Source organism: Schistocerca nitens, chromosome 2 (assembly GCF_023898315.1).
Source record: "Schistocerca nitens isolate TAMUIC-IGC-003100 chromosome 2, iqSchNite1.1, whole genome shotgun sequence".
Lineage (NCBI taxonomy): Eukaryota > Metazoa > Arthropoda > Insecta > Orthoptera > Acrididae > Schistocerca > Schistocerca nitens.
The window spans coordinates 1044999404-1045071492 of NC_064615.1; positions in this window are offsets into that span (position 1 = coordinate 1044999404).

Consider the following 72089-nt stretch of genomic DNA (forward strand, 5'->3'; position numbering starts at 1 on the left):
AAACACCGGCAGACATCCATCGGAGAATGAAGAATGTGTATGGGAAGCATGTCTATCGAAAACCTCCGTTATGAAATGGTGCACCAAAGGCTGCTGCTGGTTGATGATATCGCACGTCCCTAATATTGCAAATGTCGTAACGCAGAAGTTACGCCCAAACATGTGGTAGACACTCGAGCACTTTCCCTGCAGTCCTGATCTCTCCCCAAGTGTTTATTACGCCTTCAATTCCTTAAAAAAGGCCTTGAAGGGTCGACTACTCCCATTGGACGAGGATATGCAGCAGGCAGTTACGAGCTTATTCACACAGCAGCACAGGTGTTTTACCAAAAATATATCTTGCACTTGGGGCCTCGGTGGGATGTGTGCCTCAATGCTGACGACAATTTTGCCTCACTGGCATACAAATTCTGGACTTTATGGCCATCGAACGGCAACTTTTTGACCAGCCCTTACAACACGGGTTTCGTTTACACTAACTTGTGAATTGTACGTTCTGTCCATATTTTGTTTCTACACTGACCCGCACACGTGTTTTCTATGCGTCGACTGTAAACACATAAAATTGCCACCAGTCACTTTTTTGAATAGTTATTTATTATTCTACGAACCGATTTTCGAACCTTTTCAGGTCCATCTTCAGATGTTTTTCTGGGAGTGACATCACAATCTCTGGCATAATGCTGGGTATTGTCTCTGTGACAAGAAGATGGAACATACTTTAATGTATCGCCATGAGTATTGTTTATCTGTCGATGTGGATGCAAAATTTTAGTTTCCTAGTTGGTGTGATGTACCAAATGTCTATGAAAATGGCAGCAGACATATGAACACTAACAGAACAAAGCCGCCCATACTGTCGCAGTAACTACAAAACTAGTTTTGCATCAATATCGACAGACAATCCATACCCATGGCGATACATTAAAGCATGTTTCATCTTCTTGTCACAGAGCCAGCACCCAGAATTATGCTAGAAATAGTGATGTAACTTCCAGAAAACCATCTAAAGCTTAACCTCAAAAGATTCGAAAGCCGGTTCATGGAATAATAAATAACTATTCGGAAAAGTGGCTGGCTGCAGTTTCATATATTTACATTCAATTAACAGTCACGGGTTCTAACATATCCGTAATGGATAAGCTTAATCTATTCGTCGACGGTTCTGCTGATTCTTCATACAATTTCGCTCTCAAACCGACTAAGCTTCCACCAGTGCAGTAATGTGACGATTTGTATAACTGGCCCCACTGACTGATCGGACTGGAATGTATACTCTATAAACTGACGTCCCGTATACACAACGATTTTCACTTTCTCGCGAAATTAAAAATAAACACTACTGGGCAAGGCCGTCAAAACGAAATTTTTTTGGAAAGCTTTGGATACACAGAACCACTTAAGCTCAGGGAGATGCAGCAGTGGTAAGGCGGTAAAGGCGCATCTGGGAGTCTGACGGCTCGGGTACCCGTTACGCCTTCCAAAACCAGGTTTTCTGTTTATTTTCTGAATCACCTAAAGGGGCCCTAACATGGAAATGCTCAGGAAATTGAATTTTTTGTGTCATTTGCTTGAGAATAATCATCTTTTACTGACTGGAAAAATGTATGTTTTACAAATATTTGAAATATTTCTTTAATCTTCAGGGCTGCGAATAGTCCACGCCCCCTCTCTGTTAATCGATGATGCACGCCAAGCGAAAAGTAGTGCTAGAGGTCTGGCTGTCACTGACAGAGCGTTGCCATAGTCGTCTTCAAGAAGACAGTGACCAATAACACAGCTTATATGCGCGTCGTTTTATTCTTCATTGTCGTGTGTTAGGATATGATTATGCATGTGTACCGAGAATGATGTCATCATTTATTGTTGTGCCTGTGATATTCAGTCGCTGGATTGAAGAAATTTTGTAATAAACCTGAGTTTCACGAGAATCATATTGCAACTGCAGCAGTTACCTACGATGCGATGGAAGATTTATCGGTGCAACATCATAAACGGTTGGCCTTCGTTCCAAACAGAGCTACGTTCATCAAATGTCACTAAACTGAAGATTATGAAGGCACCGTTGTATTACGCGTAATACTTCCTAGCAATTTGCTGGTATGGGTGTACTACGTACCACTGTTGAACGTAATTCATAAACAATATAGTGATTTGGTAAAATAAATTGTTATTACATAACGGGTCCGTTATTGTTACCTAATATTAGCTACATTTATGGCTCAAATGGCTCTGAGTACTATGGGATTAACATCTGTGGTCATCAGTCCCCAAGAACTTTGAACTTCTTAAACCTAACTAACCTAAGGACATCACACATATCCATGCTCGAGGCAGGATTCGATCCTGCGACCGTAGCGGTCACGCGGTTCCAGACTGAAGCGCCTAGAACCGCACGGCCACACCGACCGGCCCTACATTTATGTACGAGGAGCATTCCCTATACAGTGTTCTCTAGATAACTTCTTGCTTGCAGGCACATTCATTCTGTTTTTTCCCCTAGATGGGCGAAAGTGTGTGAGATTCCGACCGTGAGCCGTCATGAGCACAGGTGTCGTAATGCGAGCCTTTGTTTCATGTCTGTGAAGAAGTCGTAGATTCGTCTTCCTTTTTCAGTGTCCTCTCAGCGTTCTTGCCAGACAAGGAGAACCTGGTATTCTACTTCTTTCAAACTGGTTCAAATGGCCCTGAGCACTATGGGACTTAACTGCTGAGGTCATCAGTCCCCTAGAACTTAGAACTACTTAAACCTAACTAACCTAAGGACATCACACACATCCATGCCCGAGGCAGGATTCGAACCTGCGATCGTAGCGGTCGCGCGGTTCCAGACTGAAGCGCCTATAACCGCTTGGCCACTCCGGCCGGCTACTTCTACTTCTTTTCTGAGTACACTGTAACTAGAATCTGAACATGACAAAGTGACAGTCATTCCTCTTATATCAGCAGATAGCTGTTTGCTTTTGTATTTGCAGGTCGCGTGGAGATATTACAAGCGCTAGTTGAAGTGACTCCACAGATACGGAGCCCAACATTCTTGACAACCTGATCAGTGCTTCCCGACGTATTCTGTTTCCCGTATATTTTGCTCGTTACTAGTAGCAGCCTATAATACGAGATACAGCTGTTAGCATGAGTGACATAAAAGTAGATATCTTAGGTGTTGCGAAACAACTCAAATCAGTTAAGAAAGGCAAGTCTTCCGCTCCAGATGGAATACCAATCAGGTTCCTTTCAGAGTATGCAGACACAATAGTGCCTTCTTAGTAATCATATACAACCGCTCACTTGACGTAAGGTCTGCTCCTAAAAACTGTAAAGTAGCACCGGGTCACACCAATATTCAAGAATGGAACTAAGAGTAACCCATTGAATTACAGACCCATATCACTGACCTCAATTTGCAGTAGGATTTTGGAGCATATACTGTACTCAGGCATTATGAATCACCTTGAAGAAAATGACTTGTTGATACGTAACCAACACGGATTCAGAAAATATCGTTCTTGTGCAACACAGCTAGCTTTTTATTCCCATGAAGTAGTTAGTGCTGTCGACAAGGGATCTCTGATCGATTCCATATTCCTAGATTTCTAGAAGGCCTTTGATGCCGTTTCTCACAAGCGACTATTTACCAATTTGCGTGCATATAGAGTATCGTCTCAGTTGTGTGAGTGGATTCGTGATTTCCTCTCAGAGAGGTCACAGTTCATAGTGATAGACGGTAAATCATCGAGTAGAACAGAAGTGATATCTGGCGTTCCGCAAGGCCCTCTGCTGCTCCTGATTTACATAAATGATCTAGGTGATAATCTGAGCAGCCCCCTTAGATTGTTTACAGATGATGCTGTAATTTACTTGCTAGTAAAATCATGAGACGATCAATTACAATTACAAAATGATCTAGAGAGAATTTCTGTATGGTGCGAAAAGTGGCAATTGGCACTAAACAAAGAAAAGTGCGAGGTCATCCACATGGGTACTAAAAGAAATCCGATAAATTTTGGGTATACGATAAATTGCACAGATCTAAGGGCCGTCAATTCGACTAAATACCTAGGAATTACAATTACGAGCAAGTTAAATTAGGAAGACGACACAGATAATATTGTGGAGAAGGCGAAACAAAGACTGCGCTTCGTTGGCAGACGGCTTAGAAGATGCGACAAACCCACTAAAGAGACAGCCTACATTACACTAGTCCGTCCTCTGCTGGAATATTGCTGCGCAGTGTGGGATCCTTACCAGGTAGGATTGACGGAGGACATCGAAATAGTGCAAATAAGGGCAGCCCGCTTCGTGTTATCGCGCAGTGGGGGTCAGAGTGTCACTGATATGATACGCGAGTTGGGGTGGCAGTCACTGAAACGAAGGCGGTTTTCTTTGCGGCGAGATTTATTTACGAAATTTCAATCACCAACTTTCTCTTCCGAATGCGAAAATATTTTGTTGACACGCACCTACGTAGGGAAAAACGATCATCATAATAAAATAAGAGAAATCAGAGCTCGAACGGAAAGATTTAGGTGTTCCTTTTTCCCACGCGCCATTCGAGAGGGGAATGGTAGAGAAGTAGTAAGGAAATGGTTCGATGAACCCTCTGCCAGGAACTTAATTGTGAATTGCAGGTTAACGATGTAGATGTAGATACTTGTACATCAACCCCAAAATTGCTATTTCGTCATCTACAGCGGATACAAATACTTGTATGGAGTTCCCCAGGTAAAAATAACAGGACCGTTCCTGTTCTCAGTATACATAACACATCTGACGGATAGGTTGACAAACAATGTGCGGTTGTTTGCTCATGATGCTGCTGCGTACTGGAAAGTGTCGCCTTTTAGTGACTGTAGGACACAGAATGACTTGGGTACAATTTTTATTTGGTGTATTGAACAGCATCTTGCTCTAAATGTGGGAAAATGTAAGTTCATGAAGATGAGTGGGAATACCATGCTGTAGAGATCGGATACAGTATTGGCAGTGCGCTGCTTTACACGGTCACGTCTATTAAACACCTGGGCGTAACGTTATAAAGCGGTATTAGATGGCTCGACACATAACGTCCATTGTAAGGAAGGCGAAATGACGGCTTCGCTTTATTGGGAGAATTCCAGGAAAATGTAGCTCATCAATAAAGCAGACCAAGTACGGAACGCAGGTACGACCCATCCTTGAGTACTGCACGAGTGTTTGTGATCCTCACCATGTAGGATTAAAGGAAGACATCGAAGCAGTTCAGAGGCATACTTCTAGATTTGTAATCAGTAGGTTCGAACAACACGTGAGTATTGAAGAAAATCTCCGTGAACCAAAATGGGAATCCCTAGGGACAAGAAGTTCTTTTTGCGAAACAGTAGTGAGAACCCGCATTTTCGACAGACTTCATAACGATCCTACTGTCACCAACACACATCTCGCGTAGTGACTGCGAAGACAGGATAACAGAAATGCGGTCCTGCACAGAAGCATATAGACAGGTGCTTTTTCCTCGCTCCATCTGCGAGTAGAACAGAAAGGGGAATGAGTAATAGTCGTGGGATAGCTTTGTTGTCCGGCTGCCTGTCATCATGAAACTTGGCAGGAGTCAAGATTGTACAATGTAAGTAACTAACTCCGTCTACAGGCCGCAAGCGACCCATCGGGACCATCCGACCGCCGTATCATCCTCAGGTGAGGATGCGGATAGGAGGGGCATGGGGTCAGCACACCGCTCTCCCGGTCGTTATGACGGTTGTCTTTGACCGGAGCCGCTACTATTCGGTCGAGTAGCTCCTCAATTGGCATCACGAGGCTGAGTGCACCCCGAAAAATGGCAACAGCACGTGGCGGCGGGATGGTGACCCATCCAAGCGCCGGCCACGCCCGACAGCGCTTAACTGCGGTGATCTCACGGGAACCGGTGTATCCACTGTGGCAAGGCCGTTGCCCGTACAATGTAAGTAAAGGAACAAAATTCGGAAACTTTAATTTGTAGTTATATCAGAGGAAAACAAATTGTTTGTAATTTTTTATCCGACTGTCTGTTAAATACTGTTAAGTATCAATAGCAGCAAGAGATAAAAGTCGGCGTAAATCCTCACATGCTCGCCGAAGTATGGGACGAGTTTGACTTTTTTCCAGATGTTTGTCGTGTGTGACGTGATGGCACGTTGAGCATTTGTTGAATGTACCAGGTGGTTATAACTGAAGTGCACCTACTCAGAGTGGTGCAGCGTGGGCTGTAACCATCGTATGGCAGCGGAACTTGGTAAATACGCTAATTGTCGGGGATATGTGAACAAACATTTTCCAGCGTGCGTAGTGGCGCACAAGATATGATATGCAGAGTGCATTAGACTCTGTGGAATATACATGTTCCGTTGCGAATAAAGCATAAGTTTAATTTGTCCCTTAAATAGTTGTTGCCTGTCATTTAGCTGCGTTAATCTGCATAAACTACAACAGGTTATGGGCCCAGCTACTGGATTAAAGCGAAATAATAAGGTTTAAGGTGGCGTGTATTTGCGCAAAAGGTGCGCGGAAGTTCGTATAAAGTTGGATTGTGTACGCTATACGAAGAAGAAAATAACTGTAAACTGAGTACAACACACATACCGCAAACAGAGCGACTTGTAGGGCGCGAAAATTAAGCGACCTGCAAGTTTGCCGTTGAGGCGTATTTTCACTTGGATGACATATGGGACGTCGTAAACGGTAAATTGGCACCTACGGACTCAAGGTTTGCTACTAAGGATCGGAAGGCGAAATCAAAACTAATTCTTCTGATTGATCCAGTGAATTATGTTCACATAGAAAAGGCTACGTCAGCAAAGCAGGTATGGGACAAACTGAAAACCGCATTTTAAGATGGTGATTTAACCAGAAAAGTAGGATTACTTCGTGAGCTGATAACCACAAGATTGAGTAAGTGTAAAAGCGTGGATGAATATGTGAATAAAATAATTTCAATCTCCAATCTTCTGAGGAATTTTGGTTTTGAAATTGCTGATGAATGGATTGGAACTTTATTGTTAGCTGGACTACCAGAGAAATATTCGCCAATGATTATGGGTTTGGAATGTTCGGGAATACCCATTACAGCGGATAGTGTTGAAGTAAAGATTCTACAGGACGTGAAGAATGAACCAGACTCTAATGCTTCAGAAAAAGAAACAGCGTCGGCTTTATACTCTAAGTACAAGAAGAAGAAGACAATAAGAAGTTTGAGATGCCAGAAAATTGGACATATTGCTTCAAAGTATAAAAGAAAATAAGTATGTTAATTCTAGTAGTCGCCGGCCGCGGTGGTCTCGCGGTTCTAGGCGCGCAGTCCGGAACCGCCCGACTGCTACGGTCGCAGGTTCGAATCCTGCCTCGGGCATGGATGTGTGTGATGTCCTTAGGTTAGTCAGGTTTAACTAGTTCTAAGTTCTAGGGGACTGATGACCTAAGATGTTAAGTCCCATAGTGCTCAGAGCCATTTGAACCATTTTTCTAGTAGTCCTGAGAAAAAGGCTACCGACAAAGGTCAGACGTTTTCTGTTTTTTACTCTTTTAATGAAGCGAGTGACGATCATGCAGAATGGTTTCTAGATTCAGGAGCATCTGTGCACATTACCAGAGCTCCGTCAGGTTTGTATGATGTTCAGTCAAGGACTGACATTGGAATTTCCACAGTTGACGGATGTAAGTAATGTGTGAACTCGCAGGAAAAGTGGATCTTAATTTGCTTGTGAATGGGGAAAAGGAAATTGTTACTGCTCATGATGTGCATCATGTAAAGAATATTGCAACTAATTTGTTGTCAGTAAGCGAAATAGTACAGAAGAGTAATAAAGTTATCTTCGATATAGAGGGTGCCAAAGTGATAGATTCTTGTGGCGATATTGCAGCTGCTGCAAGTAATGTAACAGGTATTTACTGTGTATACTGTTACTGTTACTGTATACTGTTACAGGTGTATACTGTTCAAAATACTTCTGAAACAGGAAATCACACTGTTTATGCTGCAAAAGGTTTCTTGTGGCATAAGAGACTGGGACATTTGAATAGGAAAAGTGTCACTTTACTGAAGAATATGGCAACTGGGATGGAAAATTATGGAATGAGTAGTGTTCAATGTGTGGTGTGGGTGCAAGGGAAGCAGGCTGGATTCAGAATGGTTCAAATGGCTCTGAGCACTATGGGACTTAACATCTGAGGTCATCAGCCCCCTAGAACTTAGAACTACTTAAACCTAACTAACCTAAGGACATCACACACACATCCATGCCCGAGGCAGGATTCGAACCTGCGACCGTAGCGGTCGCGCGGTTCCAGACTAGACTGTCATTTAAATCGAGTCAGAGCAGATCTGCATACACTCATACACTCAGATCTCTGTGGGCCTATGCAGAATAAATCCTTAGGAGGTAGCTTCTATTTCCTAACATTTACAGATGATTTTTCTAGATACATGCATGTTTATTTTATAAATAGCAAGGATCAAGTGAATGATGTATTTGTTGTTTATTGCAAAATGGGCGAAAGACAGACTGAGAAGAAAATTAAAATTATTAGATCAGACTGTGGATCAGAATATGTAAGCTGACGGTTTAAGGAACAGTTGAATGGAATGAGTGTTAGGCATCAGACCGCCATTCACTACAGTCCTTCTCAGAATGGAGCTGCAGAACGAGCCAAACGAACCATTGTAGAAAAGGCAAGAAGTATGTTAGGTGATGCTGAGCTACCTAAGTGTTTTTGGGCAGAGGCTGTATCAACAGCAGTGTATTTAATTAACAGATCACCTACCAAAGCTGTGAGACACAAGACACCTTATGAAGTATGGACTGGGAAGAAACCGGATCTAAAGCACTTAAAAGTCTTTGGATGTGAAGTCATGGTTCAGACTCCGAAACCATTAAGAGAAAAGTTGTATGCAAAATCTCAAAAATATATTTTTGTTGCCCACTGTGATGATTCAAAAGGCTACAGATTTAATAAGAAGATAATAAGTAGTAGAGATGATTTTTGGAGGATTATAGACCTAAAATAAAGGAAAGTAGTCAAAATGATACAGTAATTCAACCAAGCATAGTGTGTGATAGTGTTGAAACAGAGATGTAAACTGAAACAGAGGAAGACGAGAATAATGAGGAAGCTGATGTGCTACCCAAGAATCAAATTGAGGAAGAAGCTTCAACAGAGGAAGTCAGTTTAAGGCAGTTTTCACGTATAACAAAACCAAAAGAATATCCAGATTATGAAATGTATGCTGCCCAAACAATCAACAATGAACAAATCACAGTTGATGAATCTTTAGCAAGTTCAAATGCTCAAGATTGGAAAAAGGTTATTGAAAAGGAGCTGCAATCTTTTGTGGATAATGATGCATATGAATGGGTTGACATGCCCGAAAATAAAAAACCACTGAGAACAAGAAGGGTGTTTAGTATTAAAAATCCTGAGAGTGCGATACCAAAATTCAAAGACAGATTGGTAGTTAAAGGATACTCCCAGAAAGAAGGAATAGATTACAATGAAACTTTCTCACCAGTGGTGAAGTATTCATCATGAAGATACCTTTTAGCTCTTGCAGTAAAGGAAGTATTATTAATTCATCAAATGGATGTGAAAACAGCCTACCTGAATGGAAGACTGGAAGAGGAAATATATGTGATTCCATCTGATGAAGTTAAGCGACCTTATCAAGGGAAAAGGAGAATTTGGCGTTTGAAGAAAGGAATATATGGATTAAAGCAAAGTGGCCATTGCTGGAGTAAATGTTTGCATAAAAGTTTGATAAAACTAGGCATGTTACAGTCGAAGGCAGATGCCAGTACATATCATAAAAGGAGCAATAATGAAATTGCAATGATGGCCATACGGGTAGATGATTTTTTTATTTTAACCAATAGTGAAAGCGAGATGGACATTTATAAAAAAAACAGTTACGGTCAGAATTTAATACGCATTATTTAGGGGAAATTAATCAATACTTAGGCATGAAGATTCTAAGAAGTGCCAACAGAGAAGAATTATGGATTGATCAACCTCTGTACACAAGGAAGATCTTAGAAAAGTTGTAGACCTGCTAAACAATGCAAAACTGCTAATAACTGATGATGGCAAGAAATGTAAGGAAAGTGTACCCTATTTGGAAGTTGTAGGAAGTCGACTGTGCTTAGCACAGAGTTGCAGACCAGACATTGCATTTGCCACAAATGCAGTGATCCGAGAGAAAAACATTGGATGGCAGTCAAGAGAATATTCAGATATCTAAATGGACCTGCTGATGTTCTAAAACTGGAAAAGTAAATTTGGAAGGATACAGTTATGCAGACTGGGGAAATGAGTTGGAAAGGAGACGCTCCATCACTGGAAGTTGTCTTATATTAATGGGAGGATTGATATCATGGTCGTGTAAGAGACAAAGAACTGTTGCTTTGAGTACTGTAGAAGCTGAATATAAGGCCTTGTCCTCCACTATCCAAGAAGAACTTTGAATCCGTACACTGATGAGTGAAATAGAATCTCTTCCATCATTAAAGACAACTGTGGTATTTTCTAACAATATGGGAGCTATTAAACTTGCAAAGAATAATGTCAGCAGTGTAAGATCCAAACATATCGACATAAGGCGTCACTTTATAAGACATCATGTGGAACAGGGGAATATAATCCTCAGTTATCTATACACAGAAGAATTGTTATCTGATCTCCTAACCAAGCCTCTCAGTAAGGACAAATTTCAGAAGCTGGTGAAAAATTATGGTTTAACCTCGGATACATATTGTTGAATATCTGAAAATATTTGTTCAAGGGGGAGTGTTGGGGATATGTGAACAAACATTTTCCAGCGTGCATAGTGGCGCACAAGATATGATGTGCAGAGTGCATTAGACACTGTGGAATAACATGTTCCGTATTTGTTGATGGGGCAACGTAATATAACTTGGTAGTCAAATGTATTAATATATGTTGTTCGAATAAAGCTTATGTTTATTTTGTCCCTTAAATAGTTGTCACCTGTCATTTAGGTGTGTTAATCTGCATAAACTATAACACTAATACGTTGATGCAGAATCGACTTAAGCTGGAAAAAAAATATTTCCAATTTTGTCGACAAGGTGAAAATCTGTCGCTGTGAATGCAAGAAAGATGTATAGTAGTGTTTTCGAATGTGATGGATTAGAAACAGGATGTGGGTAGAAAAAGTCAAACAAGAGAGAAAAACATAATTCTGATTTTATTATTACCCGCTGATTACGCAATTTGTTCAGTGTGAGCACCGACAAACAATTGCTCGCAGCATTTCCGGCGGAATCTGAGCAACATCTCCCTGTATACTTGCCTTCAGATCAGGTAGAGACCGAATGTGTCCCTTATAAACGCGTTCTTTTAGGCATTCCCACAACCAAGAATCATGTGAGTTCAGATGAAATAATCTTGCAGGCCATGTATCTGGAAAGGCTCTACAGATAGCATCTTCATGGAAGATTGCATTGAGAAAATCTTTCACTGAGCGAGCTACATGAAGTACTGCCTTATCTAGTGAAGACAATTTTTCCCACACAGTTGCGCTCCTCCAAACCAGGAATCACGCGCTGCACAAGGAGGTCTTGATAATTTGAGGACGTCAGTGTACACCTGATAAGCCATCTTGGGAGAATTTTCTTCAAGAAGAACGGACGGAGAATAAAGGTGGTTATGAATGCACACCACACAGTCCCATACGCCAAGTGCAATGGCCCTTTGTGCACAAAGCGTGGTTTTGTAGTACCAGAAATTCGCCAGTTCTGCATATCTGCTGCACCCTCCAGTGTAAAATGGGCCTCACCACTACACAGAAAATTTTTCGACCACGTTTTATTTACTTCACTTCATGCCAGAAACCGAAGAGCAAAGTCAGATTGTTGCTGCAGATCATGAGCTTTAGTAGCTGCACGATTTGGGCCTTGTACGGATACCTGTGCAAAATAGACCACAGAAATTTCTGTACTGTTGACTAAGGTTCACGGTTCTCGTATCACTGCACGAGCACAAGCACTGCCTGGGCCACATAATGCGTGATCAGTTAGAGCAACAGCACTACTTCTTCCAGGTGCTCACCCGCGTTTTATAATGTAACTATCATCTTCTTTAAACCACGTAATGACATCGAGCCTCTCCTCTGACGTTTAAGTCGGCGATACTCTCCCAATGCAGCACTGTAATTGCTGCCATACACACAGAACTGTTTTACAGCGCATGGTCTCTCTTCTCGATAACCGTATTATTCGCTCACGTTATGGCTTGTCAAATGACAGCGTGGTTGCCATATCGTCATACAAATACAGTGCAGCGCCAGATTTACAACTCGTGGAAAAAATTGGAACTAATTATTTTCCAGCTTATATTTGTTCTAGGCAACGGCCTTGCCGCAGTGGCTACACCGGTTCCCGTGAGATCACCGAAGTTAAGCGCTTTCGGGCGTGTTCGGCACTTGGACGGGTGGCCATCCAGGTCGCCATGCGCTGTTGCCATTTTTCGGGGTGCACTCAGCCTCTTGACGCCAGTTGAGGAGCTACTCCACCGAATAGTAGCGGCTTCGGTCAAGAATACCATCATAACGACCGGGAGAGCGGTGTTCTGTCCCCACGCCCCTCCTACCTGCTTCCTCCACTGAGGATGACACGGCGGTCGGATGGTCCCGGTAGGCCACTCGTGGCCTGAAGACGGAGTGCTTTTTTTTAATATTTGTTCTGCATTAACGCATTAGCACATCTGTCATACAATAATTGCAGCCCACACGGGACCTTCATGAGTAGTTGCACTTTAATTATAGCCACCGAGTAGATTAATCCTTTATGCTAAAAGTAACAGTTTAAATTACCGCAAGCTTTTATACGTTTGCTTATAAAACGCATACCCTTGTGAAATTGGTTAGTTCTTTGAAAAATATTCGTAGTTTATAATTCACCACAAGTTTATATTTTCATTCATGTAGAAGATGTATTGTTGTGAAATCAACTGTTTTAAAATGCCGCGTACTCTGATAGTCAACATAACGTACTACAGTGCTATGCAAGCAGTGATCTCTATACTACCTGGATGTTGAACTTCAGCTGCCTGATCGTGCCAGTCACAGAAGCTAATACTTCGTTTCTTGCCAAATTACAACATGGCTGGTAGGATATGTCACGAGAACACAAAAAGAAAATACTTCTCGATTCCGCTCCCACATCAGCCTGTTACATCACATATCGACATAAAGTTTAAAATAATAAATCAGTCTGCAATTCTTTGCCAAGCTGCAACATGGCGGACGATGCAAAGCACACGTGTCTGCACACACGCTCCAGTCCTATACTCAGAAACCAGACTTCTACATCCAGCATGTATAGATATCACTGTGTGCAAGTAAGAAGGTGGCTGCCTTGTGCGCTGTGCTTTGTGCGTTGTGTACAGATAGGGACAGAGAATACCTGCAATGGCGCCAGTTTTCCCTGTGTCTCTGCCCAACGCCACACGCTCCAGCCAATACCTATCCTGGCAACTGGCAATGTCAAAATAAGCGGTAAATTGTTTCCACTAGTGACACTTCGTAGAGACGTTTTTGTGCTTGAAAAATTATCACAGTCGCTTCTAAGGATAATACTTGTCATGTTTGCTTTTTGCCACCCATAGTGCATACTGTAGTTGCTAAGTACCTTCACCAAACCTAAAGTAACGTGAAAATCAATGGTGCATGTTCTACAATCAATGGTGAATGTTCTACGTGCACCCTGAAGCACATGGCACAGATACACACTGTAGAATACTAACATGTAGACTTTCACGGCCGGAAATGTCATGTCCATTATGATTTCCGGGCTGTTATGCCGTGGTCGGTTGATGAATTTTGTCTCAATTCCCAGCGTTTCGTCCCCGTCTGCGGGAGACATCTTCAAGGGGGTCTGTAGCTCGATGGAAGGTCCAGCACACCCGCTACTGACTACCGAGCCAGCGGGTGTGTTGGACCTTCCATCGAGCTACAGAACCCCTTGAAGATGTCTCCCGCAGACGGGGACGAAACGCTGGGAATTGAGACAAAATTCATCAACCGACCACGGCATAACAGCCCGGATAATCATAATGGACATGACACTGTAGAATGACGCTGTTCATTGGAGCGTCATGTGGTACTCTACTCTTGCCACTGCGCACTGCCCCACCGCCAGCCTTCTTGGTGCACACCGCTGTAGTAGTAGGGTGGTGGTACCTGTGCGTGCTGCGACGGCTCATGCGCGTGCTGCTGGAGCGTGTGCAAGCGCAGCAGCGCCTCTTGGTGCTGCGACCCTTCCGCTGGCGGCGGTTGCCCGTGGTGCTGGAGCGTGAGCAAGCGCTACAGCGCCTCCTAGAGCTGCGACACTTCCACTGGCGGCGGTGTCGCGTGGTGCTGGAGAGTGCGCGAGTGCGGCAGCGCTTCCTGGAGCTGCGACACTTCCACTGGCGGCGGTGGCGCGAGCTGCTGGTGGGTGCGCGAGTGCGGCAGCGCCTCCTGGAGCTGCGACACCTCCGCTGACGGCAGCATCTGACCCGCGGTCGAGCGTCTTGCTGCCGCCCCTTGGGGCGACCACCATCCATGGCCAGCTTGTAGCGGCATCCGTGCTTCTCCAGGACACCTTTCATCACACCATAGCGTAGGCCAGTCAGCAGGCGAGCCTTGTCCTTCCGCATCTGGAACACCAACGCGAATTATATATCCCAACACATATTAGAGACGTACACACAAGACATGTGATCAAAAGCGAGGTGCACTCAGCCTCGTGATGCTGACTGGCGAGATATTTGACAGAGTAATAGCAGCTCTATGGCCTGGAAAATCACCAAAACGGCTGGCGGAGCCGTACCCTTACCACATGCCCCTCCACACCACATTTGCGTGGCTCCAAATGGCAGACCATGCCACAGCAGCTGGCACACATCCCCTGAGCCTTCACCTGCTGGACGAGGGGCTCATATGGTAAAAATTATGTGGACACCCATTACTGCACTTTTATACGGCGTATATTTACCCTAAGCCTTTATGACAGCTTGAACTCTGCTGGGGACACTTTCAGCTTTCAGTGACGTGTCTGAATGCCTGTGGAGGAATGGCAGTCCGTTCTCTGACGCCGGAGAAACATACACGTTGGACTCTAGGGTCAAGAGTGAAGTCGATGTTCTAACTCAAACCAAGATCTTTCATTGGTTTCAGGTCCGGACTGTGGACAGACCAGAACATTTCAGGGATGTCACTGTTCACAAACTGCTTCACTGTTATTTCTTTATAACAGGGTCCTTTATCGTGTTGATACAAGCAGTCATCGTCTCTGAACCGTTCCTCTACTGTATCCAGTACAGAAAGCAGTAAAATATTTTCACATCCTTCTGAATTAAGTGCAATAAAGCGTCCGCATGCTCACAAAGAGAAGCTCCCTGCTATCATAACACCACCTTCTCAATACTTCACCTCTGGTGGTACACGTGCTGGTAGGTAACGTTCTTCAGGCATTCGGCAAAGCCAAACCCATCCCTCTCACTGTCGCAGGACATACGTTGGTCGTCACTCCAAATCAACTGTTTCCAGTCACCTACTGTGCAGCGGCTCCGTACACAGCCTAAAGAGTTGCTTGACATTGCCTACAGAAATGTGTGTCTTATGAGGAACTGCTCGACCACTGTAGCTCGTTCTCTTTAACTACCTATGCACAGTCACTGTGATACCTGAACTATGGTAGCACTTTGGAAGTCACCAGTGGTTCATTCCGCTTTTTTTTTAACATTACTGGTCATTAAAATTGCTATACCTAGAAGAAAAGCAGGTGATAAACGGGTATTCATTGGACGAATATATTATGCTAGAACTGACATGTGATTAGATTTTCACGCAATTTGGGTGCATAGGTCCTGAGAAATTAGTACCCAGAACAACCACCTCTGGCCGTAATAACGGCCTTATACGCCTGGGCATTGAGTCAAACAGAGCTTGGATGGCGTGTACAGGTACACCTACCCATGCAGCTTCAACGCGATACCACAGTTCATCAAGAGTAATGACTGGCATATCGTGACGGAACAGTTGCTCGGCCACCATTGACCAGACGTTTTCAATTGGTGAGAGATCTGGAGAATGTGCTGGCCAGGGCAGCAGTTAAACATTTTCTGTATCCAGACAGGTCCGTACAGGACCTGCAGCATGCGGTCGTGCAGTATCCTGCTGAAATGTTGGGTTTCGCAGGGATCGAATGAATGGTAGAGCCTCGGGTCGTAACACATCTGAAATGTAACGTCCACTGTTCAAAGTGCCGTCAATGCGAACAAGAGGTGACCGAGACGTGTTACCAATGGCACCCCATACCATCCCGCCAGGTGATACGCCAGTATGGCGATGACGAACACACGCTTCCAATGTGCGTTCACCGCGATGTCGCCAAACACGGATGTGACCATCATCGTGGTGTAAACAGAACCTGGATTCATCCGAAGAAATGACGTTTTCTCATTCGTGCACCTAGGTTCGTCGATGAGCACACCATCGCAAGCGCTCCTGTCTGTGATGCAGAGTCAAGGGTAACCGCAGCCATGGTCTCCGAGCTGATAGTCCATGCTGCTGCAAACGTCGTCGAACTGTTCGTGCAGATGGTTGTTGTCTTGCAAACGTCCCCGTCTGTCGACTCAGGGATCGAGACGTGGCTGCAGGATCCGCTACAGCCATGCGGATAAGATACCTGTCATCTCGACTGCTAGTGATACGAGGCCGTTGGGATCCAGTACGGAGTTCCGTATTACCCTCCTGAACCCACCGATTCGATATTCTGCTAACAGTCATTGGATCTCGACCAACGCGAGCAGCAATGTCGCGATACGAGAAATCGCAATCGCGATAGGCTACAATCCGACCTTTATCTAAGTCGGAAACGTGATGGTACGCATTTCTCCTCCTTTCACGAGGCATCACAACAAAGTTTCACCAAGCAACGCCGCTGAACTGCTGTTTGTGTATGAGAAATCGGTTGGAAATCTTCCTCATGTCTGCATTTGAAGGTGTCGCCACCGGCGCCAACCTTGTGTGAATGGTCTGAAAAGTTAATCATTTGCACATCACAGCATCTTCTTCATGTCGGTTAACATTTCGCGTCTGTAGCACGTCACCATCGTGGTGTAGCATTTTTAACGGCCAGTAGTGTATTTAACAACAACAGCACTCCGCGAAGCTCTACGGTCCCTCCCCATCAGTACACGAGGTATGCCTGGACTTGTGGTTGTTCCCCTGGGTTTCCACGCCACAGTGACATTACCAACAGTCGACAGCATTAAAAGGTTTTAAAAGACCCTGATGGATAGGTTATTCACGAATCATCCGATGACTAGTTCACGTTCGAAGTCACTGAGGTCTGCTGAGCAACCCATTCCGCTGTTACTGCTTCCCTACTGACATCGTATTATTCCCTGTCTACTTTTATTCTAGTGGATATCTAGTGGTCCATTCGACTTTACATTGGGGTGGGGGGGGGGGGGGGTCAGGATACATCTGAGCGGACAGTGTAATCGTATCCAGCGGAAACGGTTCATTGAGGATTAGATTCCATAGCGTTACCAAATCGCAGGTCTGCTGCTTGCTACGTTTCTGTTACAAAGAATTTCAGATATTTTATGCGAGCTGGAAATCGAGTTACATAGCGGTGCACTCGAGATACGACTGCGTGTTTGAGTGTGCATCAAACTAGGAAATATATGTGGAACCTTGTAAACACTTCTGTTATCGTTGAGCCGTGGTAAAAATTGCTCTTTTGAAGAGCGCTCCGCAGCACGTAGTGTGAAGTAGTCGTCCTCCGTTTCTGGCGGTGGCCCCCCTGTGGTAATCGCAGCTTTGGTGTCGCCCTCTGGTGGGAAAGGGGAAACGTTGTCTGTTCACGTGCATTTAAGGGGCGCTAAGAGCTCGCCAGTCGGTCTGTTTGAGTCGGTCTGGGTCAGTCTGTGTCAGTCTCTCGTCACCAGCTTGCTAGTCTGTCTCGTCCGCATTTGTTAGGCAGTTCGTGTCTGTCAGTCGTTCGGAGTGCTAGTATGTCTGTCGTTCGGATCAGCGTTTAAAGCCGGCAAAGTGAGAGTCTTTCCACTCCGCCAGTAACAGAACTCAGCGAGTGGTCGCCCGGTCGGAGCTTAGTTCCTGCATCTGAGTCTGCGCGTTAGGACGCCAGGCTGCTCGAGTTTGTTCAGGCAATGGTCATTGGCGGTTGGATCGAACGGTTGGTCGGTCGCGCACTGAGACACAAGATGACTTGTCCGCGTTGAGCGTCGGCGCATGTGAGGGCGCCACGAGAGTCCAGTGGGCCACACCGTATAGCGAGGGGTAGTGGCTTCGCGGTCGACAAGAGAGCAACAGAAGTCAACCCACGACGTCAGTCTGGCCTGTGCGAGCAGCGACGCCGTGGTGTAACTGGTTCTACGAGCGCTTCTGGGCCTCTTCAGTTCCAATCTTGTGGAGCTCTTCTCCGTCCTTTCCTGGTGCAGGAATGTCGTTTTGCCAGTGGGCGTGTGTCCTCTGCACGGTTGGGTCCGAGCCAGTATTTCGGCTGTCGTGTGTCTGGAAGTGACTGGGAAACGCACCAGCAGTGTGGTCGCGACGGAGTAGCAGTCGCGAGCGGAGCAGCGGGCAGTCGGTCGGTTGGTGCGAACCAGGAAAGACGGGAGATCGGCGCGCCTTCCTGCGTCCGTTGAAGCGGCTGGCAGCGGACAGTTCGGGAGAGCGATTTGAGGGTGCTGCGCCAGGTCTTCTCGAGATATCGCAGTTTATTGGAAGTTAAGTGATTGGTGATATGTTGTGTGATTTACTCTTGTTAAATTTTACTTGTTTTCTTGGTCAGTCTCTCGTCCCCAGCTTGCTCGTGTGTCTCTTGCCTGCAAACTGTCATGTTTGTCGGATTCGGTGTGTTAACGATTTTATTGCTTGGGTGTAAGGGCCTGCCGGCCATGGTGGCCGAGCGGTTCTAGGCGCTTCAGTCCGGACCCGCGCGACTGCTACGGTCGCAGGTTCTAATCCTGCCACGGGCATGGATGTCTGTGATGTCCTTAGGTTAGTTAGGTTTAAGTAGTTCTAAGTTCTAGGGGACTGATGACCTCCGATGTTAAGTCCCATAGTGCTCAGAGCCATTTGAACCATTTTTGTAACGGCCTAATTCCTGAAATATGTTTTGACCTTGCCTATGATCTTGAGAGGAGGTATCTGTGTACTGTAGAGCATCTGAACTTGTTTGGCCATCCTTGTATAATTTTACATAAGATTGCATTTCATGAGCTTTATTTAAATGGTCTTTTTAGTATATAGATTTGCCACACTTCCACCGTAATACTTTTCTTGGAAGCTAAAATCAAGTTGCACCTTCGGTGGCTGGTTAATCTTTTAATTTTAGTGTTTTGTACCATTTCCATCCCTCCTACGGGGTGCATAGTTTGTGTGCTTGTGTGAATTGTTAAAACTTTTACTTTAAGGCAATCTGGTGTGTTGCAGATTTGCACCAGTGTAGTCTTTCAGAGGTTGTTGTGAGCGGTCGTGACTACGGCCGTGTCAAAAGGGAGCGGCAAAGATTTCAGCCCGAAAGCTCATACACTCAAAAATTTGTTTCTTTCTGCCTCTGAATAAATTGTAACTTGATATTTAGAGGATGTTTTCTGCTTATAATTTTAAATCTTTTCTTAAAAAGAAAGCTTTTAGGAATAAAATTCCCATTTGTTAAAAGCAATTTGATTTTGATTTCATCAGTTACTCCCTGGCAACTACTTCCACGCTCACATAGTGTGATTAAATGTGTTAATGTTCTTGATGAATCGCTAGTAAATAAAATAAATTTTTAAGAATATTCTATGAAAAATAAAACACGGTTCAATCGTCTTTGAAGGTGGGAATGTCCACAGCATACTAATCTCTATACATAACATTCAATTGCCTGACTGTCTCATCATTTCCGATATTTAATCCTAAGTGGGTGAAGTAGGGGCTGAAGTCTAGTTTTTAAAAATACCGCTATTAAGGCAATTTCGAAGCTAGACCTACGAAAATTGGTATATTGTTCCTTGGTGATAAATAAAGAAACACCTGTTTCAGCATTTTTGAAAATTTAACTCTTTGGGGGTGAAATACTGGGTGAAATCTTTTTTAGAAACTATCATTATTACAAAACTGCTGAAGTATTTCTAAAGCTAAACCTATGAACAATGGTATTTGACGTCCAGGTTACAAGTAAATAAATACGTCTTTCAGTGTTTCTGGAAATTAACCAATAAGTGGGTGAAATAGGGGCTCAGATCTTTTTATTAAATATTTTAGTATGAATGCATTTTTAAAGCTAAATCTATGAAAACTCAAATTTGGCTTCTGAGTTAGAAATAAAAAAATGTTTTTTCACTGTGTTTGGAAATTTGACACGAATGAGGGTGAAATGGGGGATGGAAGTTTTTGTGGAAATCTTTCATTGCACAAGCAAGCATTTTTGAAGCTAAATCTACGAAAATTTGTATTTGGCGTCTCTGTTGGAAATAAAGAATGCGGGTGACACTGTTTCTGGAAATACAACCCCTAGGAGCGAGAAATAGGGGGTGAAACGTTTTACGAAAATATTTCATTACGAAAGAATTTTTTAAGATAAATCTTTGAAAATTGGTTTTGGAAATTCAACCCCTAAGGGGGTGAAGTAGGATCAGACTGATTCACTGACTCCTCATCGCTCACCCCAAACCGCTAAGGACAGAAACTTGAAGTTTGGAGAGGGTGTGGACTTATACTGCAGACATCATTTAAGAAGGGATTGTCCGAAATTTCACTCCTAAGGGGTGGAATAGGGAATGAAAGGCTTTCTGTAAGTAAGTTGCTACTAAGGGAATTTTGAAGCGACAATTAGTATTAGGTTTCTCAGTCAGAAAATAGAAAATACTTATTGGAAATTCAAGCACTAAGGGGGTAAATTGTGGGTGAAAGGTTTTTTTAATAAATAATTACGTAAGAGCTACTAAAGGAGTCTTAAGGTCACATCTTTGACAATTGGTATTTGACTTCTCGGTTAAAAATAAAAACAATAGGTGTTTAAGTGCCACTGACAATTCGAAGCCTAAGAGAGTGCAATAGGGGATGAAAATTCTTAAGAACATACGAGGTGTGGCTAGAAAAAAACCGGACTAGTACTGGTGAAACAATAAAACGAATGCAATAAGGCTGAAAGTCGCGTGGCCTGTCACGTGACTCTCGCTCCGCCTACTGCTCGAGTTTCATCTGCCTCCTGCACTCAGTCTGCCCGTGGCGTCTGTTTTAAGTAGTTGACGTTTTGTCTGTGCGTCGGAAAATGTTGAGTGTACAGAAAGAACAGCGTGTTAACATCAAATTTTGTTTCAAACTAGGAAAATCTGCAAGTGAAACGTTTGTAATGTTACAAGTGTACGGCGATGATTGTTTATCGCGAACACAAGTGTTTGAGTGGTTTAAACGATTTAAAGATGGCCGCGAAGACACCAGTGATGACCCTCGCACTGGCAGACCATTGTCAGCAAAAACTGATGCAAACATTGAAAAAATCGGTAAACTTGTTCGACAAGAATGGTTCAAATGGCTCTGAGCACTATGGGACTCAACTGCTGAGGTCATTAGTCCCCTAGAACTTAGAACTACTTAAACCTAACTAACCTAAGGACATCACAAACATCCATGCCCGAGGCAGGATTCGAACCTGCGACCGTAGCGGTCTTGCGGTTCCAGACTGCAGCGCCTTTAACCGCACGGCCACTTCGGCCGGCTTGTTCGACAAGATCGCCGTTTAACAATCTGCTCTGATTGTTAAACGGCGATCTTGTCGAACAAGTTTACCGATTTTTTCAATGTTTGCATCAGTTTTTGCTGACAATGGTCTGCCAGTGCGAGTGTCATCATGTCATCACTGGTGTCTTCGCGGCCATCTTTAAATCGTTTAAACCACTCAAATACTTGTGTTCGCGATAAACAATCATCGCCGTACACTTGTTGTAACATTACAAACGTTTCACTTGCAGATTTTCCTAGTTTGAAACAAAATTCGATGTTAACACGCTGTTCTTTCTGTACACTCAACATTTTCCGACGCACAGACAAAACGTCAACTACTTAAAACAGACGCCACGGGCAGACTGAGTGCAGGAGGCAGATGAAACTCGAGCAGTAGGCGGAGCGAGAGTCACGTGACAGGCCACGCGACTTTCAGCCTTATTGCATTCGTTTTATTGTTTCACCAGTACTAGTCCGGTTTTTTTCTAGCCACACCTCGTATTTCGTTACAGTAAAAAAATTCAAAGCTTAATTTATGCAGTTAGATATAAAGAAACATTTGTTAAAGGATGAAAGTTGTTACGGAAATATCTCCACAAGAACGTAAAAGGCGTTAACTTTGGACTTCAGCTAACAGAACCGCTTTTTGATCAGAAGCACATTCGGAAAAGACCATGCTTACATGGTCTTAATCAGCGTGAAAAGCTTAGCAGGTGTTGCAATTTTTGAACAACACAAAAATTCGATTAAATAAAAACTAAAAACCATCTGTGCGGCCATGCGGGCGCTAAGCTATTCTCTGTTCATCATATGAATAAACCTGATGTGAACATTACGCCATGTATTCTTCCGCTTTTACTTGAATCTCATCGAATACCGCCGGCCGCTGGTGGCCGAGCGGTTCTGGCGCTACAGTCTGGAACCGCGCGACCGCTACGGTCGCAGGTTCGAATCCTGCCTCGGGCATGGATGTGTGTGTTGTCCTTAGGTTAGTTAGGTTTAAGTAGTTCTAAGTTCTAGGGGACTTATGACCGCAGCAGTTGAGTTCCATAGTGCTCAGAGCCATTTGAACCATTTTTTTTCATCGAATACCGGTTCACTTGGAGCGGAAGCCAAGCTGTGACGAGTACAGTCAAGTACGATCATAAGGATACATTTTATGCTGTTACACGCACATAGGCTGAGCGATAATGTACGGGACAATAGCTTTACCGGCGCATTAAACTCGGGCAGCACTGGCCAACCAGCGGTCCAACTAGCCTGCAATGATGTGAGCTGTTGCAGTTCAGACGTAAGACGAGACGGGCAAAGAAACAATATAGCTTCGAATATCATTTAATTTTTAAAGAGAGTGAAATAATACTCGGCAAAACTCCAACACTACCGCGCGCTTCTTAGGTGACCAGACGGAAAGCAATGCTCTCGTTCTCACCTGACATAATATTCTAATTACGAAGACAGGGTAAGTTTTATGAGCGAACTATGAGAGATGCAAAAGCATACTGCGTGGATTTCACCGTACTGTTGAATACTGAAGCAACTGAAGGTATTAATTAAGGTCAGTCGTCTAGCATTCTCTAAGTTCCTTCCTTACCCGAATCCGAGAAATACATTTCAGTACTGGAAGTGGCATGTGCTACGTTAATAACGAGTCTATCAACAACAGAATCCAAGAAGCCATCCAGGAGCCGCGTTTTCTCCTCTTCTTTTATGACGTGCCGTTCTATATCCCGCCAGTGTTCGGCAGTGAGATGTGAAAAAGCTGCGTGCGTTGGTTCCAGTACTGGCAGCTAAAGTCTTGTTACCACTGCGGCCAAATCCATTAACTTGGCTCCAGATCAGTTCTGTTGGGTTCATCTTGTAATGGTGCAGTGGCAAATGTAAAAATTCAGCATTTGTATGGCGTGCTCTATGCTGTGAAAATGATTGCTTTTCATGTTTCTACTACACATATAAAACTAATTGTAAAACAATTGACATAGTCCAAACAAATAGTAGTTTTTCATTTCTGCCTTAAAAATTGTTATGTTTTCTTAATTTAAGCAACCTTTATTAACAGTCTTTCATAAAATATCGAGAGTTGAGAATTTGCATTTGAAATGAAAACAGCATGTAAATTTAAACAAGAAGACATGCATTATTCATAAAAAAAATGATGGTGACGTTTACAATTACGAGATGTAGGCAGTTCAAATCGAACGAGGAAAAAAAGTGACACAGGGGAAACTCGAACCAGTTTTCCATTTACTGCAATCAGTTACCAACCTACTGCACTACCCATTCCGCTATACACGCATGTGCGCTAGGATTTTAACTGTATCTAATATAGTCGGCCGGAAAACTTCAAAGCCGATTGTCTCTGTAAATTTATGACAAACATTAAGAACAACCTATTTCTCAGAATTTTTCAACCGTGTTCCACACGAGTGTTTCACTACGGAACAGGAAGCAGCCTCAGCCATTTTTAGACTGCGTATTAGCAGCTGAACAATCAGAGCACAACAGTGCAGAGACTGTGAATACACGAGATTTTTGAAATAAAAACAACATAACTAAAGAGTGGTTAAGAAATCCGTTGACGGCTGCTAATAAATTTCAATATCTTAAAGTTTCATTTAACATAACTTGGTAAATACTTAAGTAGGACCAACTTCCAATAGCGCAGCAACACTATAACTATTATTTCAACTAGTTGTCACTTGACAGGCAACGGGCTGCAGGGCTCCCGCCACCAATAAGCCAATGGCAGCCCGCGCTGTCGGCTGCCACTGCGTTGCCATTTCGCTGTGCTGAGCTGACTAAGGCATTGTGCCAACCAGTCCTCAGCGAGCCGTTGTAGACGTGCGAGTGAGAGATTTGGGTGACTTGTAGCTTCGCGTGTTTACGATGTCTGATGAAAGCAGTCACAAGAGAGGTAGGCTGAGGCTGCACACTCCTCGGAAACCTCCAAAAAGTGGCGGACATGGCGTCGTTATACGCAGTCAGGCGCGTCAATACGTGTGTTCCTTAAGGGAGTATTTTGAGAGAGAGAGAGGGGGGGATGCAGGAGCGCCTCTCGTTCCTTTGGATAAGGTGGTGGAGCGAACTGCAGCTGCTCTGCAAGTTAGCGAACGATCAGTAATAAGAATCTGCAAGGAGAAATTCACGAAAGAAGCCTCAAGTGAATCATCTAAATTGGAGACACCTGGGAAAAGGAGGCGACTAGAGAAGAGGGTCACAAAACTTGACTCTTTTCAGGAAGATGTCATTCGTCGTCAAATATACGCATTTTATTCGAGGAAGGAGTATCCAACACACAAAAAACTACGTGCCACCCTCACAGCGGCTGACCTGTTTCAGGGTAGTAAATCGTCTTTGTTGCGACTCGTGAAAATGCTAGGATTCCGCTATAAATCCATCTCTGGCAGAAAGTTACTAATGGAACGCCAAGATATTGCAGCCTGGCGATGCCGCTTTCTTAGCGAATTAGTGGGGACAAATTTTGATGATATCGTTTGGCTTGATGAAACGTGGGTGAATGCAGGACACAGTTTAAAAAAATTCTGTACAGACGGTACCATCAGTGGTAGTATGGCAACTCCGATCGGCAGAGGAAAAAGGATAATTGTAGCACATGCCGGAAATTCAAAAGGTTTCATTCCAAATTGTCTGCTGCTATTCAGTTCAAATAAGACCTCCGACTACCACGAAGAGATGAACCACAATACTTTTGTGAAATGGTTTGAAGACTGTGTGCTCCAGAACTTAAGAAAAAACTCTTGTTATGGATAACGCTCCTTATCACTCAGTAATACAAGATAAAGCCCCCACAAAGGCAACGAGGAAAAACGACATTGTTAGCTGGTTACAAAAACATAAGGTACAGTTCGACAGTAATTTGACAAGGGCAGAATTATTAGAACTTGTATCGCAACACAAGCCAAAGAACCCGATTTACATTGTGGATGAAGTAGCAAAAAAATACGGGCGTAAAGTGCTCAGATTGCCTCCTTACCACTGCCATTTCAACGCAATAGAGCTGATTTGGGCGCAGGTTAAACGGAATATTGCTGCAGAAAATAAGAAATTCACATTAACCGAAGTGGAACGTCTTTTGAAAGAGGCAGTTGAAACTGTGACATCGGAAGACTGGCAGAAACTAGTGCATCACGTGAAAGGAGTGATACAGGACGCATGGAACAATGAAGGTATTTTACAACAAAGTGTCGAAGACTTGATTATATCTGTCAATACGAGAAGCTAGACTGATAGTTCCACTGACTCTGACTCTGAATTAAGCGGTGTTTTCGCATTGTCTGATTAGTGTGTAGTGTACTTACTGCCATTAAATATTGTTTTTGTGAATTTATTTCGATTAATTCTTATTCTTGTTGTGAGACTAAGAAATACTGTTTGTCCAGACTGAATTTTAATTCTATTTCGTTTTGTATATACACCAAGATGTTATTCAATGTGTGTAATAGTTTTCGAGATTTGCAATCTAAAGATGAAAACTTTTCCGGACGCGAAAATTTCTCACACTTCAATAGTTAATGTAACAACAGCCCTAATTAAAATTAAGAAAAGATATTAGATAAGCGTATAGATGCCACTGAGACCGATACTGTACGTAAATTTCAAAATATTTACATAATATTTATAGGAGATAGAGATTTCAAACGTCATACTTGTTTCGAGTTCAGTACTGATAGGGTTGCTTAAAAACGCTGTTTTCATAAATTTATATACAGGAAACGTAATGCACTACGAAAACTTTTAAGGATTCTTTGCCGAGTGTATTATTTTGGTAATGAATGGAAAAAAATATTTTGCTGTGACACCAATAGTTTTTCAGTAACGACGTGATAAGTTAGAAGCTGTTTGCGAAATCGAGAATTGAAATGGTTTCAAACAAATTAACGTAACTCTTGTCCTAATTAAAATTAAGAATAGGTATTTGACAGATTGAGAGACATTGTAGAGATATACATCATATATGTGTTTGAAATCTTTTACTTACTTTTTGTAGAAGATACAGGCTTTAAAACGATTTTCTATCGCCGGGGTGAGCGATGCGCTGAGGCGGCTGCCTCCAGCCAGTACTTGACGTGACAACGCCGCAACTTCGCAGCACAAACGTCAAGTGACACCTACTTTAAATCAGACTGTAGTGTACGTATATTACGACTTCTGACCAATCATCGCGTTTGTCTTTGTTTACATCAGGTTTATTCTTATGATGGACGGAGTATAGTCATAAACACGCAGAAGAATGGGGCAACACTTGGTCACTGTGAATGTTGAAATACGGATAATGGTTCAGCTTCACGAAAACCAGAATAGGTGGCCCCAAGGCACGGTAGAGAAAACACACCCAAAATATCAGAGAAACACCTTAGACCTGATATGCACTCTCAACAAAATGTACATTAAACTCCTTATTGGGCCAACAGTGCTCCCGACGTTTTACATCATTTGAAAAAAGCAATACCGCAACTCTGCGGACCACACTGCCCTCGTTCAAAAAGCAACTCACCAGTCTCTGTGTTGTTTCGCTACTGCCGCTTCATATGCCAGTATGAGCTGTGGCCCTTTGCGAAGTACCTGACTCCGCATGTCCATTTCATGCAGCTCGAAAACTGGTTGTATGGGCCCCTCATTCACTGACGACAGTGATTCCTGTCGGGTTTGAAATAGACTTTCATTGACAAGGCGTGATTCCCGTGTCCAGTTACTGTCGGTTAGCATACTTTTACGACCACTGCTCTTATGTGGTGTTACACGTCTTGGAGCAGTGTACCATTCCTTATACACATGTTGTGTAGCCAGCGTTGATAAGACAAGAAATTGAGCCATCGCATTCATGATGTGGTCATCGGCACACCAAAACACGAAACCTCATTATTCAACTGAGTCACGTCTCCAAAAATGGTTCAAATGGATCTGAGCACTATGGGACTTAACTTCTGAGGTCATCAGTCCCCTAGAACTTAGAACTATTTAAACCTAACTCACCTACAGACGTCACACATGCATGCCCGAGGCAGGATTCGAACCTGTGACCGTAGCGGTCGCGCGGTTCCAGACTATAGGGCCTAGAACCGCTCGGTCACTACGGCCGGCAGTCACGTCTCCCCTTCGACTCTCCGTCTTACTGCGCTGAATCCATACAACTTGAGTTTCGTGCACACGACTTCACTACCATGATTTATATCAACGGTGGAGCACCATATGGCCGCCTCGTACCATTTACACACTATCAACAGTGCACCAGAGCGACCACTGTATACTTTTAAGGGGGTGACTAATATTTGGCTGGTGAATTTCTTGTGAAATGGAGAAAACTGATACTTTACTCGATGAACGTTTAATGCAGTGAGAAACTGTACTGACCAAGAAAATAGTGCAGTGTGTTCCTCAGTTCCTGTTGCACACATAACCATTTCAGGGAATTTCATCAACACTAACTAATACATACTGCGGCCCAGATACACGACAGTCTGTGGCAAGTCGGATGGTTCGAAGACAACATTCGTGGCTGCCGTAGTCCAAGGAGCTGAGTGCTTTACGCTTCCTCGTGTCGATAAAGATCTGGCTGGCTCTTTGGGTCCCTTGTACAGAAGAAATTGCGCAGCATACATCAGGTTTTGGGCGAAATGTTTCAGAGCTTACTGCACGGGTAAAATTCTTGGAGTAAAAACACAGTGGCTGTAACGTATCGAGCATTTTTGTAGTTAGCTGAAACTCTTGAATATTAGTGCGAGAGTTAAAAAGTGAGTTACGTGGGAATACGCTCAGCGGATGTACGTTACTACATAAAACTACGCGGTAAGTCCGTCTACAGCTTGTAGCCGTCTACATTAGGAACTGCTTAGCAGTTTGTATGTTATGTAAAGCTGTCCTCAGCTCGATGGTTGCTTTCAACACGCAGTGTCTTAGTATGTATGCTTCCATTGAAACGACTTATGTAGCAAGTTGGAGGGGGAACTACAGCTTCAGTCCTTAATAACATATCGTCAAATGTTAGTAACGTTCTCTTAGTCTAGTTTTCACCTCTTGTTGTGAAACGTATCCCGGCCCGGCAGAAAAAGTGACACAAGTCGAAACCAACATGAACCGAAAATATAATGGAATTTTCTGGCAACAGTATTTACCTGAAATTTAAAGGAAGATTATAATATTTCAATAAAAAGTTTATAGAAGTAATTCTTTAAGTCGAGTTTTCAAAAGTACGTACTGCATTTTTGAGTTCTGTCAGAAAGGTTTATAGAATTAATTCTTTAAGTCGAGTTTTTGCAAGTACTGCATTTTTGAATTGTGTCACTGTTCTTGCCGGGATGCGATATACATGACGTCCAGTTCATCAACCTGTTCGACTCCTCTACCACACGCTGAAAATGTTCGTGAGAGTGATCAGAAACAGCGAGGATATGTTAACGGCCGCAACACCAAAGATAAAATCCATTGCACACGGCTACTGATGGAAAGCGATATGGAGAAGCGTGTACACTTTATTATGTCTAGAATATTCAACCAAACCCCACATGACCTTATCTGGCGAGCTCTTCGTTGTCATGAAATCTGAGGCCTATGTAAGCTGGGTAGAGCGTTTGTACCGCTATCTCACTCGCATTGTATCCAGTCCAGCAGGAATATCTCCCCCTTTTGGCATAACTGTTGATAGTTCTTCAGGGCTCTGTGTTATCACCCTGTTATTCATTCTTTGAATGGACAGAGAGAGAAACCAAATACATCGACTTGAACCATACGAAGAAAGCTGTTAAAGTAAAAACTATGAAGTGGCCAATGGTGTTCATGTTACATCAGAACCAGATTTTATTACGTAGAATGTAGGCTATGAAGAGTAAAGCAGTTTTACTTGAAGCAGTCGATTTGGAACAGGTCGATTGGTCGCAATCGATGTCGGATTTGGGAAAAGGGCAGCGACTTGGTCAGAATTACCTCACAACTAATTGCCTTTGACGATTTAGGAAAACAATAGCTTTGCGCTTTCATGGAGGGCAGTAGACAGTAGCGGTTTTTAAAACATTTTCGTTAGGTTCTCGTAAAAGTGCCCGTGATAGTTGAAATTTCAAAAGCTGTACTATTTGTACCGCCGATGCATTAGTTGAGTTCACGTAGCATAAGTTAAACTAAATCCCGCTATACGCTATAGTGCTACTGCCAACCAAAGAGCCCCGTCTCAGAATAGCTCGCGCTTCTCCCCCCCCCCCCCCCCCCCCCCCCCCCTTGTGAACACACCCAGCTGTAACAGAAGACGAGATGGTAGCCGACACATCCCAAACCCAATCCAAGAAGTGCGAGAGGCATGAGCGTAAGACGCTACACGACATGGGCTCTTGTTTACACTCGCACAGGGTGGTATGCACCTAGGTTTGTGTCAGTGAGAGCGTGCCTACAGCTTGAAACAATATTTTGTGAAATACTGTGAGCTCATGTCTCAAAACAAGTAGTAAGTTTGTGGCTATTTGCCAAAGTATCTGAAAATAGTTTTCACAGAATGTCTTGTAAGTAAGCAACATCCAACATTCACTATAGTCAACGTAATCGCGTTGATAGAATTCAGCAACTGTATACGAGTAGATATTTAAGATCATTTTCGTCTATTGTTCCGTCTCAGTTGCATACTTTTATAATTCGATTACATCTTTCGATCACACTGGATCATCTTCATATCTAAGTAACTGACTAGACAAAATGAGTTTCTAATACAGTTACTTAGATCTGAAGATGATCCAATGTGAAAGAAACATGTAATCGAATTGAAAAAGTGTGTAACTACGGCACAATAAATGAGAATTATGTTAAATATCAACATCCAGTATGTTTACTGTCTCATTAATCATTATCCATTGAGGCGTTGAAGCCAAGTCGATTGCAAGAACATCTTTGTACAAGTCCACTGAATATTTTCGAGAATGTATAAAAAAATTACAAAATTGTTCAATGATCGTTGCATCGTTTCAGAAACAACAGGCAGTGAACTACTAAGACGGATCAATTGCCACTTATCGTATTCCACAATTAATTGCTAGAAAAGGTGGTAAACGCTGTAGTATTGGAGAAACGCTAATAGTTTCCTCTATAAAAGGATTTGTCTCAATAGTAATGCATCAGGGTATACATAAAATTTTAAAGGCATTGTCCGCAGTCGATATCACAGAAAAAGGCGACTTGAAGAAATGTTAGTTACTATTTAAAAAAACTTGTAAATATGCTTCAAAACTCTTCCTTTTCCAAGCAGCTGGATACGTCTACCATCATAGATAATAGTGATGTATTAATGGCATACGTAGCTATTTTAATGAAAACAATACATTAAAAGAAGAAACGCTATTCATAATAAATGTCATTACAAATGCATTAGGATTATCTATTTTAATACTGTGACATCATACTTTACTAAAAATCATATTCCTTCACATAATATTGTGGAATATGCTAATGATGGAGTACTATCAACGGTAGGTCGCTGTCGTTGCTTTGTTTCTTATCTGAAAGAAGAATTGTCATATTTTTTATATACTAATTGTGTGATGTTCAGACAACATCTTATAGGAAAATATTTAAGTACAAGTTGCCATTCTCATCAAATATTATAAATTGAGCAGTACATCAGTTCAAAACCAATTCAAAAAATGATAAAATTTTCGACAGATTTGCCAGGACAACAATGAAGATTTTATTAGGCTACTTTGGCACACAGCCGTTCGGCGGCTCTCCAAGAGTACATCACTGCCTCGTTTTGTAGCATTATGGGAGAGGGCCATAAATTTTTTTGAAAGTAATAACGTGACTAATTTGTGTCAACAATTTAAAACAGTAAAGAAGGATTCTTTTTATTTGGTAGATATTTACAAGAGATTTACTGATGTTAGTTTGCAGCTTCAAGGAACTAATAAAACTCATATAGCTTGCAAAAGTGTTGTGTCATCTACTGACAAACTTGAAATACTTCATTAGAATCTACCGAAGAGATAATTTTATAATTTTCCTCAATTATCAACTATAAAAGGTGATTTAACTCCTGAGAATATGGACACATTTAGTACTCACCTCAACAAACTTAAATTGGCCACGGAAAAACGATTTCGTGAGATTTTGAAATTGAAGCTGAATGACTGGATGCAAATCCCTTTACCGCAAACACTGAAGAAGTTGGTACAACTTGTGAAGAAGAACTGTTGCGAATTAGATATAACGAAAGAAGTGAACATAAATTCCTAGAGAACCTATAAGAAAAATAAGTCTGTGTTATGTCTAAATGTGCGGAAAATGGTATTCATTTTTTGATACTTTTCCTTCCCTCATATCTTGTTGACTTAGGGTTCAGTGTTGTTAATACTACTATGGCCAGAGAAAGAAACTGCCGGAATATTTCCGAACGAAAATATCTTCGTCCATTCTTTACAAAAATCGAGCCAGTATTTAGTTTCGCAGTATCAGCTTCAGGAATCTTATTAATAATAATTTCATCAGACCTTATGCTTATACGTACGCAAAGAATAAACTGATAGATTTAACAGGAGAAATTTATTTTATAAAGATTCATTCTGTCTAACTTATCTAAAGATCCATATAAAGTATTTGGTAAGTAATTATTATTACGTGCATTAACTTGCTGTGCATCTGCTTCATCAATTTTATAAAGTAATATTATTTCCCTACTTTAAAGATCACCAGTACCGTGAAACCTGTTGATGATTGGAAAATGTTACAGCTAACAGTGATACAAAAGTGGGTGTTAGGTACAAAAAGGTCACTATCCCTCAAGTTCAGGTAAAACACGGACAGGGATTTGAACCACACTGCTCCTGAATGTGAGTCTTGTGTCATGACCATCGTGTTAACGGGCTTGATAATATCCAAAGAAGTAAGAAATAGTCGTTTAATATTTCCGATAGCTAATTAAAAGAATTTTCCTATTTTTCTTCCTTAAAATGTTACCTACATACATTTCATAACAAATAAATCACGTATTTCCTACTCAACTTTTTTTAAATGACTGGCATGTTAAGTAATGTATCCCTAAATTGCGAATATGCTTATAAAACCGCTATGAAATTTACTAGAAACATATGAAAATTTTTGCCACACCGGGTCTCAGAGCCGGTTTTCCCACTTGTCGCGAGTGGTCGCTTAAGCAATTTCGGGTATACGAGCACGCCTCGATGACCGACCGAAACCTCCATTGGTCTTCGTGCCCACGCCCCATAGTGCTCGCACACAATTCATATCACCCTGCATAGGGTGAGACATTGTTTTTCTCGTTAGGTTGCCGTGCTTTGGCATGAAATGTGGCAGTGTATATGTTACAGTGTCTGTATTTTGCAGTGTCTACTTAATTTGATGTAATGTTCGTTGGTATGCGTGCATATTCAAAGGAACAGAGACTGTTGATGATTGGCAGTCGTATTATACACTGAAGCGCCAAAGGAACTGGTATAGGAATGCGTATTCAAATACAAGGATATGTACACAGGCAGAATAAGGCGCTGCGGTCGGCAAGGCCTGTTCAAGACAAGTGCCTGGCGCAGTTGTTAGATCAATTACTGCTGGTAGTACAGCAAGTTATCAAGACTCTGAACGTGGTGTTATAGTTGGCGCACGAGCGATGGGACACAACATCTATAAGGTAGCGATGAAGTTGGGATTTTCCCATAAAACTATTTCACGAGTGTACCGTGAATATCAGGAATCCGGTAAAACATCAAATCACCGACATCGCTGCGGCCGGAAAAAGATTATGCAAGAACGAGACTAACGACGACTGAAGAGAATCTTTCAATGTGACAAAAGCGCAGTCCTTCCGCAAATTGCTGCAGATTTCAATGCTGAGCCATCAACAAGTGTCAGCGTACGAACCATACAACGAAACATCATCGTTATGGGCTTTCGGAGCAGAAGGCTCACTCATGTACCCTTGATGACTGCACAATACAAAGCTTTACGCCTCCCCTGGGCGCGTCAACACCGACATTGGACTGTTGACGACTGAAAACATGTTGCTTGGTCGGACGAGTCTCGTTTCAAAGTGTATCGATAGGATGGACGTGTACGTGTATGGAGACAACCTCATGAATCCATGGATCCTGCATGTCAGCAGGGGACTGATCAAGTTGGTGGAGGCTCTGTAATGGTGTGGTGCGTGTGCAGTTGGGGTGATATGGGACTCCTGATACCTCTAGATACGACTTTGGCAGTTGACACGTACGTAAGCATCCTGTCTGATCAACTGCATCCATTCATGTCCATTTTGCATTCCGACGGACTTTAGCAATTCCAGCAGGACAATGCGACACCCCACGCGTCCGGAATTGCTACAGAGTGGCTCCAGGAAAACTCTTCTGAGTAAAACACTTCCGCTTGATCACATCTGCGATGCCTTGCAATGTACTGTTGAGAAGAAATCTCCACCCCGTCGTACTCTTTCAGATTTATGGTCAGTCCTACAGCATTCATGGTGTCAGTTCCCTCCAGTACTACTTAAGACATTAGTCGAGTCTATGCCACGTCGTGTTGCGGCACTTCTGCGTGCTCACGGGGGCCCTAGACGATATTAGGCAGGTATGCGAGTTTCTTTGGATCTTCAGTGTACATTATGTTTAGTTTACAGGCCACCGCAATTAATTGTTACTGAGGTACTTACTGTGGCAAATATTAGATTTCCGACAAGCGAGTTCGTTCCCTAACTAGTAATTCAGTGCAAACTGACGTTTTTAGGATATGCGTAGCGTTGGAAGATTTAAAGAGATAATATATGTTGGAAAATTACATCTAGCATTGTGAAGAAAGACAATTTCACAACGAAGTAACCGCATACGATATCTCTTACTATAGACTGAGGTGCTGCCGAGCGAGGTGACTGGGTGGTTAGCACACTGGACTCGCCATTCTGGAGCTCGATGTTTCAATCCTTATTTAGGTTTTCCGTGATTTCCCTACATCACTTCAGTCAAATACCGACATGGTTCCTTTGAAAGGGCACGGCCGTTTTCCTTCCCCATCCTTCCCTATTCCGAGCTGTGCTGCGTCTCTAATGACCTCGTTGGCAATCGGACATTAAACACTAGTAATCATCATCACCATAGATGCTGCTGTTTGCTGCTTTTTTGTAAGAAGAACCTATTTCTACTTCTGTTGCTAACTGTTCCTAGAATTTTAATATTACTTTATTTATTTAGTAATTTATTTAATGATTTTTAGTGTTATCTTCCTGCTTGAAACTCATAATTCGTGTCATTTAGTTAATGCAACGTTTTCGTTGACTTGGTGTAAATGATGATTACATTATTTCTTCTTACAAATCTCCAAGATACTATCTGTTTCTCCGTAACGATTTGGTGTGTTTCATTCAGCATACGTTACTGTGAAGTAAAAAATGGTCAGCAAGTAACTGAAATAATTCGTATGTTTGCAAATACCTGAGTATAAATACGAGTAACCCCCATTAGGTAATTTAAAAATGTGCATCTTCATTATGTACAGAGATGACAGTATACACTGAAAAACACACAACATTAATGCAAAATTTCTTAAAATTAGTAACGATATAATCTTGTGCGGGAAAAAGGATGAAGCTTACGTTTTGCCGGGCACACAATAGCAGTGAGAATGGGTGAACTTCAACAAACGAATACATGTGCTCTCAGGAGTAGGACTGGCATAAAGCGATAACACGAGCTTTTCACAATATACAAATTCAATACAGAATATTTTACACTAAGCAATGCAGGAGGCTTAGACAGAGTGCAGAGTAAATTTGAACTAAAACTATTACTGAAGGATATGTAATGAGTATAACTAGGAAGTGTTAACACTGATAATTAGCTGGATGAAAGATGACTTACTGTAATCCAAAACATAGGTTGGTCATACAGCGATAAAATGCAGTGGGATGGCCTAGTCTGCAACAAAATTCAAATAGAATTAAACATGGGCCGCATACACTTCGGTGTAGCACCACTAAATAAAATAGTTTACAACAATACTGCATTTTAAAACGAGCAACATGACTCTAAGTGCTTCATCAATAGCTGCTACGCAGTATACCACATACGCGTATAAGAGAGTATTGGACTACGAACAGTGACATATCGCGGCCGTGTGGTTAAGCTTCAGGGGCATAATATGCTCTTTGTGTGTGTACATATAATATGATAGTATCTTGAAGATTTGTAAAAAAAAAATAATATAACCATCACTTATACTAAGCTAACGAAATACTTGATTTAACACTAGCTTGGCAGTAAGGACGAAATGACAAGAATTACAAGATTCAACCAGAAGGTTAGCAATAAAAACCAATAAATAATTACGAAACACATAAAGCAACATTAAAATGCTGAAAAATAATATTTAAACGTAACATAACCTTTTCCGTGATTGCTATTGATTGACATGGTATGTTACTATAGGCACAAGGCAAGTTTACATGCTCACTATCAATACTACCTCTTAACGAGCCCTCGAATACAGATTAAAACTTAAAGAGATTAAAGGTAACTTGTTACGTGTAGATAACCATGAATTAAAAACAATATGTGATCGTGTTACTGAAAGCAAGTCTGTTGCAATCAAATATGATGTAATATACAAATGTAATTTTCCATCACGCTCCTTAAGAACAGAAAACAATAAAAATAAAGGATTATCGATGCAAAGGAATAGTAAGAAGATAAGAATACATGGGCTGTGCACAAGCGCGAACCGGATACATAATTAGTTTTGTGTAATCATGAGTGTAATAATCGGTCTGTGATAAAAATACAGTAAGCCAGTACACTAAACAATGTTCAAGCCAGACCCCACATGAATGTCATTTCTTACTCTCAGCAACTAATACAGAAATAAAAATGCCCAGGTATAATAAAACTGTACGAACATTTACGTGTACGAAATAGCAGTGCCTGTGTCATCATGAAGTACGATGTAAAGTTCATTCGTACGTGCATGCCTGTCCGAAGGACCATTGCATCGTGCATCTTAATAACATCCACTTCTATTTCGTATTTATCTGCCAATGCCAGGCTCTCGACTCTCAATAAAGATGTCCTTCCAGTTCGGGAATACACATAGTGTATGAGAGCAGGTCGTGACAAGTGGACGACGACACATGGAAGTTTGAGACTCGCTGTGATTCGTACTCGGATGGCCAGAGAGTGTAACGCGACCGCTAGCGTAAATCGGGAAATTCGGGTTCGAGTCCAGGTTCAGCACAAATTTTCAGTGTGGTCATTCCAAAATATAGTATCGACGGTGGTTCATACTCGCAACTGCAAATACATCTCCACATAAAAATATTATAAAACATAAAGGATAAAGTGATAATAATGATAATAATAACCAACGACAACAACCAATACAACTAGCAGTTGAATACGAACTGAAGAATCAAAATTCATGACTAATATAGAAAATGCACGTACATACTTACAGACACAAATATGTAATATAGAGCGATTGGTAGATGTAAATGTCTTAGCAAAATCATATAGCGAAATGGACTAAAAATTTTTAGTTGATGCAAGAGTTGTGAAATGGTAAGAGCAAATGATTTAACTAAAAACTTCCGTAAAAAATACACCTCTAGAAAGAGAAAATTTAAACACAACATCAGAGTCGTAAGGCCAGAATTTTTATATGAGTATATAAATGCTTAAAACTAAACTACAAGCTGGACACAGTAATAGCGACCCTTGAAACACGACTTACTGGAAAACTAACGAGAGTAATACAAACTTCAGATGGCTGGAAAATATGAAGTAATGAGGAAATCTAATAAAATATTCGGAAAGAATCCTTAGTTAAGGGTAATCTTCTTTGGCCAACTCTACCAAATATACGAGTGAGTACAGCCAAATGTAACATATTCCTGTACTTTTGCAAAAAGGAGATAAGAATAATATGGATTACAGTAACAAAACGAGAACTAAAAAGAAGTAACAACAAAGAATCGTAAATAATAGAAAGAAAGTTCATTCAAAATAAATTTTAAAACCCTTAGAAGTCATCCAAGACCGAAATAACAAAATTGGCAAAGTGCGACTAGGACTCGCGCAATTAGGGTTTCCTACAAACTTAATTATGTTTATAGCCAGTTCATCAGTCACGAGAATCGCGAATCTCAACCATTTTTGCCTGTTATAGACATTGATACTGGCAAGATTTCAGTCTCAGGGATACCAATATTTTGGAGACTGTTTTAATTTCAGTAATATAAATGTGACATACAAACATGCCAGAGGCAGGCTACCATTATTACAATAATAAGCAGTTCTGCTTGCATGCTGACTCGGTCGAAATAGTAAAAGTCAGACAACAGGTAAGGAATTTATCTATCGTCAGATGTCCACGAGCGATTACTGCGCGTAGATATGGCGCTTCAAGTTGTATATGAAACAAATATCCGCAGGCTAGTCATATGGGCAGTAAAGTCATTCTTTGCCAGCTGTATGAATTTTACAGTTGTGACCCAGTCAGCCTGAATGCAGAACTACCGATTAACTTCAAGTTTGACGTTGATTAACAAATCACTAAAGGAATATTATTTTCGTGTGATACAATTACAAATTAACAGTTTTCGGATATTTTTTCATTTACTTGCTCTGTGAAAGCTCAATTCTAGCCAAATTGTAGGGCAACGGGAAGTACTACATAGCTTTTGATGAGTGACTTTGCGAGTATTAAAATATGTCACTTATTTAACCATAGCTTTTAGTGCATTGACTTAGAAGCTTACATTAATTACACCGCCAAGGGTCTATAGACCATAGTATGTGATACAAATTTCATCTTGATACGTCGCTACCCGTTCCTGATGAAAAAGGGGTTTTAACAGATGGACGAATTAACAGAGCCAGATAAGAAATGACAATTTTTTTTTCTCGTGCGATATAATTACGTATTTAAAGTTTTCGGAATTTCCTCTTTGGTTGTTTTGTAAAACATTTCTTTTTGCCAAATTTCATGATTATAGGCCAACTGGAAGTACCACATAGCTTTTCATGAGTGAGATTGCGAGTATTAAAATATGTGACATAAATTGCGGTATTTCTTGATTACATTGACTTATTAGCTTCAGTTTTTTTACATTGCCAAGGGACCATAAACCTCAGTATGTGACACAAAATTTCAACTTTGTACGTCTACACGTTCCTGAGAAGAAAGGGTTTTATAACAATTGAAAACACAGATGGAAAACTAAGGGATCCTATAAGAGTTCCCTTTCTACCGACTGAGGCAAGGAACCCTAAAATAAGAAATTCGGTACAAAATGGACAGAGGAATAGTAGCTGGTCCGTACGAAGATAAAAAGAAGGTAGAAGGCACATGCAATGCCTACGTACCTCGCTGTCGTTGATGGGCAAGTGATGACAGCGGTTGGTGCCACAGGGGTGGTGCGCGCTCCACTCGACGATTTCGTGTGCGGTGGAGCCTTGAGGGTTGCAAAGTCCAGCGACGGCCGCCACCAGCTTCCGCAGTGTGCGCAGGCGGCCCGCCACCCTCAGCGCCATCGCATATCAGCTGCGCTGGTCCGCGCCGCCCCACCAAGTCTCCAGCGACACCGCACCACGCCTGCTCTCACCACACCAAACCGACGTCGCGGCCTGCGCGCAGCTGCTCTTCTGCTGTCTCCCTGACGTCACCAAGCAGTGCTTCTTCTGTCTCTCTCGATTAACGAATTTCACATGCGACAGCGCCGCTGTGATGCTACGTTGTGAGTGTGGAAAGAGATACGTGCTTTCTTGCGGCACCCTCATAAGTAGTACGATACCGTAGACTGTTTCGAGTAAAAATAGACGTAGGATTAAGACAGAGGCCTTACATCTTTGTAGCTTCAAGCGTGTGACGAGTATATATATCTTTGATTTACATATTAGAGTAGAATATCTATGGAATGATCATAGCGTACTGCTACTGTCGCGTCACGGGCAATATCGACAGTCGTAGAAACTACTATCGACTTTGTATCAAGGAAGAATTAAACGTAACTGCTCCTCTTTTCACTCGCAGCAATTTTAGCTGTCCTCTTAGGTTCCTGCCTAACCACACATTCGGAAATTGTCACATATTCGGAAATAAACAGCGAAATAATTGAGAAGGAAGAATACGAAATTATTGCTCCTCATTCCACTGGCAGCAATTTCAGCTGTCCTCTTAGACTCCTGACTAACCACACATTCGGAAATCACCATGGATTCGGAAATAAGCAGCAAGTAATTGTCAGAAGGAAGAACATGAATTTATTGCATTTTAGCTGTCTAACTACACACTCGGAAATCGCTAAATATTTGTTTCGTTGTTCATTCTCTTATCTTACGGAAATACAAATATCATATAATATTACAGAACATACTCGTATTACATTCTTAAGAAAGTCTCAGAATATGTTAATAACACTAAGATGAAAAAAACATTGTGTCTTGAGATGAAAATTTACATCCTGCGACATCATAAACCACAGTGTTATCCATTAAGCTACCACTTTGTCATGTAATATTAGTCTCCTGTCTTCGTTATAATTGTATGTCCTGAAGGCTTGTATCATTGACGCATTTTTAACTGACATTTAATGATAATGGTCACACGTTTGTGATAAACTTTCAGTGCACGATTCTCTGAAACGGCATCCTGCTAGCTGTAACACAGGTGTATTTCATGAAAATTTCTTGTAGACTAAAACTGCGTGCCAGATTGACGAACTTTGTCTTTCGCGGGAAAGTCCTCTACCGACTGAGCTATCCAAGCACGACTTACGACCCGTCCTCAGAGCTTTACTTCTGCCATTATCACATCCCCTACATTCAAGAATTCACGTAAGTTCTCCTGCGAAACATGCAAGATTAGCACTCCTGGAAGAAAGGGTATTGCGGGGTTATGGCTTGAAATACCACGGGAAGTAAACCTGTGAGGACGGATCCTGTGTCCAGCTTGGGTAGACCAGGTCAGTAGAGCACTTGAGCGTGAAAGGCAAAGGTCCGCAGTTCGAGTCTGCGTCCGGCACACACTTTTCATCTCTCAGAAACTTTCATATCTGCACACACTCCGCTACAGAATGAAAATTTCATATTGGAAGCGTATTTTGTGCTTAACTTGTAAATTATTGACGATAACATCTCGCTTCTCGGAGAGCACTCTTACATGAAAGCATCAACCGTCGATAAGCCATTATGTGACATTTAATTATAATAATAATTATAATAAACCGTACCAAGAACAGCGTGTTTTTATAAATCTCCGATTCGTATGCATGAAGTCTTGTGAGAGGCCCGTATTGAACGCTAAAGAAAGTCGACAGCAGTTCTGCAGACATCAATAATATTGTCACATTTGCAGGAAGTCTTGTGAAATGAGTGTTACCTGTCGCCAACGGGTAGCATTCATCTCACGTTAGGTGAGGAGAGCCTTAAGTCATAGTGCCGTAATGCTACATCATCGTGAGGTAAGTAAACCTAAATCGACTTCATGAGCACGTGTATCGATCTTTGCAGTTGTACCACAGAGGTTGCACGGTAACGTGAAAGCTAAATGTAAATACAGGTGTAGAAACGAAGTTACAGCAGTTGTGTGGTATGCTCATCCCAGTTGAATTACTTATTAAGCTGTAATCTCAATAGTTTTGTATTTTATTGTGTGTTTCTTGACGTAACGAATGTCTGAACGAAGGAACCATAACAATAACGAAAGTCAAAAATAGCGTCTAGTCAGTTTTGTTTTTTACAAATCCGATTAATTGTGCATAATCATATGGATAGAAATGTGAAATAGAGAGAAATTAAAGTGTTTCGTATTTTTATAAAAGCCAATGGATTGTACATAATTCTTTTGGGCAGAAACATTAAACTGAGAAATTAATGTTGTTCCAAAGATAATTCCAAATGTTGCTGGAATTTCAATTTTGCCTTCATGCTGTATATCGGCACAGAAACTTTTGCTCTTCAGAAATAAGTTATTGCTGATGATTATAATGTAGTGACTCGTTATAGCACATGTCATTATTTCTCTTCATACGTTGTATACTGTGAAAAAACAAGGACGTGCAAGTCACATTTTCCAGAATTTTAAGCATCTGAAAGCAGTGAGTGCTGTTGCCATTTTTAGCTACTTTTTGTATGACTCTTAGGCAACATGGAAATAGCTATAGTAATCATGCCAAACACCCCCAAGATTTATACCATGTCCATTGAAAGAATAAACAAACACAGCATTGCACCATCGCATATGAAACATCACTTCGTGCTGCTAAAAACTGTGGACTGTTGAGGTTATTTTGTAAAGTAGCTCACCCATTGTGACAGTCAGTGTTCAACATCATATGGCAACTACTATGAAACTTATCTTTCTTATAGTTGATACTGCTTGAATATTAAAATGTGGGTAACTATTATACATGAAATATCATTCTTTTTTCACAGTATACAGCGTAAAAGGAAAAATAATGGAATGTGTTATGAACAGTTTACATTATACATTATAATCATCACCAATAATTTATTTCTGAAGAGCAAAAGTTTCTGTGCTAATCTACAGCATGAGAGCAAAATTAAAATTCCAGCAACATTCGGAATTATCTTTGGAACCACATTAATTTCTCGGTATAACGTTTCTACCTACAAGAATTATGTACAATCCATTGGCTTTTATAAAAATACGAAACCCTTTAATTTCTTCCTATTTCACGTTTCTATCCACATGATTTACGGACAATTAATTGGATTAAAAAAAATACTACTCGCTTTCTTTTTACTTTCATTGTGGTTATGTTTCCTTCGTTCAGATATTCGGTATGTTCATGAAACACACAATAACATCCCAAATTCTTCGGAATAGAGCTCAATAATTAGTTATGTCCCGTTTCTGTCGACACAATCATGCACGATTCGTGGGATTTTTTAAAAATGGCTACAAGCATTTTTTGACTCGTTATGTTCATGAAATACCCAATTACATCCCAAATTATTTGGATTGCAGCTCAATAATTATTCCACGTTTCTTTCCACATGATTTATGGACGATTCATCGGATTTTAAAAAAAATGACTGCAAACGTTTCTTTTTTTCTTTTGTTATGGTCCCTTCGTTCAGACATTCATTATGTTCTAGAAACACACAATAACATACAAAATTGTTGGGACTCCAGCTTAGTAACTAATTCAACTGGGCTGAACATACCACACAACTGCTGTAACTTCGTTTCTACACATGTATTTACATTTGGCTTTTCACGTTACGGTGCAACCTCTGTGGTATAGCTGCAAAGATCGATATAAGTACTCATAAGGTCGATTTAGGTTTATTTACGTCACGATGACGTAGCGTTACGTCATTATGACGTAGGGCTTTCCTCACCTAGCGTCAGATGAACGCTACGCATCGCCAACATCCAAAGAATACCTCCATGCCAACACCAGTCTGTGAATGTCAGTTGACTTTTTGCATAACGCTACTTGTTTCCATATTGCATTAAGACCGAAATTTTGATATTACACATATGTGGCCTGTTTTTATACATTCAATTGTCAGAAACAGCTATTGTTGCTCCTAGCGATGCCAATCGAAATATATCAGAGGACGAAAAATAGTCATTATTATCACAATGAGGCGCTTTATATGTTGAAAAATATCGAGACGTAATACCGTAGGCCTGGACTCATATAAACGTATAAACAACTGCGAGATAAATGAAGTTGTGTGGGAGTCAATAGTTGAACAAATAAAACGAATAACGTCCATCTGCAGATCAGATGTTTAGAACAGTTTGAGTCATTTCCTCTACACTGTACAGATCTCGAAGCAATTATGCGTGTTTTTAAGTATAAAGGCAATTGTATCACAACCTAAGGATGATGAAAGTTTTAAAAAAATTGTACCAGAAAGTGAAGAGGGAAAAACTTTGTCCCAAAAAATACCTGCAAGTGTGACAAATTGCCTATTTGCTGCATTTCATAGATCCAAATTCAAAGTTTTTTGAGACATCTTTGCATTATTGTACAAAGAAGTATATTCAGAATGCCTCCGAAGCATAATTTATTGAAAGAGAGAGACGGCAGTGCAGTACAAAAGGTAAAAATATAATGGTTGCTATCTATTCATTTACTGTAACAAAAAAGTGACGATATGCGAACTGTGACACTTCAAACTAGTAAAATGCCCTTTAAGCCAAGTTTATTCCAGATATTAGTTACAGTTCGTCAAAATGCCACTGGACAGTGTACACAGAATTCGCGGTGGTTTTGACTGGATATGTCTGCAGTAGAGGTGTAACGACATTCAAAATCTGCATGAGGCTTAGGGGCAAACTTGAAGTCGGTACATAGTTACGTGGTATGCTGACGATGAAAATTCTGTTCCGCGCAACTGATGAACTAATTATCAACATCTGTAGTAACATTATTCATAGTTTTGTTCAATGTTAAGTCATATTTTCAAAACCATACCTTAGAAGCCCTTGCAGCCCACTTTATATTTTGGTTTTTCATATACCAACATGTCTCTTCTGAAAAGTGGATGGTGTTGATACTGCGACACGAAATTTAATCGGCAATTAACAGCGAAACGGTAAATGTTGATATTTGTAAGATCTGTACTGCTTCAACCTCCACTTCCGATCTCGCGATGATTATTATCTTTGATTCACGTGACTGTTTGTTTGGTATTAATCAGTTGCTTTCAACTTTCGTGTACCCGCATAAAGATATAAGAATTTTCGTAGTTAGAGAAATTTACAGTTTTATTATTTAGGTGCTTACTTTTAACTTTTGTGGTACGGTTATTTGCGGTTTCGTTCACTGTTAAGCCAGTAAAATCATTGCTTTTGAATCTTTCGCATCCTATGTTAAGTATTTTGTTTTTTGAGCAACAAATTTTCTCTCTTGAATACTGCAAAGATTTAGGAACATGAAACAAAATTTGACTTACAATTTAACGGCGAAATGCAGCAATTGACATTAGCATATTTTACGCTACTGTGAGTGCCTATTCTTGATTTATTGAACAGACGCGCGGGCCGGAGTTTTTGTCTCTAACATAGGCTACGTAGTCTCCAAAGGCACATTGGCATGGAAGAATGTTACGTTTGGCCTAAGCATACTGCAGATTTTGAACTTCATTGAATCGTTCTACAGAGAGATCTTGTCCAGAAGTATCATGACGCACATAGATATCTTAACAACATGCATTCAATATCTGGAATGGCCTTGGCTTAAACACAGTCTAACACATGGAATCTCTACACTCCTGCTCACTTTTGTTATACTCTGCGACAGCAGCGCTCCAAGCGGTCAACAAGCAACACTTCTAAATACGATATCTGACGAGTGTGATTAATACCGTTTTTATTGATGTACAACATAGTTTTTCCAACGAAGAGCATATATAGGGCCATAAAAATCGGCAACAGCTACAAATTGTTCATCACATTTGGGTTTCTTTAGTTTCCTAAGGACCGTGGGAGGTACGAAACAGTACATTACAGATCAGTTTATTTACGATTTTCTTGCGACCAACAGATATTTATTGAAGAATGTCGTTTCCTTTTAAGAACAGAAAAATAGTTAGTAATCAGAGAAGACCCGAACATTTGCAGAATGACTCATATCTATTCAAGTACGTGAAGTTTTGTTCGCTACACTTCCAGTCAAATCGGAGAATTTGGAACGAAGGAAATTTATATGGCATGCAACACCTAAATTATGTAACGTACTAAGAAAGCCACCACAACTGCAGTTGAAGGGAAAGCCACACCGGTGTGGTAGTAAAGTAATAAGACTTTTATCCAACAGGGAAGACACCAGTTTCACTACTGTTGCTACATCTGAGCCACGAACAACAAAAACATTCAACGCTTTCGCTTTTGAAGCAAAAATAGTTACATTTACAAAAATATTCGTACATTGATAAGTCGAGTGAAGTGTAATAATGTGCGAATCATAAGACTCAACACAGAACTGTTAAATGTCAAAGAAAGTATCTATCATAACAAGAACAGACAACGACAAAAATCTATATTCCACATGCATGAAATACGAGTTTATATTATTTTGATTTGAGCTGTATAAGCTGCAATTATTCGCATGTACGAAACTATTTCTTCAAGAATTTTGAATCAGTGATATCCGGCAGTTTTTAGATTTATCTCACGATACTCCACGTCCTTCGATAATTTAACAGTGCTTTGAACGCAACAATATAACAATTACTTCGTTAATTAAGAAGAAAATAATTAAAAACAAATGTTAATTTTACGGTTGCTTTCTCGCCGCTAGGAGCGCTAGCTTTGTTCCAGCTGTCACACGGTAACAATTTTCAGAGCAGGGAGTGTCGTGACTGTGTATATTAGACTGTGGCTTGATGATTTGAAGAGATAAACGCAAGCGCATTCCAGCTGTTTGTGACGAGAGGCACAGCTCACATGTTGCTGCCTTTTTTTCCTGCAATTTTTCACTTTATATATTGTACTTTATTGTGTTGTTGGGTCTCTGTTTTAACAAATTATGTGACGGCGGCACTGAGAAATTCATTCCCAGTACTATAAAATGAAATAGCAGCAATAAAATGCTGCAAAATGGCGACTTACCTGATTTTGAAACTACACTCCTGGAAATGGAAAAAAGAACACATTGACACCGGTGTGTCAGACCCACCATACTTGCTCCGGACACTGCGAGAGGGCTGTACAAGCAATGATCACACGCACGGCACAGCGGACACATCAGGAACCGCGGTGTTGGCCGTCGAATGGCGCTAGCTGCGCAGCATTTGTGCACCCCCGCCGTCAGTGTCAGCCAGTTTGCCGTGGCATACGGAGCTCCATCGCAGTCTTTAACACTGGTAGCATGCCGCGACAGCGTGGACGTGAACCGTATGTGCAGTTGACGGACTTTGAGCGAGGGCGTATAGTGGGCATGCGGGAGGCCGGGTGGACGTACCGCCGATTTGCTCAACACGTGGGGCGTGAGGTCTCCACAGTACATCGATGTTGTCGCCAGTGGTCGGCGGAAGGTGCACGTGCCCGTCGACCTGGGACCGGACCGCAGCGACGCACGGATGCACGCCAAGACCGTAGGATCCTACGCAGTGCCGTAGGGGACCGCACCGCCACTTCCCAGCAAATTAGGGACACTGTTGCTCCTGGGGTATCGGCGAGGACCATTCGCAACCGTCTCCATGAAGCTGGGCTACGGTCCCGCACACCGTTAGGCCGTCTTCCGCTCACGCCCCAACATCGTGCAGCCCGCCTCCAGTGGTGTCGCGACAGGCATGAATGGAGGGACGAATGGAGACGTGTCGTCTTCAGCGATGAGAGTCGCTTCTGCCTTGGTGCCAATGATGGTCGTATGCGTGTTTGGCGCCGTGCAGGTGAGCGCCACAATCAGGACTGCATACGACCGAGGTACACAGGGCCAACACCCGGCATCATGGTGTGGGGAGCGATCTCCTACACTGGCCGTACACCACTGGTGATCGTCGAGGGGACACTGAATAGTGCACGGTACATCCAAACCGTCATCGAACCCATCGTTCTACCATTCCTAGACCGGCAAGGGAACTTGCTGTTCCAACAGGACAATGCACGTCCGCATGTATCCCGTGCCACCCAACGTGCTCTAGAAGGTGTAAGTCAACTACCCTGGCCAGCAAGATCTCCGGATCTGTCCCCCATTGAGCATGTTTGGGACTGGATGAAGCGTCGTCTCACGCGGTCTGCACGTCCAGCACGAACGCTGGTCCAACTGAGGCGCCAGGTGGAAATGGCATGGCAAGCCGTTCCACAGGACTACATCCAGCATCTCTACGATCGTCTCCATGGGAGAATAGCAGCCTGCATTGCTGCAAAAGGTGGATATACACTGTACTAGTGCCGACATTGTGCATGCTCTGTTGCCTGTGCCTATGTGCCTGTGGTTCTGTCAGTGTGATCATGTGATGTATCTGACCCCAGGAATGTGTCAATAAAGTTTCCCCTTCCTGGGACAATGAATTCACGGTGTTCTTATTTCAATTTCCAGGAGTGTATTGAGAGACAAAATTCTTCCATTTTAACTTTCTGTTACAATCAGTTTAACTTTTGTTCATGCTTAGTAAGGTTAAAATATTAATGATACTACAATTGTCCTTGCCCTAGGTACTCTAGTACGGTTTCTTGTTGTGGCTAGTTTAATACCTCAGAATAAGCTTATAGGGTTGAAAAATTGTATAACCTGAAGAAAATGGCAGTCAATAAAACTGTTTAGGGTATGTACCCGCATCATCAATGTGTAAAATTGTCCGACGTTTCGGTCACTGTTCCAAGTTGCCTACCTCAGCCTGATTTTTCTAACGGGAAAAAATAAGTTACTGTCGTACATGCTGTTTTCCTGCTGGTGAAAATTACTCGAACTGTTTGTACATCCAACGGCTTGACTGCCAGCACACTCCCACACTATGGAATTTATCCAACGAATGTCTGTCCCACAAATATACGGCCATGCCAACATATAAGTTGATCGTGCGGTATTAACCATTTATTACACTATACCTCGATATTTTTCAGCGTATAATTCACTCAGTAATTGTATCTTGAAACTCTACCGTTGGTACGTGTTTGGATAAAAAAGATATGGAATAGAGTGTTGGCCTTGATGACAAACACTTTTGGTTTATTTTTATTTCCTTTCCAAAACTAGTTTCAGCGACAATATCATCATCATCAGTTGGTTTTTCTGTATTGTAAAACCGCAAAATTAACGTAGTTACAAACATTACAGAACGTTATTACATGTGTAATTTATGTTTCCTGGCCAAGAGAAGTTTACTAGTATTGAACATAGGCCATAATTTGAGGAAGAAATTTCTGAGAATGTACGTTTGGAGCACAGCATTGTGTGGTAGTAAAACATGGACTGGGGAAAACCGGAACGTAAGACAATCGAAGCGTTTGAGATGTGATGCTACAGAAGAATGTCGAAAATTAGGTGGACTGATAAGGTAAGGAATGAGGAGGTTCTGCGCAGAATCGGAGAAGAAAGGAATATATGGAAAACACTGACAAGAAGGAGGGACAGGATGTTAGGACATTAGGGACTAACTTCCATGGTACTGGATGGAACTGTAGAGGGTGAAAACTGTAGAGGAAGACAGCAAATAATTGAGGACGTAGGTTGCAAGTGCTACTCTGCTGGCACAGGAGAGGAATGCTTATCGGGTCGCATCAAACCAGTCAGAAGACTGATGACTCGGAAAAAAAAAGTAAGCTGCCATTTAACACTGTAACACAAACGACTGCGACTGGAGAGGTGTCTTAACCAGGAAGCGTGGACTGCCGATAAATGACGTCGAACTGTATTTAGCGATGAAACGCGGTTATGCATGTTTCGGCTGACCATCGTCGGCAAGTACGGCGGCGACCTGGTGAAAGGTCCCGTTCTTTGAAACTTTCGGAAAGGCTCAGCGGTGTTACTGTTGGCGGTAGGGTGTGCAGAGACGTCCGTGTGATTTCAGGTCACGCCTGATGGGGTTTGAGGGAACTCCGACGGTACGTCATAAACGTCCAGAGTCCTCACTTGTTACCTTCCAAGCGAAAATATCGAGGTATCATTTTTCAACAGGACAATGCTCAGGTCACACGTATGTCTGTGTGAAGTGCTCCCATGGGCAGCAAGATTTCGAGATGTGTACCGTATACAACATCTGGTGGGCCCGCTCGAACTTCAACTTCGTCTCACTAACAGTATACAGAATATCCAAAAAAACGTTCAGATGTCTGTAAATTCCTAAGGGACCAAACTTCTGAGGTCATCGGTACGTAGACTTAGACACTACTTAAACTAACTTATGCCAAGAACAACACACACATACACCCATGCCAGAGGGAGGACACGAACCTCCGGGGGGAGGGGCCCATCAATCCGTTACATGGCGCCTCTAACCGCGCGGCCATTCAGGGTGGCATACGGAACATTATGGGCCAGTTACAACAGCTGAGAGTTAGCTTGCCTCAAAAAAGGATACAGTGTCTTTATGACATCCTTCCCAAACAAGTTAGTGCAGGCTTGCAGGTTAGATAAGGTTTTGTTACATACTGATAAGGGGGCTCATACTTCTTTGTAAATGTGACTCGATTTTGTAACCAGTGCACTAACGTCGCATACACTCTCAATCTGTGAACTTACATCTTACTTCGTCCTCCCTTTCTATATGCTTCACTCATTTTTCATGTAGTATAACACGACGGTAATGTTTGCCCGTCCAAATGGTTGACTTTCTTCAGCTAAGAGTTGAGTGTTTAGGTACGGACTATATCGATAGCAGAAGTGCGTTCTTCAGCTAAGAGTTGAGTGTTTAGGTACGGACTATATCGACAGCAGAACTGCGTTTTTTCCCTTCGAAGTCCAGCTAAACAGTGACAACGGCTGTAGTCCCTGGATCCCTTCTGAAACTCCCTCCCTATCAAAAACAGTGCACTGACAAGTCTGCACTAGTTTTTTTTTTTTTTAGCTAAAAACATCTAAAGAAATCGCTCTGATGACCAGACGTTGGCGACATGTTACGTACATTTCAACATGCAGCTGCACCTCTGCTCAAGAAGCAGATTGTTATTTTCTTAGGTTCTGCATAAATTTCAGATGGTAATATCGAATATTCTATCCAAAAATATCAAGAGAAGGAGGTATAACTGGAAAAGTTTGGGAGACATTGGAATGTTCCATCTGGATTACATCAAGGTCAGACAGAAATTTCGAAACCTGATATCGGACTTTGAGGCATACGCAGGTGCAGATTTAGACTCCGATCATAATGTAGTAATGATGAAGAGTAGACTGAAGTTTAAGAGAATCGTCCGGAACTATCAGTGTGGAAGGAAGTGGGACACTAAAGTACTGGGGAACGACGAGACGTGTTTAAAGTTCGTTCAGGATGTGGATACTGCGATAAGGAATACCAGAGTAAGAAGCTCACTCGAAGAGGAATGGACATCTCTAAAAACGGGAATTACGGATGTTTAACAGAAAAATGTGGGTCCAAGGAAGCTAACTGCGAAGAAACGTTGCAATAGGAATACCGCTGTTAAATGCAGAGAGCAGATAGTTGGAAAGGCCACAATGATGGCCTCTATGGAGGGTGGGTGGGTGGGGGTGGGGGTGGGGGGGGGGGGTTGGACATGTCTTACGACACTTTAGGTGCAGGAATTGCAGTTGATAGTGATGGCATAGGAGATTCAGTGTTAGAGTCAGAATTGAAGGCGCTTTGGAAGAATTGAGATCAAATAAGGCAGAAGGGGTAGACAAAAACCATCAGAATTTCTAAAATAACTGGAGCGAGTGGCAAAAAAAAATCACTCTTCACGTCGTGTAGAATCCATCAGACTGAAGATATACCACCAGTCTTATGGAAAAACACCGTACACACAATTCCCAAGATTGAAAGAGGCGATGATGTTGTTGTGGTCTTCAGTCCTGAGACTGGTTTGATGCAGCTCTCCATGCTACTCTATCCTGTGCAAGCTTCTTCATCTCCCAGTACCTACTGCAGCCTACATCCTTCTGAATCTGCTTAGTGTATTCATCTCTTGGTCTCCCTCTACGATTTTTACCCTCCACGCTGCCCTCCAGTACTAAATTGGTGATCCCTTGATGCCTCAGAACATGTCCTACCAACCGATCCCTTCTTCTGGTCAATTTATGCCACAAACTCCTCTTCTCCCCAATTCTATTCAATACCTCCTCATCTAATCTTCAACATTCATCTGTAGCACCACATTTCGAAAGCTTCTATTCTCTTCTTGTCCAAACTATTTATCGTCCGTGTTTCACTTCCAGACATGGCTACACTCCATACAAATACTTTCAGAAACGACTTCCTGACACTTAAATCTATACTCGATGTTAACAAATTTCTCTTCTTCAGACACCCTTTCCTTACATTGCCAGTCTACATTTTATATCCTCTCTACTTCGACCATCATCAGTTATTTTGCTCCCCAAATAGCAAAACTCCTTTACTGCTTTAAGTGTCTCATTTCCTAATCTAATTCCCTCAGTATCACCCGACTTAATTCGACTACATTCCATTATCCTTGTTTTGCTTTTGTTGATGTTCATCTTATACCCTCCTTTCAAGACACCGTCCATTCCGTTCAACTGCTCTTCCAAGTCATTCGCTGCCTCTGACAGAATTACAATGTCATCAGCGAACCACAATGTTTTTATTTCTTCTCCATGGATTTTAATACCCACTCCGAACTTTTCTTTTGTTTCCTTTACTGCTTGCTCAATATGCAGATTGAATAGCATCGGGGAGAGGCTACAACCCTGTCTCACTCCCTTCCCAACCACTGCTTCCCTTTCATGTCCCTCGACTCTTATAACTGCCATCTGTTTTCTGTACAAATTGTAAATAGCCTTTCGCTCCCTGTAATTTACCTCTGCCAACTTCAGAATTTGAAAGAGAGTATTCCAGTCAACATTGTCAAAGTTTTCTCTACGTCTACAAATGCTAGAAACATTGGTTTGCCTTTCCTTAATATATCTTCTAAGATAAGTCGTAAGGTCAGTATTGCCTCGCGTGTTCCAACATTTCTACGGAATCCAAACTGATCTTCCCCGAGGTCGGTTTCTACCAGTTTTTCCATTCGTCTGTAAAGAATTCGCGTTAGTATTTTGCAGCCGTGACTTATTAAACTGATAGTTCGGTAATTTTCACATCTGTCAACACCAGCTTTCTTTGGGATTGGAATTATTATATTCTTCTTGAAAGCTGAGGGAATTTCGCCTGTCTCATACATCTTGCTCACCAGATGGTAGAGTTTTGTCAGGATTGGCTCTCCCAAGGCTGTCAGTAGTTCTAATGGAATGTTGTCTACTCCCAAGGCCTTGTTTCGACTTAGGTCTTTCAGTGCTATGTCAAACTCTTCACACAGTATCATATCTCCCATTTCATCTTCATCTACCTCCTCTTCCATTTCCATAACATTGTCCTCAAGAACATCGTCCCTGTATAGACCCTCTATATACTCCTTCCACCTTTCTGCTTTCCCTTTTTTGCTTAGAACTGGGTTTCCATCTGAGCTCTTGATATTCATGCAAGTGGTTCTCTTTTCTCCAAAGGTCTCTTTCATTTTCCTGTAGGCAGTATCTATCCTACTCCTCGTGAGATAAGCCTCTACATCATTACATTTGTCCTCTAGCCATCCCTGCTTAGTCATTTTGCACTTCCTGTCGATCTCATTTTTGAGACATTTGTATTCCTTTTCGCTTGCTTCACTTACTGCATTTTTATATTTTCTTCTTTCATCAGTTAAATTCAGTATCTCTTCTGTTACCCAAGGATTTCTACAAGCCCTCGGCTTTTCACCTACTTGATCCTCTGCTGCCTTCACTATTTCATTCCCCAAAGCTACCCATTCTTCTTCTACTGTATTTCTTTCCCCCATTCCTGTCAATTGTTCCCTTATGCTCTCCCTGAAACTCTGTACAATCTCTGGTTTATCCAGTTTATCCAGGTCCCATCTCCTTAAATTCCCACCTTTTTGTAGGTTCTTTAGTTTTAATCTACAGTTCATAACCAACAGATTGTGGTCAGAGTTCACATCTGCCCCTGGAAATGTCTTACAATTTAAAACCTGGTTCCTAAATCTCTGTCTTACCATTATATAATCTATCTGAAACCTTCTAGTATCTCCAGGGTTCTTCCATGTATACAACCTTCTTTCATGATTCTTGAACCAAGTGTTAGCTATGATTAAGTAATGCTCTGTGCAAAATTGTACCAGGTGACTTCCTCTTGCACTTCATAGCCCCAGTCCATATTCACCTACTACGTTTCCTTCTCTTTTTTTTCCTACTGTCAAATTCCAGTCACCCATGACTATTAAATTTTCGTCTCCCTTCACTACCTGAATAATTTCTTTTATCTCATCATACATTTCATAAATTTCCTCATCATCTGCACAGCTAGTTGGCACGTAAACTTGTGATACTGTAGTAGGCGTGGGCTTCGTGTCTATCTTGGCCACAATAATGCGTTCACTATGCTGTTTGTAGTAGCTTACCCGCACTCTTATTTTTTTTATTCATTATTAAACCCACTCCGGCATTATCCCTATTTGATTTTGTATTTATAACCCTGTATTCACCTTAGCAAAAGCCTTGTTCCTCCAGCCACCGAACTTCACTAATTCCCACTATATCTAAATTTAACCTATCCACTTCCCTTTTTAAATTTTCTAACCTAGCTGTCCGATTAAGGGATCTGACATTCCACGCTCCGATCCGTAGAACGCCAGTTTTCTGATAACGACGTCCTCTTGAGTAGTCCCCGTCCGGAGATCCGAGTGGGGGACTATTTTACCTCCGGAATATTTTACCCAAGAGGACGCCAACATCATTTAATCATACAGTAAAGCTACATGCCCTCGGGAAAAATTACGGCTGTAGTTTCCCCTTGCTTTCAGACGTTCGCAGTACCAGCACAGCAAGGCCGTTTCGGTTAGTGTTACAAGGCCAGGTCAGTCAATCATCCAGACTGTTGCCCCTGCAACTACTGAAAAGGCTGCTACCCCTCTTCAGGAACCACAAGTTTGTCTGGCCTCTCAACAGACACCCCTCCGTTGTGGTTGCACCTACGGTACGGCTATCTGTATCGTTGAGGCATGCAAGCCTCCCCACCAACGGCAAGGTCCATAGTTCATGGAGGCGATAAGTGTGAGAATTATCGCACCATCAGCCTAAAAGCTCATGAATCGAAGTTGCTGGCAAGAATAATATACATAAGAATAGAAAAGAAAATTCAAGGTCTGTTAGATTACGATCGGAGTGGATTTAGGAACGGCAAAGGCGCCAGCTATGACGTAGTGAATAATAATGGAAGCAGTATTGAACTGTAATCAAGAGGCGTCGTAGGATTTGTCGACTTGGGGAAAGCGTTCTACAATGTAAGAAAATGTAGAACGGTGCAAGATGTTCGAAATTCGGAGAAAAGTAGGATTAAGCTATAGAGAAACACGGGTACATGCAAGTGCGATATTGTGTGTATAGTTCTATAATATCTTATTTACGTTTATGCTACAGCATGGTTTCTACGTTTGTTACAGTTTTCTTGGCTTAAAGAAGAAAAGAAAAATAAACGAGAGTGTTTTTCACCATGCGAACCCACAATCGCATATTGTATTCTGCACCTCTTACTAGTTTAATATCCATAGTTAGATCTTTGTAGTACTTATCTATGTTTACTCCACAGACATTATTACTAAATGTGGCATCGTATAGATCACTCTTTTCAACATCTGACAAACATATATATTAGTAGTAAAATGGGAACGAAGTCTTCTCTTCATCAGCGATTTGCCCAAATTTACATTATATGCCAAGCTTGGACAGAAATAGAGGTGACTGAAGTGAGAGCTGCAGATGACGAAGCGTTTAAAAAAAAAAAAAAAATTCTGGCTGGTATCGAGTGAAGCTTGAGTCATTTATGTTGGTGTAGTTTCCAGGCAGCGATTGGCGAGAATACAGAGCGGTAATCCAATGATCGTGGGATCGAGTTCTTACATGAAAACTTCTTTTTACTTTCAATTTTCACGTTACTTACAGAAAATAAACGCAAATAATGCTGAATATATCGTATTTAATAATATTTTCGTAAAGTAGAAAAAAGGATTGCAAATAAATTTCCAGAAAGGGATTGTAAGAGATACATGAGAACTTCGTATGTAAAATTAGATACTTTCTCTGTTTTACAGTTGATGATTAACAAGTGCTGTAGTGATACTCGCCTTGCTTGCCGTGTTTGTGCAGCTACTTGGTTGTTTTAAAGCTTCTATAGCAAAACAAACATGGTTTATATTCGTAATACAGTTTGGCAGCAAGCAACGCGTAACACAGCATTTCGCCAAGTATTGGCGAGGGTAGCTGTTGATGTACAATGGAATGTATTTTGATGCAGTGTTCTCCGGATGTGATTTCTCTCTCTCTCTCTCTCTCTCTCTCTCTCTCTCTCTCTATCTGTCTGAAGCTTTATGATCAAATTCTTTACTTGACGATAAATATAATCACGGTGCCGAGGGCTGCTCGATGGACAAAACGAAACTAACGGAACACGAAGTCCTGTACGTCTTCATTAGAATCCCTTTTTGAAAAGTAGTTTGCAGAGTCGTCGTGGAAGCTATCAGACAATCCTTTCTTGGAAATTTATTTGCAATTTCAAATTTTCCTTTGTCTTTCTTTTCATGCCTTTTATGAAAATAGTAATACGATATATGCCCGCCCGGTTGGCCGTGCGGTCTAACGCACGGCTTTCCGGGCGGGAAGGAGGGCCTGGTCCCCGGCACGAGTCCTCCCGGCGGATTTGTGTCGAGGTCCGGTGAACCGGCCAGTCTGTGGATGGTTTTTAGGCGGTTTTCCATCTGCCTCGGCGAATGCGGGCTGGTTCCAATTATTACGCCTCAGTTTTGCTGCGCAAACAAGTTCTCCACGTACGCGTACACCACCATTACTCTACCACGCAAACATAGGGGTTACACTCATCTGGTGTGAGACGTTCCCTGGGGGGTCCACCGGGGGCCGAACCGCACAATAACCCTGGGTTCGGTGTTGGTCGGCGGAGGGGTGAAGTGGACTGCCTTAGTCGTCGTGTGGATGTGGACCTCTGCGGCTGCGGCGGGGACGGAGCCTCTCTGTCGTTTCTAGGTCCCCGGCTAACATACAATACAATACGATATATACAGTTTATTTTCAGTGTACGTAAGGTAAAAATCGAAAATAAAGAAAAATATCCTCATAAGGAGTGGACCACATAACCACACCACCGTTGGATTACCATTCTGCTCTCTTTCCTCTGCGCCACCGCCTGGGAACTACGATAACATAAACTGGGGTGACAACAGTCATGGAACAGCGGTAGTATCGCATATACAAGGAATAAAGGTATATTGTATAGGCGCAGCCATCATTTATACTCAGCTGATTCATAATAAAAGGTTTCCTTTGTGATTATGGCCGCACGACGTGCGTTAACAGACTTTGAATGCGGAACGTTAGTTGGAGTTAGATGCTCGGGACATTTCAGCTGGGAAATCGTTAGGGAATCCAATATTTCGAGATTCACTGTGTCAAGAGTACGCCGAGAATCCTAAATTTCAGGCAACATCTCTCAAACCGGGAAGCATCCTAGGGCCCCTACTGTTTAACCTCTACATAAACGATCTGCCAACCACACACAACACAATGATGGCAATCTACGCGGATGACACAGCCATCCTTGCGCAAGATTGGAAACCATCAAACATTACGTCACGCCTACAGACTGCACTCAGAGTGGCCGAGCCTTGGTTGGAGAAATGGCGTGTTAGAGTAAACGTCGACAAGTGCGAAGCCGTTCTGTTCACTAGAAGACCGAAGCAACTGCGCAAACACCGCTACTGCAGACCAATAACTCTACATGCACGTCCAATACGTTTCTGCGAGAAAGTCAAATACCTCGGTGTCTGGCTGGACCGGAAATTACTCTGGGGGGACCACATACAACACATGACCAACCGAGCTAGCGCGAGGCTCAAACAGCTCTATCCTATGCTCAACAGGCGTAGCACACTGAACAGAAGGGTGTCGAGGTCCATGTACATGACACTTATCCGACCCCTGATGACGTACGCAGCTCCTGTCTGGGGATACGCTGCGCCTACACGCCTGCGCCGTCTGCAGCTCATACAAAACAAAGTACTCAAAATCATAAACAATGCTCCACGATACACACGCATCGCGGACCTTCACCGGGAATACCGACTGAGACTCTCACGGAGGTAATCCACAAACTCACCACAAGACTATACAATAACTCCAGACATTCGCAGAACCCGTTTATTCTGAATCTGGGGCACTACGACCACAACCATAGATGGAAACATAAAAGACCAAAAGACATACTTGTAAGGACATAACATCTATGGCCAAGCATACGCAAACATAACGGCACAGGCGAGCCCCTGTTAATCAGACGGCATTACCGGATATCCAGCTGAAATACACTGTCGAATAACTGGCACCACACAGGGAAGCCATACCGTACACTGCATGCAAACAAGCTCCACACATCCCCCACACAGTGAGATGATCTATGGCCGATCTCCCACTACTGTATAACGATCTCGATTGTTCCAGGAATGTAGCAGCTGCAGCAACTGGGACACATCGCCATCGCTTGTCACGGTAATGATGCATGATACCTATACTAACAAATCCAACCTTGCATGAGCTATCGCAGCTAGTAAGCCACTACTGCTCTTACTACCCATCCCACTGTCGCAGAGGTTTTTTTCCCACGGCACGAGCCATGGCACTTTTTTCCGTCTGCTCTTCAAATCGCTACCCTCACTCACGTTTCGTCCACTATCTATCACCTGATGGACCGTGTTAATGCGTAGCCTTACCCAGACGCACGGACAACATCACAGCCCAGCATCCTGTGATCCACTTACTAGACAACTAACATGTTTACGGAGGTGACAGTAGAACTTTTGGTTTGTTCACCACGTTGGTGCGGGCGTGGAGGGGCCCCATCTCTTTTAATAAAAGTGGCCGACGGCCTCAAGTAACGGCAGAGAGCAGCGTCGTTTGCGTTGATTTGTCAGTGCTGAAAGACAAGCAATTGTGCGTGAAGTAACCGCAGAGATTAATGTGGGGCGTACGAGAGCGTAGCCGTCAGGACAGTGCGGCGAAATTCAGTGTTAGTGGGCTATGGTGGCAGACAACCGACCCGAATGCCTTTGCTCACAGCACGGCATCGCCTGCAGCGCCTCTCCTGGGCTCGCGACCATATTGGTTGGACTCTAGACGAGTGGAAAATGATTGCCTGGTAAGACTTCAGATTTCATTTGGTAAGATCTGTTAGTAGAGTTCTAGTGTGGCACAGAGCTCGCGACATTCTGGACAATTCGAGTGAATGATGAGGTCACCCAGAACGCCCGACGTGAATCCCATCTAACATTTATGGAACGTAATAGAGATGTCAGTTCGTGCACAAAATCCTGCACCGGCAACACTTCTGCAGTTATGTAGGGCTGTGGAGGCAGCTTCGCCCAATATTTCTGCAGGAGACTACTAAGGACTTATTGAATCCAAGCCACGTCTATTTGGTGTACTACGCCGGTTAAAAGGAGGTCCGACACGATATTAGGAGGTATCCCATGACTTCAGTTCAAAAAAATGGTTCAAATGGCTCTGAACACTATGGGACTTAACATCTATGGTCATCAGTCCCCTAGAACTTAGAACTACCTAAACCTAACAAACCTAAGGACAGCACACAACACCCAGCCATCACGAGGCAGAGAAAATCCCTGACCCCGCCGGGAATCGAACCCGGGAACCCGGGCGTGGGAAGCGAGAATGCTGCCGCACGACCACGAGATGCGGGCATGACTTCTGTTACCTCAACGTAAAGGGGTAATGTCTCCCCCAACCCGCACAATTTCTTTCTTTTTTTTTTTGTTTATGTTTTTTCTAAACACTTGACCATCTCGAGCTTCCACTTGTGTCAGTTTCATTTCTGGCCACCCCTTGTGTTTACCATAAATATTGACGAAATCTGTAATGACCAGTAGACGTAGATAGTCCGAAATGACTTACTACTTTTAGATTTATTTATTATGGTGTTAAGGCCCTCTCTAGTAACAACATATAGCAAACATGCTGGAATTCTGCGTATCCATTCTCCATGGGGTTCTAAACAATGTGAGAAATCCTTCCAGCTCCTCCGTTATAAATCTTGATCTAATACTGAGTGAACACTTAAATAATTTGGTGGATTTACTACAGTTAAACGGTTCTGAATTAATAAGTTATCGTCAGGTCTAGTATATTGCGAAGAAAGTGACATGTCAAGTTGTCACCACCTGACGGAGCATAGGCCTGAAACTGGTTACAGTTAAATGAATCATTCATTCAAGAAGTGTGGCTGGCTGCAGCTTCCTCTTCAGTGATATTTACGAAAACAGCCTCAGTGTTCTCAGACAATAGTGAATAAATTAATGAAATTTGTACGTTTTCTTGGTTGTGTTGAATATACTAGACATGGAGTACGAACTGAAATGAAACAGATGATTGCATTTCCAGGGAATTGAATGAAAATGGACGGAAAAGGGTTAACCAAGGGCAGTCATAGAATAGAAGAGGATTATTTTTATTTATTTATCGTATGGTAACAACAGCAAACATTGACAAGTACATAAAGTTAAATTTTACATGTATATCGAGTTCAGTATTTACATAAACTTTAGTTTTACTTTTTGGCGCCAATTGTATACACATTTTTAAATTGTGAAAGTTACTAACTTAATATTACTGACTACTTTGACTGATATAACTGCAAGTTTAAAAAGGCAGATACATTTATTCAAAGTTCAATATCTAATGACTGAAGCCAACTACCAGCAGAGGGAGTAGCATTAATATGGCTCTGAGCACTATGGGACTCAACATCTTAGGTCATAAGTCCCCTAGAACTTAGAACTACTTAAACCTAACTAACCTAAGGACATCACACACACCCATGCCCGAGGCAGGATTCGAACCTGCGACCGTAGCAGTGCCGCGGTTCCGGACTGCAGCGCCAGAACCGCTAGACCACCGCGGCCAGCGAGTAGCATTAATAAAATCACTAGATGGTCCAGGATACTTCCTCTGAGGACAGTCTCTAACAATATGTTGAAGAGTTTGTTCTTGGGCCCCACAATCACAGGCTGGGGAATCTCCGAGTTCCCACTTGTGCATCATAGCGTTGCACCTGGCGTGGCCAGTTCTTATTCTGTTCAGACTTGGTCACTCTCTTCTCTGCAGATGAAATCCTGGTAGGCTGGCAGTCGGGTCTTGGATACCTCGATGTGCTATTGTTGCAGCATTCCACCTCTTGTGCCACTCTTCTTTAATGTCGAACTACTTATCGTTCCTTCCATTATGCCGCAGTGGATTGCGAGATTTTAAACGGTCTGGGGGAGGGTTGTTTAAGACTTTATGAATTGGGAGGTCTTGTTGGTAGCCAGGGTGGTGTAGTTTCCTCCATTCTCGATCGATTGCTTCTTGGCGTCGTAATTCAAGTGGTGGGATGTTGCTGATGGTGTGCAGCCATGGAATCGGGGTGGATTTTAATGTGCCCCCGTAATAATCTTCACTGACTCGTTCAAGTGTACGTCCAGCTTCCTCGTGTAGGCACTACGTTGCCACACTGAACAGAACATTATAAGTATGGTTATGCTCACACGAAAATCGCACACAAAGTAATGTGCAGCTCAGTATCCCCATTGAACGAAGTGCCACAGTAATTAACGTAGCGAACTCATGTACGGCATGATAGCGGTTGATCCCTGAAGTTGTTCAAAGCCAATGCCTGGATGTTTCTTCCAATAGCACACGGTACATATCCTTCCCTATAATAGTTACATCAAAACTTCTCCTCTGTCACTAACAAACTGTTCGTCAGCATTACCTTAACTCCTAATCTTCGTTTTTCGTTCCTTTATTTAGGCACTTCTGGTGCAGCTCATAAACGTAGGCCTAAAACATTGTTTTTCGAGGAACGTAGAAAGATAAGAAGTGAGAGACTGAAAAATTCTAATGAGATGTGATTAACCATTAACTAATGACTTGTGCGCGTCTCACATTTCACCAACTTAGATATTACAACAGTTACGTAACATTTAACAACTGTTAGACCTTGGCTTCCCTCGTATTTATTCCGCCACTTCTCCTTATTGCGTTCATATATTGTGTCTGTTGTAGCTTTATACCTATTGTTTGATGCCTTCTTTGGCACTTAAAGTTAGCGGGAAACAACACTCCAATTTTTTCTAACGCGTTGCAACATTCTTATTCTTAACTTGATTTGTGTATTATTCGCTTTCACATGTCAATACTTGTCGCCATACATCAATAAATGAATGACAAGAGGAGGAGTAAATTATCTCAAGTGTAATTTCTTGGCCTGTTAATGAAAAAGATTCTAAAAATTTGCGGCGTCGAAGGCTACTCATCTCTCAAAACTCTTTCGTCATTTTCGAATCATTTGTTTATTTCATGGAATAAAAAAAATTAATTTAATTTGATAATGAAAAATATGCAGTCGTCTTCCACGTACCGGTGTAATGTTAGAACTAATCCTGCTCTCTTTTTCTAAGTGAGGAAGCAGTATACTTAAGTTGCAAACGTAGGAAGTTTTTAAATGGAAGAAAACATCTACATCAATGCTCTGCAATCCACTTTACAGTGCGTCTGGGAAACGAGTCTAAAACTGGAGAGGGTTCCTGATTTGAATATTTGATAAGCGTTCAAGAAACAGTTAACAACGGCTTTTTGTTTTAATTTTTGGTTATTATTAATACGTAATCTCTATAACATATCTGTGCGTAGCCCGCAGCATTCGACTGCACGGCTAATTTCCATTTGAAGCAATAACTCCTAATTTCCTGCGTATAATCCAGGTAGGTAGCGAGAGCTTACAAAGTGAGTATGATTAACTAGCCGTTGGTGCGTCTACATGAAATATCGTTCTCTTGTGATTCCATCAGAACTAACGTGCTTTACCGCGCGGGATTAGCCGAGTGGTCTGTGGCGCTGGAGTCGTGGACTGTGCGGCTGGTCCCGGCGGAGGTTCGAGTCCTCCCTCGGGCATGGGTGTGTGTGTTTGTCCTTAGGATAATTTTGGTTAAGTAGTGTGTAAGCTTAGGGACTGATGACCTTAGCAGTTGAGTCCCATAAGGTTTCACACACATTTGAACATTTTTTTTCTAACGTGCTTTCTCAAACGCCTGTGTTGAAATTTATAGAGCCGTCACTTGTGTTCCACATTACTGATAACTACACTGATTTTTTTCCTTCCCCTCAGAAACTACACGCAAAAGCCATTAAATAAATTGTGACCATTAAAAACAACTACAAGATTGGAAATTTTTACCATTGCTTGGTTTGGTTCGTGTTGCGAGCAGTTTAAGTAGAGTCTGGTCGATTTCGCTGCTAAACATAGGGTTTTTTGGCCATCATTGCGTCGAAGGCTAAACCAATCCATTAATCTCCGCTGGCTTGAACAAGATTTCTGCAATAACGTTTGTATACGCAAAGCCCTACGTCAGAATGAGACACCTGACTAAAACAAGCTCGATTTTCAAGCCACTTCAGTTCGAGTCAGTGGTTTTACTCCTAACCACCAAAAACTCGAGAATTTTATTAGAATTTACGTGGGTTGAAAACCAAGAATTTGTATTCAGACATGCCGCAGTGAAAGAGTCCGAGGACAATAAGACTACAGTTGCACATTTCCCATTGTAGCTGCTTTAGACAAATGATGACTTCATTCTCGAAAATATACTATAAATATTACGTCTGTATCTGCCAATACGAAGGGATGCATACTTGGAGAAAAACAACTGCTTATTTGTGACTCTTAATGAAAAAGTATTGGTTCTGAAATTTCGTCCGGTGCTTGTTCCGTTTCATACAGGGTGTTACAAAAAGGTACGGCCAAAATTTCAGGAAACATTCCTCACACACAAATAAAGAAAAGATGTTATGTGGACATGTGTCCGGAAATGCTTAATTTCCATGTTAGAGCTCATTTCAGCTTCGTCCTCCTACGCTCAATGGAGCACGTTATAATGATTTCATACTGGATACTCTACTTGTGCTGCTAGAACATGTGCCTTTACAAGTACGATACAACATGTGGTTCATGCACGATGGAGCTCCTGCACATTTCAGTCGAAGTGTTCGTACGCTTTTCAATAACAGAGTCGGTGACCGATGGATTGGTAGAGGCGGACCAATTCCATGGCCTCCAAGCTCTCCTGACCTCAACCCTCTTGACTTTCATTTATGGGGGCTTTTGAAAGCTCTTGTCTACGCAACCCCGGTACGAAATGTAGAGACACTTCGTGCTCGTATTGTGGACGGCTGTGATACAATACGCCATTCTCCAGGGCTGCATCAACGCATCAGGGCCGGCCGCGGTGGTCTAGCGGTTCTGGCGCTGCAGTCCGGAACCGCGGGACTGCTACGGTCGCAGGTTCGAATCCTGCCTCGGGTATGGGTGTGTGTGATGTCCTTAGGTTAGTTAGGTTTAAGTAGTTCTAAGTTCTAGGGGACTTATGACTTAAGATGTTGAGTCCCATAGTGCTCAGAGCCATTTGAACCATTTTTGAACGCATCAGGAATTCCATGCGACGGAGGGTGGATGCATGTATCCTCGCTAACGGAGGACATTTTGAACATTTCCTGTAACAAAGTGTTTGAAGTCACTCTGGTACGTTCTGTTGCTGTGTGTTTCCATTCCATGATTAATGTGATTTGAAGAGAAGTAATAAAATGAGCTCTAACATGGAAAGTAAGCGTTCGGACACATGTCCACATAACATATTTTCTTTCTTTGTGTGTGAGGAATGTTTCCTGAAAGTTTGGCCGTACCTTTTTGTAACACTCTGTATAACGTGCAGAAGCGGCTCGATGACAATGCAATGACAAGATTAAAGAAACAATTGGTGTTCGAATTTTCTTATGGTTCCTAAGAGAGACGCATAATACGGTGTTCTACAAGGTGTACCTCAAAACGATCGAGGGACGGTACTATAAATTAAAGAAAACAGAAGGCATCATTAAATCACGCGTATTTGTGTTCGAGGCACTACATGACACTTTATGCAACATTCACAAAAAGCAATGAAAACCGTTAAACGCAGAATGTTTACAGAATAGTATCTGCAAACTGTTCACCGAATACGAGAAATGATATGCGTCATTGTCATTTAATGATAAATAACTGTATCCCAAGAACCGCTCAGTGTGAAAAGTGAACTGAAATATTACTGAAAACTGGCACAGAGCATACTTCTAAACTAATTAATCTGTAAATAATAAATTATTATCGGTCTGAGGAATTCCGCTTAGTATAACATGTAAAAGTTATTTAACTGTTTGTGTCTGCAGTTTGTTACAGAGTACTGAGATGATTCTAAGGAGACGAGGAACAATAAATCAGAGATATAATTTTAAATTGCTAACCGATGTCACAGAAGTGTACAGTACACTAATGTATGTGATCTGAGGTACTGATTCTGTGTCGAGCTTCTCGTTGCAGTTAGTTCATGTTACAGAAGCCGTAGCTATGGTCGACTGGTCTGATGCCATCGCTTGCTTTTCTACTTAGACTCGCAACTGTATAGATTTTAAATTATTTAATTAGAAATTTAAACGTTCCGCTCAACTGTATACTATGTACATAATCTACTGCCGTCTGGGCCTTTATGTCGGTTATTTCTAAAAAGGTATATTTAAGTCTGTGATTAGAATAAACTGTTTATTCGTTTAGCCGATAGTCTTATACGAAATAACACCTACAGGTCTAGTTTATATCTCTCATTCGTGCTATAGTGATGTACGTCGCTCCCAGTAATAGAATGCTACACACATCAAAAAAAGTTTTGCATCACCTCGGCTCCGAGAGTTCCGGAGCCTGTACAGAAAATTGGAAAAGAGATCAACATAAACATCATTTCCGCCCTTCTTATTGCTCCTGAAAACCACACATTCTATGTTGTACCACCGTACATTGAGACCATCAGGGGCGGTGGTCCAGATTGCTGTACACACCGGTACCTCTAATACCCAGTAGCACGTCCTCTTGCATGGATGCGTTCCTGTATTCGTCGTGTCACACTATCCACAAGTTCATCAAGGCACTGTTGATCCAGATTGTCCCAATCCCCAACAGCGATTCGTTGTAGATCCCTCAGAGTGGTTGGTGGGTAACGTCGCCCATAAACAGTTCTGTTCAGTCTATCCCAGGCACGTTCGATAGGGTTCATGTCTGGAGAACATGGTGGCCACTCTAGTCGAGCCATGTCGTTACCCTGAAGGAAGTTATTCACTAGATGTGCACGATTGGGGCGCGAATTGTCGTCCACTAAGATGATTGGCTCACCAATATTCTGCTGATATGGTTACACTATCGGTCGAAGAATGGCATTCACATAATCTACAGCCGTTACGGCGCCTTCCATGACCACCAGCGGCATACATTGACTCCACATAATGCCACCCCAAAACAGCAGGAAATCTCCACCTTGCTGCACTCGCTGCACAGTGTGTCTAAGGCGTTAAGCCTGGCTGGGTTGCCTCCAAACACGTCTCCGATGACTGTCTGGCATATGTGACATTCATCGGTGAAGAGAACGTGATGCCAATCTCGAGCACCCTATTCGGCATGTTGCTAGGCCCATCTGTACCGCGCTCCACAGTGTCGTGACTGCAAAGATGGACCTCCCATGGACGTCGGGAGTGAAGTTGCGCATCAAGCATCCTATTGCGCACAGTATGAGTCGTAACACGACGTCCTGTGGTTGCAAGAAAAGCATTATTCAACATGGTGTCGTTGCTGTCAGGGTTTCTCCGAGCCACAATCCGTATGTGGCGGTCATCCACTGCAATAGCAGCCCTTGGGCGGCCTAAGAGAGGCATGTCATCGACCGTCTCTCTGTATCTCCTAAATGTCCGAAAAACATCTCTCTGGTTCACTCCTAGACGCTCGGACACTTCCGTTGTTGAGAGCCCTCCCTGGCACCGCGGAATTGACCATCTAGGCAAGGTTGAACCACAGACAACACCAGCCGTGTACCTCCTTCCTGATGGAATGACTGGAACTGATCGGCTGTCGGACTCCCCCCGTCTAATTGGCGCTGCTCATGCATGGTTGTTTACATCATTGGGCGGGTTTAGTGACCTCTCTGAAAAATCAAAGGGACTGTGTCTGTGATACAATATCCACAGTCAACGTCTATCTTCAGGAGTTCTGGGACCCGGGGTGATGCAAAACTTTGTTTGATGTGTGTATTACACATAGTGGCGGGTCAGATCTTTCCTTGCATTCCATATACGACCACATACGAAACTAAAGATTGCTTACGATAAGAATAGTTACACTATATCGAGGAAAATCTCGAATTAGAGATCAAACAGAGAAGGAAGGTAGGAGGGAAGCAAGGTGCTAAGCTGAGACCCATTCTAGAGCATAAAGAGTGTGAAGCGCTTACGAGTGGAGCCACGCAGGATGAAGAGTAACAAAACTAAACGAAAAATTTCAGAACTCAGACAGTACTGACGGAAGCAACATTGCATGTAATTCCGGTAACTATGTAAGGGGAAAGGAAAGTATACGACTTTTGACTATTATCAGTGCATATATTAAGTCAACTAGATATGTCTTTAATGTTGTTGTTGTGCAGATAGAACTTCTGTATTAATGAATTTGTAATTTAGCCTGCATGTATCTGAACAAATAGAACTTATAATTTTCTAAGAGCTCTTCAGCTCGATACCTTACGAGGGTTGAAATGAAAAAAAATTAAATAAACAAATAAATAAATTAAAAAATAAATAAAAAATAGAAAGTCATTGTTAAGCAGCACATTACATTTACAACTTTCCATTCTACTTTTAGGTTATACACAATGCTAGCACTCTCTGGCTTAACCTCTTGTTTACTAGCAATAAAATGCTTTTGACAATTATTGCTTTCTCAAAACATGTAGAATTTTTTAATACAAAAAATCACACAAAAACAAGTATCTTCATAAAAATGCTTTACAGCGTTTTTGTTGTAATTGCTTTCACAGTGAAACCTAGAATAAACCACGGATTGTTCAGTTTTTCTGGTAGTCTCCAAAACAGTTCCAACGCCACATGTCTGGTTCATCTGTTTGATATCATGGGGTATCTCACCTAGCCACACCATGCACACCTTCTGACGTTCTCTGTGTGCATATGTGCAGCATCATTTCATCATTTAATTTACCCATTCAGCTTGAGGAGCGCGTTATTTGTAACACACTAGACCCGTTGCTTCATTTGCTCTTGTTAGAGAACACACTCATGCCCCAATGATCCCTACAGTAACTGCAGTTACAAATTCTCTCATATTCGTTCTATCAGCTGTATGATTTTCCCTGAAGATCACGCTGACATCGGCTACAACCACATCAAGAAAAGACCACATAATGCCGTGACAGTGTCATAGCCTACTGTGCTGACTTATGACTAAGCAGTAACGCATTTAGTTGCTGATATTTACACTAAGATTACAAGGAAAAAAAAACACACACCACGAAGAAATTACCTGACACGTACAGAAATTGATAGATGAGATGTACATGTGCAGACAAACAATTTCATAAAAATTGGGTCCTTTATTCAAGAGAAAGAGCTTCACAAATTGAGCAAGTCAATAACGCATTGATCCACCTCAGACCCTTATGCAGCCAGTAGTGCGGTCTGTGTCAGTGTGAGTGGAGCAGTGCAAAGGGGACGATGGTACTCACAGTGAAGCAGCGGGTGTTCGTTGTGGAAAGTTGCGTGACAACAAAGTCGTGGCAATGGTCAGTTGTTTGCTGAGAAGTTTAATGGTGTCAAAGCGCCACAAAGAGTTCCATCCACCTCTTAGTCAGAAAATGGCGTCAGACTGGATCTGTTTTGAACAAGTCGAAAAACATTCCGAAAAGTGTCCGCACACCAGAAAATGTGTCTGCAGTTCATCTAAAATGTTTCAGAGTCCTTCCACATCAAATCGACGTCTTTTGCAAGAGACCGGCATCTCACGTCGATCATGAGGACGAATACTGCACCTCGACCTGTACATGCGTCCCTACCGAATGTCTGTTGTTCACATGTTCCTCAGCCCCTCCAGTTTACTGAGTGGCTGTTCACTGAGATAACAATGAATGGATTGCACATGGGTCTGTTCTTTATGCATGATGAAGCCTGTTTTCACCTGAAGTGTTTTGTCAATTCACAGAATCACACGTTCTGGGCAGTGGATAATCCGCCTAACTTCCACGAAACACCAATGCATGATCAGAAGGTTGGAGTTTGGTACGCAGTGCCTGCACGCCGCATTATTGGTGCCATCTTCTTTCATTAGGCGCTGACCTCGACGTGTTACATCACCAATATTTTGGAACCATTTCCAGCAGAATTAACGGAGGAGGAAAAGACCTACAGTTATTTCCAGCAGGATGGAGCAACTGCCCATACAGCCGGCCGAATCTTGGAGCACATTTACACTATCTTTACGCCTGACAGAGTTGTTAGCAAAGGTCAGTCTGGTCGCGGCCCAGCTGGCCACGCAGGTAACCTGATCTGTCACTGTACGATTACTTGGTATGGGGAGCCCTCAGGTGTATCGCAACAACCCTCATACTCTTGAAGAACTGCGGCATAACGTTTCGGATGAGATTGCAGCAATTACAGCAGTCCAGCTTCGGTCCGCCTTCAGTAAAGTGCTGACCAGGGCCCAGAGGTGCCAAGAGATGAATGGTGGTCAGTTTCAACATCTGCTATAGCCAGGTTAGTTGGTTGAAATGGCTCTGAGCACTATGGGACTTAACTTATGAGGTCGTCAGTCCGCTAGTACTTAGAACTACTTAAACCTAACTAACCTAAGGACATCACACATATCAATGCCCGAGGCAGGATTCGAACCTGCGACCGTAGCGGCCAGGTTAGTACTATTTTTCCTTTCCTCTGCTGCGTTTCTTTGTACCATGGAACTCTGTTCTCTGGTCCACTTTTATTTGCCCCACGCCATGGTAAATATTTACTCAAACTATGACCAAACGAAAAACATAACATTGGGTGTAGACTGGAGTAATTGATATGATTCACCACACTCCCTGGGATTCACACATTTGAAAAATCTTCTCATACAGTTTCAACAAAATAAGTGCTAACAGTATTACGAAGCGAGGCATTAATTATACTTGTATTAATATACTGAAAAACACACATATCAGTATTACATTGAGGTGACGAAAGTCATGGGATACCTCCTAATGTAGTATACCTTTATCCCGGCCTAGTGTAGCCGATCGACGTGGCGTGAACTCAACAAGTCGTTGGAAGTCCCCTGCAGAAATACTCAGTCATGCTGGATCTACAGCTGTTCATAATTGCGAAATAGTTGCCGATGCAGTATGTTGTTTACAAACTGACCTCTATATCATGTTCCATAAACGTTCGATGCGATTCAAGTCGGGCGGTCAAGGAGGCCAAATCATTCGCTCGAAATGTGCAGAACCTTCTTCAAACTAATCACTAACAACTACGGTCCACTGAGATGGCGCATCGTCATTCATAAAAATTTCATCCATTATGGAGGCATCATCAGCTAGCAAAGTGGCTTGTTGACAAACTGGGCCTCTTGCTTCGGGGCCTCTGCGCCATAATCGAACCCTACATCAGCTCTTATCACCGGATATGTGGACTCATCTGGCCGGTCAACGTTTTCCAGTAGCCTTGGGTCCATCCGATACGGTCACGAGCCTAGGAGAGGCGCTGCAAGCGATGCCGTCCTGTTAGCGAAGGCACTCGAGTCAATCGTCTTTTGCGATAGCCCATTAACGCCAAATTTCACCACACTGTCCTAATGGATACGTTCCACATTGATTTCTGCGGTTGCTTGTTTATTATCACAGACAGCTCTAGGCAGACGCTGCTGCTCTCGGTCGTTAAGTGAAGGTCATCGCTCTGGGTACTCTCAGCACACTCTTGACACTGTGGGTCTCGGAGTAATGAGTTCTCTAACGATTTCCGAAATGGAATGTCCCATGCGTCTAGTATTGTCCACCATTCCGCGCTCAAAGTCCTTTAATTCCCATCCTGCGGCCATAGTCACGTCGGAAACATTTTCACATGAATCATCTGAGTACAGCTCTGCCAATAAACCGCCCCTTCATACCTCGTGTGCGCGATACTAGCGTCCTCAGTAAATGTGTATATTGCTGTTCCGCGACTTTTGTCACCTCAGCGTACATCTAACATCAGAAAAATAGAAAATTTATAATTCACAGGCACCTTGCACAATGAGATTCTAATTTGTCAAAATCATTTCCAGCACTCCTAATGGGAATGTTTTCAGACACACAATCAAGAAGTAGAAAGAATGTGGGTCAGTGAAATATAATTCACGCAAACAATCAAGAAGTAGAAAGATTGTGGGTCAGGGAAATATGATTATCGGAGCGCTTCTACCTTGGGGTCTGACGTCTTTATTCTCATCGACTAAAAACATACTATATTAACATATTTGGGCAGTGGCAGCGAGATCTCGTTCTTTTTTTTTTTTTTTTTCGAATAACCCATTTGGAGGGTACGATGAATCAACTTTGGCTACTCTTCATTGTATTAGATTTCTTCAGTTTGCAAATTTCCTTCATCCTTTTAGAGTGTTGTTCCCTTTCTTCTTGAGTCCACTTTCGTCTAGTTATTTTCTTTCTTTCCTGAAATTCTGCCTTTTGAACTGCCTTTCTGAAATGTGTTCTGTTTTCTATTGTGTCTATTGTAACTCCAGCATTTTCAATGTCCTTTTCAGTCTCTATGAACCATGCTGGCTTGGATTTGTAGCTATTGAGTAATGTGAATATCCGCTTGGTTAGTCTGTTGTTATCCATTCTGAATATATGTACAAAAAACTGTAGTCTCCTCTTCCTCATTACATCAGTTAGTTTCTCCGTTTTCAGATATAGCTCGCTGTTTGGTCTTAACCTGTATTCAGCATTATCGTTTCTTTTAGCTCCCAGTATTTTCCTTAAAATTCTTCTTTCGACCTTCTCTAGTTTCTCAAGATCTCCATTTCTTGTTAGTTTAAGTGTTTCTGCCGCATAGAGAGAGTCAGGTCTGGCCACTGTTTGGTAGTGTCTTAATTTCGTGTTCCAGGACAAGGATTTTTTATTATAAACGTTTTTGGTCATATGAAACACTCTTTCCATTTTGTGCACTCTAGTTTCTATAGCTATCTTTTCTTTGGCATTGTATGTAATCCACTCTCCTAGGTATTTAAAGGAATCTGTTTTGTGTATTGTGTTGTTGTCAACTGCAATATTTTGAGGAGCATCACAGATGTTTGTCATAAACTTTGTTTTTTCATAGGATATTTGTAGCCCTACTTTGGCTGCTTGTTTTTGTAGTTCTCTTATTTGTTCTTGGGCATTGTCTAGTGAATCTGTAATCAATGCCATGTCATCTGCGAAGGCTAAACAGTCGACAGTGATCTTGTTTGGATTTCTCCCTAGTTGAATCCCTTTAGTACTGATGGCCTTCCTCCATTCTCCAAGACACAATTGAAAAGCAGAGGTGACAGACCATCTCCCTATCGAACACCTGACTTATTTCAAACGATTTTGAGAGCTGGTTTTATAGTGTGATAAATATTCACAGACTGCGAGTTGCTCAGTCAACGATGTAGAGAACCGTGTTGAATGTTTCTGTATGAGATGGGAAAACAAACAAATGTATCGGGAAACACACTATTGTAGAAGATGTACTTATGGCATG